Genomic DNA, 72,089 nt, shown 5'->3' with positions numbered 1-72,089 from the left:
AGCTGGTCCACGACTGGTCTAAATGGTTCGTGATACCCTGCACGGTGACACTGGGACAGTGTTAAAAGCCCACTCATGCTCTATCAGCGACAGCTCTAGGAATCTTGCTGACCACAGAAGAAGCTCGACAACACACAGACGCTTCTCAGAGATGTATCTGTGGACAAGCATTGTCCTGATGAGAAAAAGAAACCAAGACATAGTTGCATCAGAGACAACAAATGAGGACGCAGGATGTCAGGGACGTCCCGCTGTGCCGTCAAAGTTCCCGCAGTCACAAATAGCCGTGACTTGAAATCATACCTGATGGCTCCCCAACTGAGACACCTGGAGTAACACCGCTGTGCTTGTAACGTCTACGCTCGGGCGTACGTTAACTCTTTAAAGCCTGTACTATGGTAAGTTGACGGGCTTCACCTTATAAGAAAGGATTTTAGTAAATATGTTGACCGCGTGTACCTGAATGGAGGCACAATCAGACTTACGCCCACTCAGTAACAACAATGATACGTCAAACAAGTCTAAAGTGCAACTACACGTTAGGACGGGCAATAAACATACACAGCAGATGCTACCGATTGTTAATAATACGGTCGCCAGCCTAATTAGGCATTAAGTGAGTTTTCCCCTTGTACAAGTGGATGTACGTACAAGCATAACAACACGTAGTAACACTGCAGTATATGGTAAATTTTAGAACCAGAAAAATCTACTGAACTAAGATTTTCCTTTTCTGTACTAATTTGGACAAGCTATAAATATACAGCATTACACTATAATGATTACTACAAACTGCTTTTGGTCTATTGATCCGACTGAAATCGGGCATAGGTTACCCTAGAAATAGCACTTTTGAAACACACATACAATGTCAATTTTAATAAGGGTAAAACACTGATAAACTTAGGTTTTGTATTGACTTTAACTTTGCTGGTCTAATCAGTTCAGTACACTTCAGAATTTAAATTAATAGAAAAGAAAAGAGTGGAGGGGGGACCCTGAAACTGTTATGATCACTGTGTTGAAACTATTAACTATTGGAAGCATTAAGCACTCAAGATTTACAATATATGAGTTACTATTCTCTTTGTCTTATTACTTCCTCATTTAATTACTATTATTTTTGTCTCAAATTAATTAAGCTTCATTACTAAACCAATTTCAAAATTATCTTCCAACTTTGTCAGACCTTTGTTCTTTGCTTATCTTTTCATTAACAATAAAGCTCCTTAAACATCTTTCTAGCACAGATAGGTCTGCAGGTAATTCTTATTAACAAAAACTTTAAATCTTCATTTCGGGACACTCGGATTGCACAACATGTGGAAAGGACCCTGTCTAGGTTAGTGATGAGGATAATTAATTGATAGGACAATTCTGGTAAAAGTTAAGTTGTTATTGAACAGTCAGGAACAAAATTAACACTGGTCCACACGAATACAATTCTAAAGATTCAACCTGTTCGTGTCGATGCGGCAGTTGGCGGGCGGCGAGATGGCGAGGCGCACAGTACACATACAATCACAGCTATGGCTCTTGGTGTATCGGCACTTTGCTTCTTCTTAGCGTCGCAATCCTTTTCCGTTTAGTGCCTATGGAATATAGCCATGCTGTGTAGTCGTCGGAAACGGCACATCCGAGGCTCAATGAAATCACGTTTTCCAGGAGAGCCTCCTCGATCCAGAGCGTGTTTCTCAGACCGATGCCCAACTCCGACTATATCTGCTGAGCCCGTTATGCCGTGCCGCGCCCGTGTGCATTTTCCCGCGCTCACCTGCCATCCACCTTTTACCGCTCCCTTACAGACAGGGTATTCACCAAAGGTTTTACATTCCACATATCCTAATACATTGCCTACGTATGGACCAGGCGCACAATTACAATTTTAAACATGTTACAATAGATTCAACATGGGTTACACTTCAATTCTGTTACAGCATTGCTTGAAATTTGACATAAATATTAATATTCACATCGAAAGTTGCTTACAGTTTCTTTAACATAATGACACGAAAAGAAAAAGAAATGAAATCAAAACATTGCTTACACTAATTTATCGAAAATCAGAAGAAAAAATTATTATATGTACAGTTGTTGTTGTTACATGCTCTGCAAAACCTTGGTAGAATGGGACCTCTCGCGAGGTCGGCGCCATATACTCGCCGGCGATGGTCATCCGGGATAAGGCAGAACCGCGATGCGATGCCATTCATTAGCAGTCCTTCCTTCCCAATAATGTTGCCATTCGGAATGCAGCAGTTTCTATTGTGGTGTTAGCAGCAGCCTATGTGTGGGATGATCATTCTCCAGTCGGGTTGCTGCTAGTCCCCAGTCAGTGCTGAAGGATGATACAGAACGTTGCAGGGAGGCCATCACTTGCTCTAGGATGACAAACGCAGATGTGAAGAAGTTCTAATGCGCTTGGCGCAAAAGACGATCTTACCTTGCCGTGATCACACGTGCTCGACCAGAACAGTAACGTCGTGGATGGCTGCCCTCACGTTCCCATGCAGTCCAACAATGGGCCACCGTAACGTACTGATGCTCCACAGATTCGGGTATTGCACTATCTCACTAGCCAGCCAAATGGAGGAATAATTCTTTCAGTTGCTGATAACGCACTCTCGCACTAGTACGTGACGTCTCAGTATCCTCCACGGTCATTAGTCAATATCTGACGACGTTCACGCCCCTTGTATGCCCTACCAGGCATGGTAAAAATACTAAGCATGAACAACAGTAATGCACTGTGGCGGCCTTTTGCTGTCACAGAGAACTGCAACTCTAATCATTTATACACCCGCCGATGATGTTTACGTGAGAAAAGTTACATTGGTGGTATCCAATCATGTCTTCTGGGTATTTCCTTTTTTTGTTGGGTAGTGAACGTACATTAGGTTATACCGAGAAATTCGCCAGTGCATCAGAAAGATTAACATAGAAGTGTCCTGGGTACAGCGCATTACCCTATTATAAAATGAAACACTGAACAAAACTTTTGTTTTGGTGACAGTTGCAGTGTCCTTCAACAGTATCTATTGTGTACTTTGTTGCCAGGGAGTGCTATATTCTACTAAAATTTCTTATTCAGCATTACACTGTGGTGCTTGCTTGATTGTTTGATTTGGGGCAGGAGACCAAACAGTTAGATCATCGATCCTTGGTCATATCGGATTAGGAAAGTATCGGGAAGGAAGTCGGCTGTGCCCTTTCAACGGAACCACAACATCATCTGCTGGAAGCAAATTATGGAACTCACAGAAAACCTAAATCAGGATTGCTGGACATGGGTTTGAACCATTGGACTCCCAGTTGCCAGAACAGTTTGCAAGTAGTAGATCAAAGCTGCCACCTGTGCATTTGCTTAGTGCAGGTTGCATACATCAAGGGCAGGTATGCACGCAGGGGAAACCTATTGTTCTCCTTTGATTGACATGTCATTAACCTACTCTTCTCCTTTGATTGACATGCCATTAACCTATTGTTCTCCTTTGATTAAAAGGCTCTTAACCTATTGTTCTGCTAAAAGGATCCTGACATGGCTGTCTCATTGAACAATGGATCCAACTACTCGCGACTGTGCTGTCAATAAAAAAAAATGTTACCTTCATTACTCTTCATAAATAACTAATCAAATTTTTCTCGTCTGTTGCACAATGTTCAAACACAAATCATTTTACTGAATAACAGATGCACTTAAGTTTGCTTCTACATTGCTACGACTCCTCTGCTCGGCGTCTGTCACGCTGCTACCGTAACTATGGAACTCACGAGCTCCTCGCTGCCAAGCAGCGATGACAGAAGAGACACATCTTAAGAGACGCAACTATTCTGACCAAAGACCGCACGCGAATAGTAAGCAATTCAAAATTGTCGCTTAGCATTTAAGACATCCGAAGTATATACACATTCCTCAGTACAAGGCTAGTTTTTACACTCGGTGCTGATCTCCAGGGACAGTTGGAAACTGCTGTGTCACGTTTACAAAGTGTGGAGAAAGCTATAAACAGCGCTAGCTAATCCATTGATGTGTCCTCATGAAGTGGCATTGCTCGACGGGTCAGGAGAGGATGGAGCTGGAGTAATGTGGTACTCGTTTTAAGGCACACGATTGGACACAGGCACCGTTTCCACAAGTGGATTGCGGATGCAGAAAAGTTTACACCAGCAAGCAGGCCAGTAGCAACACACGTCCGAGAGCACACGTTCCATATATCACAGTGGCTGCCCAACAAATCTGTGCTTCTCGAGCACTAGAAAACTGTGGCAAAAACAAAAATCAACGAAGTCTGCGTATTTTGCAAGCAGCCAGGGATAGTGAAGCGCAAGGTCATCGAAATATTAACACATAACGATGTGAACAGAGAGGATGGCCATAATTTTGTCGCCGGCCGAAGTAGCCGCGCGGTTCTGGCGCTGCAGTCTGGAACCGCGAGACCGCTACGGTCGCAGGTTCGAATCCTGCCTCGGGCATGGATGTGTGTGATGTCCTTAGGTTAGTTAGGTTTAACTAGTTCTAAGTTCTAGAGGACTAATGACCTCAGCAGTTGAGTCCCATAGTGCTCAGAGCCATTTGAACCATTCATAATTTTGTCAACCATCAAAATCTGACAGCAGACACAAACAACTTCAGGTGCGAGAAACTGCCGCCGCATTCCCCACGTTCTACACGAGGAAAACAGGTATATTCACCCCATTTCCCTAAGGCCAGTATGGCACATGCTTTAAAGGGCATTAGGAAAACAGCATATCTCTACTCCTTCCTATAGAGTCTTGTACCCAGGAAGCGAGGGAGAGGTGTTGTTATGAGCGGCCAGCATCCTCCCGCTACAACACAAATGCACTCATGAATTAATACGGTTCTTTATTTACATGAACATTTATTTATCCTGAATAGAGTCCATGTGTTGTGATACAAACCCATCAGTAATAATCCTCTTCCAGACAATGTCGATTATCTTGCTATTACAAACTTTAGTATCACTTTTGATTGAAAGGTCCTTAACCTGTTGTTCCCCCATCCCCTCCCATCCCCTCCCCCCTCAGGAAACCTCCAACGCACCCCCTCACCCTCACTGCTACAGCTACACTTTCGCGTCTGAGTTATTGGAATAGACCTTATGACTCACACTTATCAACGTGATTGACTACTTAATTGAACTGATTAATTAATTAACCTCTCCCTATCTGGTAAACCCCCCTACCCTCCCACCTTCTCTCTTGCAAATTGGCGAGAAACAGACTAAGCTGATAGGTCATTTGGAGCGAATTCGGTTGCAGCATATGGAATATTGTTTCAATAATTTAGACAATGTGTCGAATGCTGTTTATTTAAACGATGTATCGGCTTCAAGGCAATGTACGGAATATATGGAAACTGGTGGCCAGAGAAAGGATCTAACAACAGAAAATACAACAGTACATTGTTTATTTATAAAAAAATTCAGTTTACACGGGTTTGGAAATCTCATTCTCAGCTGTTTGGAAAGATGTAGGTCTTGTCAGAAGTAATTACATGGGACAAACATGTTACATAACCTGGTGTTTGACACTGCACTCTGTGTGTTTTAACCAAATGTTTGGCACTTTACCGGCACTTAGCCTACTGTTCTGTTAAGTGGCTTTCCACGTCATTGCCATCCCCTTAAACTATTGTACCGCCTTTGATTCTATATTATTAGTTATGTCCTCCCACCATTTTCTGGTACACTTTTCGAGTTGCACAATCTTTTGAACACCATTTCTGGCGCCCTCTTTCTTGTCACCAAACCCCACCCTCTTAAACTATTGTACCACGTTTTACACAAAAATTATGCCAATTACTTACGCAAATTAACTTAGTGTTCTGCACTTAATCTGCTGCTCGGCTCCATGTCACCCACCAACCCACACCCTCCCCTTAACTATTGTACCACTAACACCACATTGATATAAAAATAAATGCAAATCAATTATGGAAATTAATTAAATCGATACCCTTCACATGTATGGGGTAGTTTTTTTAACTCCCAGCGTCCTATTGGTAGGGGCAATTGATGGAATATAGTTTAAACAAAAGATCATTAGCTAAAAACACATCCCGCCACCCCATGTTGGCGCTGATGCCACTGGTTCTGCACACACTGCCAGGAGTCAGCAGCACTGGTGGCTCCCTCAAAGTGATGAATGCTGGGGTGCGAACAACCGCCCTCACGCCACTATCACCTACAGCCAGCAGGTGAAAGACGCGTCTGTTTTTGGCTATAAAGGTAGAGTTCTTTGAGTGTTATATTGATGTCACATCTCTATGTAAATAAGAGCCACGTCACCTTCCGGGCTGCACACCAGTTTACCATTGCTGGCTTGATATTTCTCTACCTGTGAATAGTGACATCACAGGTCGCGCTATAGAAATCTGTTCCAGTGCTTCCCAGAGTAGCACAGGGTGCATTGCTCCTAGCGAACCTAATGGGACATGCAAGCTGTGTCTAGCTGTGCACTCGTTTACCTGCAAAGTGTGGCTGACACATCACTGTTTAGATATTGATCAGTTTTCACTGTAAGGCGTTTTTCATGCTTTTCAATGATTTTGCTAACAAATGCAAGAGTCTGGTATCTGTGTTGACCTTTGTCGATTTAAATTTATGTTGTAACATTTATTGCATAGAAGTAATAATACATCAGATAATTTAAAAAACAGTTTGTTAAAGAAATATTTCATCTAAGAGCCTTGTCCACGTCCTCGATCACAGTCATTTTTATTTGAATGAGTTTATCACTCAGTGATGTGTATTAAATAGTTTACTTGCTCTCTGGAGCACTTCACTAAGCTCTCAGCTACTGTAGTTAGAAACTGGTAGCTGGCGCACAGAGAGCAGCGAGCACTGCGTTTGCTGTACGAGATGAGTCCTCCCCGACAGCTGAGTGGTCAGCGCTGCGGTCTGTCACGTCAAGGGGCCCAGGTTCGATTCCCGGCCTGATCGGAGATTTTCTCCGCTCAGGGACTTGATTTTATGTTGTCCTCATTATCATTTCATCATCACCAGTGGAAGGCAACACCACTGGGATAGCTTCCCTAGACGCTCACGCGGTGGACCTCTCTGACGAGGCTTCCCCCCTGAGAAGACCTGCCGTAAGGCAGAACACAAAGTTTATACGAGGCAAGATATCTTCATTGCTGTCTCAGTTTGCTACGAAAATTATCAATCCACAGCAACCATTTCGTAATAGCATTATGAGGCAGAACATTAACGCACAGGGATCATTTCGTTTAATAAAAGAGATTAATAGTAAAGTTCAGGATTTAATCAGTTTGCACAATTTTTAGAAAGATTAAAAAAGGGCCAAATCCTTGTTGTGCTCTCGCAGGCAGATACATTTGGTTCCTCTAGCAGGTGGAAATTCACAAAGTCACCGACAGCTAAACAACAGTAAAAGTTACAACCAACCTAACAAGCCAGTACGAAATCCGAAATCAAACAAAAAATATTTTAAAGGAATCTTTCACATGTCATACTCTTGTCAACCAACGAACTTGTCATGCACACTTCTAACGACACTAGCCTTTCAATTTCTATTCCTTACGGTGTCAAAAATGGTTCAAATGGCTCTGAACACTATGGGACTTAACATCTGTGGTCACCAGTCCCCTAGAACTTAGAACTGCTTAAACCTAAGTAACCTAAGGACATCACACACATCCATGCCCGAGGCAGTATTCGAACCTGCGACCATAGCAGTCGCGCGGTTCCTGACTGAGCGCCTAGAACAGCGAGTCCACCGCGGCCGGCCCTTACGGTGTCAGTTAGCTGCTATGTTACTGGTCAGTGCAGCTAAATCTTAACCTCGCTGCACGACTATGTAATTTGACCTTGTACGTGCCCCGTACGACTGGTTAGCATAGCAATAACAATCGCCTGCTGAGCCAATCATGTATCTAATTTATCAGTGTCACTGTTCACAATTTCAGACTGCTCTTCAGTCTTGCTGTTAATTATATCAGTTTTATTGCTGACTTTTTCGGCTTCTGCATGGTGATATGGGTATAAGTGCAGCTACTTATTGGTATTTTGATATGTACTCTCTTCAGTATGTTAATCGTTTCTTGTCTGCATCTAACAATTTTCCTGCAAACACGTTACATGATTTACTACCAGTATTTTTTTTTTTTTTTTTTTTTCTGCACAGTCGTAATTGCACCACTAAGTGGGCTACGCCTGCACAGCAGCAAGGAGAGCTCCACCTACCAACCCAAAGGAGCCAATGGGTCTGATGATGGTTTTATAGAAAAAACCGAAACCGGTTACTCATTAAAACAGACATAACGTGATCAAGACTGAACTTTAATCTAAATATAACAATTAATTGATCACTGTACTCCAAAAATGTTTACCAAAATTATACACTAACCGTTTTGTAACCACATGCCTACACTTCAATACCTGATTTGCTGCCGAGAGAAAAATAAGCATTAATGGCGTGTTCTCGCCACAAGTACCTGGAGGTACTAACTAACCTGTAAAACATACTACTCTTACTAGCTACAATCATCAGTCTGCAAATGAAGCAGATAGTGGAGTAATGTTGTTCACTGCACTATGAAATGAAATGGAATGATCGCATGGCACTGATGGCCGTGCGTCTCTACCTGGGGGAAGTTGGGCCACTGAGTTGCTAGTCTTTTCAGTCGACGTCACAGTGGGCGACTTGTGTGTCGATGAGGACGAGGCGATGGAGAGGACAACGCAACAGGCATTTTTCGAGCTGAGAATATCTCCAACCCGACTGGGAATCGAAGCCGAACCTACTTCATGGCTGTCAGAAGCGCTAACCACTCTGCCAAGAGGGTGGACTTTAATACACCGTCCTCAGTCACCAATAAAAATATCTGCCATTCTATCTCTAACGCCCTGTATATAAATCTGATTTTTTAAATTCTTTCATTTGTGTCATAGAAGTGTCAATATCACCAACTCACAACCAGTTAACTGAATTTTGGAATGAGTACACTGATCAAACAAAACATGGCAGCCATTTCCCACCACGAGACTGAGTGCCATTTTGTGGCTTTGTAGACATGACGTAATAAGGAAATGACGTGATGAATGACAGCTTGCCGTAAATTTAAAAAAAAATGTAAGCTACTGCAGATGAGTAGAAGAAACAATCCCGTAAGGTTCTTAGTCACGTTGTGTAATTACCTTGGCGTGACGTTGTAAAGCAATGTGAAATGGAACAAGTACGTAAGGATGGTAATAGGGAAGGCGAAAGGTCGACATCGGTTTATTGAGAGTATTTAAGGAAAAGTGTGGTTCATCTGTAAAGGAGAATGCACATACAACACCAGTGCAACTCATTAGTGTTTTTGATTGGAGACTCCACCATGAGTTGCGTGCACCACGACCACCACACCACTATTAATAAGAAAAACGGAGGGTCAGCATTGCTCGTTGAAACAGAAACTTCTATTGTTGTTGCTAATCTATTTCAGTCGCCGCGTGACTATTATCAGTGCTGTAGATAAAACAAGAATAACAAACTCTGCACTATCATACACTATCTCTGTCCAACTGTACAGGTAAGAACACACGGAAGAGGACGTTTTCATCAACTTACGCACTAATAAAACCCTGTGGACTCATAAATGCAAGCACTACTAATAGGTTATTTAGGTTACCACTTTCCAAACAAAATCGTGATAAAGAACTAAAAGTGATACAATGTACAGCCAAGAGATCATAATTACTCAGTGCAGTATCAGATGGATGTTATAACATACTTGCCAAAAAACTTAACAACCAAACAGTAAATGACCAAAACATTAAATCAGCTAAATACACTCCTGGAAATGGAAAAAAGAACACATTGACACCGGTGTGTCAGACCCACCATACTTGCTCCGGACACTGCGAGAGGGCTGTACAAGCAATGATCACAAGCACGGCACAGCGGACACACCAGGAACCGCGGTGTTGGCCGTCGAATGGCGCTAGCTGCGCAGCATTTGTGCACCGCCGCCGTCAGTGTCAGCCAGTTTGCCGTGGCATACGGAGCTCCATCGCAGTCTTTAACACTGGTAGCATGCCGCGACAGCGTGGACGTGAACCGTATGTGCAGTTGACGGACTTTGAGCGAGGGCGTATAGTGGGCATGCGGGAGGCCGGGTGGACGTACCGCCGAATTGCTCAACACGTGGGGCGTGAGGTCTCCACAGTACATCGATGTTGTCGCCAGTGGTCGGCGGAAGGTGCACGTGCCCGTCGACCTGGGACCGGACCGCAGCGACGCACGGATGCACGCCAAGACCGTAGGATCCTACGCAGTGCCGTAGGGGACCGCACCGCCACTTCCCAGCAAAATAGGGACACTGTTGCTCCTGGGGTATCGGCGAGGACCATTCGCAACCGTCTCCATGAAGCTGGGCTACGGTCCCGCACACCGTTAGGCCGTCTTCCGCTCACGCCCCAACATCGTGCAGCCCGCCTCCAGTGGTGTCGCGACAGGCGTGAATGGAGGGACGAATGGAGACGTGTCGTCTTCAGAGATGAGAGTCGCTTCTGCCTTGGTGCCAATGATGGTCGTATGCGTGTTTGGCGCCGCGCAGGTGAGCGCCGCAATCAGGACTGCATACGACCGAGGCACACAGGGCCAACACCCGGCATCATGGTGTGGGGAGCGATCTCCTACACTGGCCGTACACCACTGGTGATCGTCGAGGGGACACTGAATAGTGCACGGTACATCCAAACCGTCATCGAACCCATCGTTCTACCATTCCTAGACCGGCAAGGGAACTTGCTGTTCCAACAGGACAATGCACGTCCGCATGTATCCCGTGCCACCCAACGTGCTCTAGAAGGTGTAAGTCAACTACCCTGCCCAGCAAGATCTCCGGATCTGTCCCCCATTGAGCATGTTTGGGACTGGATGAAGCGTCGTCTCACGCGGTCTGCACGTCCAGCACGAACGCTGGTCCAACTGAGGCACCAGGTGGAAATGGCATGGCAAGCCGTTCCACAGGACTGCATCCAGCATCTCTACGATCGTCTCCATGGGAGAATAGCAGCCTGCATTGCTGCGAAAGGTGGATATACACTGTACTAGTGCCGACATTGTGCATGCTCTGTTGCCTGTGTCTATGTGCCTGTGGTTCTGTCAGTGTGATAATGTGATGTATCTGACCCCAGGAATGTGTCAATAAAGTTTCCCCTTCCTGGGACAATGAATTCACGGTGTTCTTATTTCAATTTCCAGGAGTGTAGTAAATGTACAAAAAATTCTTGCAACTTTACCGTATTGTAGTGTTGTCAACCCAAGAATAGCTGTAATTTTCAGAAAAAACGAATATTAATGTGCCATTTTCCACTGCAAATAGGTTGGGTTGTCTCGTAGTTAGCAACAGTCATAAATACGAGCAGCTGCAGGAATTAGGTATATACAGATTGCCGTGTTGCCATGTACAGGGAAGTCTAATTTTGCAGCACGTTTGGTTGCTACTAAAATACCTCCTCCTGATCTGAAATTGTTGCATAGAGGCGAAAAAGGAAGACACCTCGATCTGATTGAGGAGATGGAGATATTTTGTAGTAAAACGTCGGCAGCTGCACGTTGCTCGACGGACAGACGTCAAAGAAAAGTGTAGTATCCTGCCCACTCGTCTAATATGGGGTGCCTAGGAAGCTGTTTCTTCCGATAGCTAGACAACAATGCAAGCAAATATTATTAATGGAGTTTATTACAGTGAGTTGAATTGAAAGTACTTACTTTTGGGTACTTACGAAGATGGGTCGCAAACAAATGGCGACATGCAAATAATCAATGTCCTTAGATTTATACAGTCTCTGTGCAAGCAAATATTGGATTTCAATTCCTCCTCCCCCCCCCCCCCTCTGGCAGCAGCGTAATATGCCGCTCTACAGCCTACAGAAAAGTTAAAAAACATAATGAGAATAGAAACAAACAAGAAAGGGAGAGAAGGAAGGCAGAGTGAGGGTAGGTGGGGAAAAGACAGGATGGAAGAGGGGGGGCAGTTCAGGGAAAGGACAGGGGAAAGGAGGGGGAAGTAAGGATCAGAGTTGATAGGAGGGATAAATGGAGGGCGAGAGGGCATCATCCAGGAGGGGGAGTTAATGGAAGCCACCTTGGGAGAGGAGATGAAGGGTGTAGAGATGGAGGGTAGGGGGGACACAACAATGAAGGAAACGAATGAGGTCATAGAGGATCCGCGTGGGGGACAGGAGGCGTATACGGAAAGTGACACGGAGTGCACGGCGCCCAAAGATCTGGAGGGACTTACAGAATTTGGGGGGGTCGGATATTCAGGCGGGACTGGCATAACAGAGGAGGGGATGGTTTAAGGGTTTGTAGGCGTGGAGGATGGTAGAAGGGTTCAACCCCCATGTCTGGCCAGAGAGGAGTTTGAAGAGTCGGAGGCGGTTGTGGGGTTTGGATTGGATAGAGCGGAGATGAGGGATCCAGGTGAGGTGACAGTCAATGGTGAGGCCAAGGTAGGTGAGGGTGGGGGAGAGGCGGAAAGGACGGGCGTAGATGGTAAGGGACAAACCATGGGTCGGCAAAGCGTGGGGGCCACTTCTGTCGTGGTGCGATCCTAATCCGCATACTATTGGCTGACGCCGTCTCACAACCCTTTCTGCTGTAACGTTCCACGCCGACGTGTCGGCTCTCCATGTTACGCGGGAACAAAAAGCACCCACTCTATGGAGCGCTTCTCGTTATTTCTGATGCCCATTATGAATAATGATACCCGTCAGTCTAGCAGACGGCAGTGTGGTTTACATAGTTCCACTTATATCATGCCACTGTAGCAGAACACCACGCGACAACAAAATCTATTATGAAGGACTGCACAGAGTTACTCTTTGTTTCTATTTATGCTTAGATAAGAAACATTTCATGAGAGCAAACTGTAATGTCATAGTGTAGACTAAGTCTCAAGTGCAGTAAGGTGGAGTAATCATTCCTCAGATTCAAACGCAAAGAGTTTATTATCGCAATACAAGATGTGAATATCACTCAACCTAAGTATGATTATGAAAATTTTCTGTCCTGTTTTTAAAAGGTTTTAGATAGTGATGAAGGCCTATACAGGGCATAGAGGAAATGCAAAGTGTTGTTGATGTGCGCTTTTCACAGAATGAACAGGTAGTCATGGGCTCGTATTGTTAGCCACTAAAAAGATTGTAATGATACCCAGAAAGAGTGTTTTTGTGGAAACATACACCTTTTTCAAATGGAATAATTCCTATTGACATTAACAAACAAAAAGAGGGTAAATTACAATGTCAGTAGTATTTATTACAAGAGTCTTGTGCGAGACGTATGCGAGATACCGTATTTTGAAAAGCTTCCACATCGACACTTGTTTGTGCCATTCAGCCTTCGTATTTGCTAGGTATGATGTTGTTATGTTTGTTCACAGTCTGCATGTATGTTGTTTGAGTGCTCTGTCAGTGCGTGAAAGTCCAAGCAGTAGGTCGAGAGTGAACGATGGGATCTACCAATACAGAAAGAGCCTTCATGTACACGGTGTATGTAGAGTACAGGAAGAATGCAGTTCGCTCTTGTACGGTGTTTGCACCAAGATATCCCAATAGACGCCAGCCATCTTGTCAAATATTTATCAACCTCTTCAAGCAGTTTCGTGAAAGTGGTAGTGTAACACTTGGACAACGTAATACAAGGGAACCAGTGGCGACAGAATAGGGCAAAATTAATGTTGTTGTTGCTGTTGCAGTTGATACGCACTTCAGGTCCCGGACAATCGCGCGAAGAAGTGGCATGAGCCATGCAAGTGTCCCACTCATTCTCCATCGACATACGTTCCATCCCTGCCACATCTCTCTCCATCAATAGCTGCATGGAAACGATCGTGAGGATCTTGTTAACTTCTGTACATGTGCGTTAAGGCAGGATACTCCAGATGTATCGTTTATCTTGTTTAGTGATGAAGCCACATTTACCAACCATGGCTAGGTAAACCACCGAAACACGCTCTGTTGGTCTGTTGATAATCCCTGTTGGCTTCGTCAGGTAGAACGTCAGCGTCCATGGGGTGTAAACGTGTGGTGTGGGATAGTGCAACATCAGCTCAAAGGCCCGTATTTCATAGACGGAACACTGAACGAGCACAAATATCCTAATAGACAACCTCTGATGGATCCTAGAAGATTAGGAGGAACCTGTAGAACCAACGTGATGGCAGTAACAGGGAGAGAGAGAGAGAACAAAGGAGCCACCAACTTTCACGCCAGTAGCTAGCAGCTACTGATGGAACAGTAGTACTTGATGCACGAGAAGACAGACTAACTACGTAACTGAAACTGATAAACGAGCAGCAAATTTATTACGTATCTGATGTATGTTTCATTGAATGGTGTACACGTGTGTCAAGTATGAGTCTACCGGATTTCAGTTACTTGTAGGAACTAGTAGCTGAATAGTACTTGTCACCTGCGAATTAGGCCAAAGGGCCAGTAGTGTAATTCTTAGTCGAAGTAAGCATTAATTTAGCAGTTGCGTCAAGTGGCCAATGTTGGAGTAGGCGCCAGAACAAGTGGCCAGGGTTGCACTGGTCTCTGCGCTAGACACCCGCAGGTAGTGCGTTTTAGATTGATTTGACCAAAGAGTCCGGTGGCTCTGGTCTTTTGGGTAACGGGAAGCCCATGTGTAATGAGACAGACTCATAGTGAAAGGAGTTTCGACAGTGAGAAGCTGGTATCAGCCGTGACTCATGTATATATGTTAATGGATTTGTTGCTCATGCATCTTGTATACAAATATGTGTAATGTTAAATAAATTTATTGAAGGAGTTCATACCATCTCACTACTCTGGAAGATCCCCAGCACCAGCCATAAACAACGAAGGAGATTCTACTTTATCTCGACTTCGTTATAAAGGTTAATTCGTAGAAAGCACAACGAAACAATATTGTCGTCATCATCCTAATTGGTCCACGCAGGCCACACGCCTTGTCTATAGTGGAAGCTTGGACCTGTGCTGGGTGATGACAAAAGAGACATACAAAAAAAAAAAACAATGGGAAGGTAGGAGTTGAGAAGGTGATAGTGGCTTTGGTGAAATCTTCTCGGTGTATCAGCCGAGTAGGGGTGTCGCGTTGCCGCAACATTCTGATGGAGTCTACACCTGACGATGACGAGAAGGAAACTAGTCGAAGCGTCACAACAGTGCGGCGCTACGACTCGGCTGATAACTCGAGAAAATTTAGCGAAGAAATTCTCCAAGAAAATCTAAATTCACGTAACAGTGACTGTTACGAAACTTAGAGGAAAACTAGATTGGCATATAACAAAGCGAAGCGATCGGAGATGGGCAAATATCATGTTATGGATTCCTCGATACAGGAAAAGAGCCAGACACGAACTAACCGACAATGGACTGGCGACATAAACATAAATGCGTGTAGAAGTCAAGAGAGTTCTGTATGGAAGAGTGGCTGATAAATGACTGATAGTGTCGATGGCGATGGTCAGTAGTTTAGCAACAATTTCTATTTCTGTTGCAGAGCCATCCACATGTCTAACTTTGGCAATGGGAACGCTGGACAAGGTGCGAACAAGCCTTAGTCCCTGACTGGTGACCCACTGGCGCGATGCCACGCGAACGAGGCTACTCACCAAACGCGCGGCGCCAGCCGTGGCCGACACACGCAGTGGGCGTGAAGAATTAATGGTCCGCCCCCTGCGCTGGCGACCTTCACGTCTGCTGCGACTCATTAGGGAGCAAACAGCGGCCCGTACCTGGCCCCCCGAGCACTCCCCCCTCTAGTCCCCCCTGACTCTGCCCCGGTATCCGCGCCATGGGCCGTTTCGTAAGGTCTTCTTCAGCCACGTACGTTTATTAAGTCAGTCAATCATCCGGACATAAGGCCCTTTAGCCTGATAGAAATATTTCTGGTATGTGGAATGCACCGACATGGGGATGCCGTTGCTTCTGTCTGCTACATTAACTACTAACAGATATTAATGATTTTTTAGATATCTTCTTTATTTGTTTACTTACCCATTTACTTTATCTGACAATACAGTAATACTGAAATGATCACACAATCGGAACTATACAATCATATCAACCAACATAACTTACAATAGGACCATTTATTAATATCAAGGAATAATTTATTTCAGTAGACAGAGATAGGTTGAAAAGCGTCAAAGCTTGTCATGTTTATAGTTAAAGGAGATAATTGCTTTAAAATCAGTCATTCGTTTATTGCAATATATGAAGTGTGATGGAGGTGAATTATTGTGTCATTAAGCACCGGTAAAGGGCTATGATTCTTCTCTTTGCAAACTAGGTACACTGTGCATGAAAGGAATTCTTCTGATGCGTTCCTAGCTGGGAAGCCCGGCGACCAGGTGGACACAGGTAGTGCGCCCACGGGCGAGCGGTGGTCGCGCGCCCATGTCGGCACGCTTCACAGAGGATTGGCGACGGGCGAAGACGCTGCATACACCAACACGCTGCCAAGGGAAGCCGTGGACATTCGCACGTGTGCCCGAGGCAGCGGAAGCTACAAACTTCGAGCGAAAAACAGTTTTGCCACGATTATGGGTAACGCGCATAGAGCGGCGAGTTGAATAGCAACAACACGACTTGGGTGTCCAAGAATCTCAGGTGGCCCGGGGAATTTTGGCTGTTTCCTGCGAGCAGAACACCTGGGAACGTAGCGGAAATACTCAAAGGGAGAAGTCTTGATTTATTTGTATACTCTGTCTAAAAATGGTTCAAATGGCTCTGAGCACTATGGGACTCAAGTGCTGAGGTCATTAGTCCCCTAGAACTTAGAACTAAGGACATCACAAACATCCATGCCCGAGGCAGGATTCGAACCTGCGACCGTAGCGGTCTTGCGGTTCCAGACTGCAGCGCCTTTAACCGCACGGCCACTTCGGCCGGCCATACTCTGTCTAACACAAAGTATCGCTCTCTTTTCCTCGCGGAATGCGACGGCAAGGAGGGAGGATATTTTGAAAGGGACTTCTTCATTGGCAAGAATCTAGCGTTGGCTTTGAAAAATAGTACGAGCTACGTAATTTGCGAAAGGGCGGAGACAAGACGCTGGAGGGGAGCGGCTCTCTCTCTCCAGGTGCGAGGAGCGCACTAGTATTTGGATTCCGAATATTGCTTCTGAGGAGGTAGGAGTTCTCTCTTAACTGTTTCCGATAAGTCGCAACGATTCTCTTATCGCTTGTCATGACACGATGCACTTTGCATTCGTCGCAAACAGCGTAGAGAGCAAAGTTTGTTAGATCCAAGTAGGCGAGCTTCACTCACTGTGCGCGTTATCAAGAGCTTAACTCGGAATCATTTTGATTCACTACATGTCTGGTCACGGTAGTACTGTTAGAACAGTTTTGAGCTTTGTTTAACGCAGTTTCACGTAGGTTTGCACTTGGAGATGGACGCATACCGTCGTCCAGTAATGATAACTTCTAGTAGCAGGTTTCGGTCACTATTTTCAGTGTAGGGCATGTTAGACGCTATCAACTACGTCGCCGGCAGAGTCTCGATGCAGCCGCACGCAATCAGACGACTCCATGGCCACGCCGACCACGCTATGAACATGGTAATACAGAAAACGCCCGCCTTCCTAGCTGCACATTCTTCTTTCGCTTTCTTCAATTTCTTTGCAATGTGTTAGACGCTTATAAAGACGCAAGGCGCAGTATTCACCGTTTGCCCATCAAGAGAGTCATATGTTCAGCTGTTTTTTTTTTTTATTCCTTCCTCATTTAATGCACCAGGTTAACCTTTCTTGCGTAATTTATTTATATGTTAAATTAGAATCAAATCATACAATGCTCATGTTAAAAGGCAAATGCCAGGGCAGGCACCTTACATAATTCACTTGTTGTGAGCTCTTTTTTTCCATTTCCAGGAGTGTAGTACGAAGAACGTGACTGAAACAGACAACTCAATTCTGGCGACAAAACAAATACGTTACGCACAGTGTCTGTAAGTATTTAAAACATTTTCCAGTCAATGAAGGTGAAGTTTTGGAACCCACTTGCGCGCTCGTTAGGAAAAACTTGCAGAAGATAGAGAGGATCAGTAGCGATGATATCAACAAATCCAGCGATATTTTACCGAAAAAACAAACCATTATAAGAAGAAGCCTTGCTGCTGTGCAGACTATTTGTGCTGCAGCTCGTGGCATTAGTTTAAGAACCGTCCAGCACGTGTGACGTGAGGGAAAATCTCCAACTCTGCAAGGAAAAATATTAAACAACACAGCCTTTCAAGCTAACTGAACGACAAACCAAAAGCCTTTGTCAGACGGACAGTCTATGAATTTTATGAAAATGGCGAGTATCCAACATCAGAAAAAGAATATTAATTGGAAACATAGATTTTACTGAAGCTGGTAGATCTGTGAGACGCATATTAAAAACGACATAGAATTGAAACACAAGCGTCAGAATTACGGCAGCCAATTTTCACTTTAACGCACCGACATAGTGGCCTCCAGAATCCAGTTTTTGCGGAAACCAATTCGCTGCGCACTTTATGTGACTTCCGACCTGTGTTCCATTTGGATGAAGCTTCAGTTGCTCGGAACTATTCACTAAAGTAAGTATGGCAGAATTCGAACCAAAGTTGGAGCCTCAAGACACCTGTTGGTAAAGGGGTCAGGCTGATTGTTGTGCATATGCAGTCAGTGAAGACCGGTTTCCTTAAGGTACATTACTTTACAGATGTAGCAAAACAAACATGTCACAAAATAGCCATTCGGAAATGAACACAGCTAAGTTTGAGCAACTTTGCATTTCCGATAGCGTGGTAATTTGCTTGAAATTTCAGTAGCTGTAGTATTTCTTACTCTGGTATGAGTTTTTGTCAGTGATTTACGTACATTTACACTCTATATGAAAATGTAATTCCTAGTGTTCTCGATAGTAATTTAACACACTGTAGACTGCAAATAACGAATTGAGTGGAAAGGTTTGTTAAATGTTTTTAATTTCAAATAATTTACATATACGAGTATACTACCTCTGTAACTATATTACTGACACAGTCTAAGTCAATATTTCACCACAAAGTTGCAATTATATTGATTTTGACCACAGGAGAAACTATCACAACGAGTAACAGAGGTGCATGTGACAATCACGGTCTGGAACAATGCGCTAACACCCACTCTCTAGTACGCCTGACCAGATCTATAGCTCTGAGGTGCCGACCAGATCTATAGCTCTGAGGTGCCAGCAGCGAGAATCAAGCCCCAAACTTACCCTAAGACACGGTTGTAGCCTCCTCCCAATATTATTTAATCTGTGCATTGAGCAAACAGTAAAAGAAACCAAGGATAAATTTAGTATTGGGATTAAAATCCAGAGAGAAGAACCAAGGAGATACGTTGATGATATATTTATGGTTTGGCCACATGGAATTGATGCTTTGAATCGCTTTTTAGATCAATTTAATTGTCTACATCAGAGTATTCAATTTACTATGGAAATTGAAAGTGATGGTAAACTTCCATTTCTTGATGTTTTAGTTCAAAGAAAGGACGATGGGACTTTTGGCCTACTCATACTGACCGCTATCTTCATGCGACCAGTTGTCATCCACCACATCAACGTAGTGGAGTTTTGCGGACTCTGGTGAAAAGAGCTTGTGCCATTTCTGACGAGGAACATTTGAAAGAAGAACTTGATCATTTGAAAATTGTTTTTAAACAGAATGGATATACGGAACAACAAATATGACATGCTTTTCAGTTTGGTCCGTCAAGCGAGCCAATAGAGGATACTTTCGAATCTGTTGCTTATTTACCCATTGCGGGAAGTATATCACCCAAAATTTCATGAATTTTAAGAAAATGCGATATTAAAAGTGTTTTTACGCCGGTGGCCAAGACTAGACCCCTTCCTGGCTCAGTCAAAAGAATGTGGGCTTGAGGAAGCCTGGGGTTTATAAAATTCCGTGTCACTGTGGAAAGAAGAATATTGGTCAAACTATTCGAACTATTCAGGACCGGTGTGTGGCATCGGCACAGCCTGAGAAGTCGGCAGTGGCGGAACACTGCCTTAATGACGGACACAGGATGATGTATGCCAAGACACAATTGATCTCTCCTGCTTCTCGGTATTGGAAATGTGTTCTTAAAAAATTCATTGAAATTAGATTATGAAGTAATATTATTAATTGGGATTAAGGTTTTCCTCTGAGTAATATATGGAATCCGATTTTGTCCGATATTCAACAATAACGGTCTTCTTTTCGATTATTGGATTCTTCTAAGTAGTGCTGTTTCGTTTCTGCCACCTTCTCCCACCGGTTCTCCCGCCAGGAGGTGCTGCCCATCATCTCGCGCACGCGCGGTGCTCTGCCCGTTGGTGTATAAAGGGTTCCATCGTTGTGGCTGGAATTCATCTCCGGCGGTAATCTGGAAGGATACCGCCCTTCGATTGTGCCTTTCCGGTTCTAATCGAAGCGATAGGTCTATTGCAGGTGCCAGCCACCCTGCAGCGGTCCAGCCAGCAGCCAGCAGCGGACCCAGCCAGTAGCGGTCCCAGCCAGCAACGGTCTCAGCCAGTGGCGGTCCCAGCCAGCAGCCAGCAGCCAGCAGTGGTTCCTGCCAGCAGCCAGCAGCGATTCCTGCCAGCAACCAGAAGCCAGCAGGCAGCAGCCAGGGTCCAGCAGCGGTCCCAGCCAGCGTCCAGCAGCCAGCAGCGGTCCCAGCCAGCAGCGGTCCCAGCCAGCCTCCAGCAGCAGCAGCAGCAGCAGCGCCCCCACCGGCCAGCCAGCCAGGTCGCCTTTCCCGCCAGCAGCAGCAGAGTGGGGCTTCGGCCCCAGTCTCCTTCATAGTTTCTCCGTCCCTTCTACTCCGTGTTTCTCATCGCCTTGTCCGTCCCTCGTTTGCTTCTTTGTCCTGTTCCGTGCTTTTCTTCTCGTAATATCGACCCCCACCACCACCACTACTGCCACCACCACTGCCATCATATACTCATTCCCCTCCGACGCCGCCACCACTGTCACGTGGAGTGCCGCATCACTCCCCCCTCAGTCCATCCCCACACTCCTCACTCTCCCATCTCCCTCACTATTTGTCGCCCCATCGCCAGCTCCTCCCTCCCGCTCCTCCTCTGATCCCTTCCCTCCACTCCCTCCCTCTGCTCCTTCCGCTTCTGCGGCCCCCACTAGGGTGGTCGCCCGGCGGGCTACGGCCTAAACTCCGCCTCCATCATCATCGTCTTCACCGGCGCCTTCGCCATCGCCCTCACCGTCTCCGGCGCCGACTCCAGCACTGGGACCTGCCACTCCCCGCCACATTCCAATTGCTCCCATCCCCCACACCTCCTCCGCCGTCGTCAAGCGCCCCAGTGGCACCCCTGCCTCCTCTACTCCCAAAAAGGCTCCGCCTCGTCCCCCTTTCCCAGCCCATGATGCCATGGATGTCTCCCCACCTGTCCCTGCCCCCTCCTCCTCCTCCTCCACCCCCTCCTCCTACCGCTACCTCCTCTCCCGTCCTGATCCCTCCCTTCTTGAGGCCTGGAACCTCACCCTTCGCCAGAATTTTCCTGGTGCTCCCATCTCCCTCCTCGCCATGATTCAGTGCTCATCTCTTCCCCCAGCCCTACCCTCCACTCAGATCTCCTTTCCCGCAACCCTGTCATCCACTTTGGCCCTAATGCCTCCCTCACCCCTGCCCCTTCCCCACCTCCCTCCCGCCAACCCCAACCCCTGCGTCGCCCGCCGACCCTCACTTCCATGATCACTCGGCTTAGTCCGACGATCACGGAGGAGGAGGTGTTGGCGGACCTCAAGGCGCAGCCCCATCTGGAGGTGCGTGCGGTTTGCCGCATCCACAACTCATCCAGCCCCACCCGCCTTATGCGGGTCTTTTCCGAACATGCCCCCTCCATAGACCGTCTCCTGAAGGAGGGTGCCCTTCTTTTTCACCAACGCTACCAACTTGACCCTTCCCGTTACCCTGCTCAATGCCTCTTCTGCCAGAGGTGCTTGCGGTATAATGCACACCCGACATCTGAGTGCCGCGAGACCCCCACCTGCCCGTACTGTAGGCAAGCCCACTTCTTACGGCAGTGCCCCAATCTCCAGTCCCCCCCCCCTCCTGTAATACCTGTAACCTCCCTCATTCTACTTACCAGAAATGTAAGGCCCGACCCCCTCCTACCACTCCTGAACTCACCGTTCCTGTCCGCACTCTGGACGCCCCCACCCCTCCCGGCAATTCCCTTCGCCCACCCCCTACCACTGAGGAGATCATCCGATTCCGCACCATCGTCCTTCAGAATGTTCACCCTTTTCAGCGCCTCCACACCCCCCAACAGATATCCCTCGCCACCTAAAAATGTACGCCACCTACTCCAACAACCAGGCCCATTTCACCCACTCCCGTCTTGATACCCTTGTCTAAATCCCTGTCATGGCGTGAGAGCACCATATCCTTTTCAACAACATCCGCTCCCTTCCCGCCAACAAGAACCTATTCCTGCACACCCTTGCCACCCACCGTGTGGATGCCTTCCTCCTCAATGAAACCTTCCTCCAACCCCACCACACCATCCACACTTCGCCCTACCTCCTTCACCACTCCGATAATCCCCTCCCGATTGCGCGTGGCGGAGTTGCCATTGGTCACCACCGCCAGATCCCAGTTCAGCTCCAACCTCTCCTTCCCGACCCCACCAAACACCAGATCCTTAGTCTCTTCTTCTCCGGCCTTACCGTCACCTGCGCCACCATCTATGTCCGCCCTAACGCCTCTATTCCCTTCGACTTCCTCTCCCACATTGACTGTACCATCTCCTCCTACGCGATCGCCACCGACCTCAACATCTATAGTCATTCCGTTGCCCAGTTACGGCGGTGGCATCGGTTCCTCTCCTCCCTTCAAGGCGACCTCATCACCATCCCCCAGCACACCTATCCCGAATCCAACTCCACTCCCGATGTTGTCCTTTCCTCCCCTAACCTCCTTGGCCGCATAACAGTGGATGTCGGTGTAGCCTATTGGTAGCGACCCTCTCCCTGTCCTCCTCACCATTTCAGACAGTCGTCGCCCCCGCCCCGACCCTCGAAATGACCCTCCCCCAAAGTACGTCCATGACTATTCCCGTGCCAACTGGAATGCCTACCGGGATACCCTCCCCACCCAGGTCGATAGCCACCCCTTCACCTACCACCACCCTGACGATGTAACCCATGCCGCCTCCTTTCTCCAGAGATCTTGTCTGATGCCGTGGAGGCCCACGTCCCTACTGTCGCCATCCACCCCCACCATCGTACCTTACCCCTACAGGTCGTCCTCCTCCTCCGTGAATCCCGCCGTCTCTACTGTGCCTTCCTCCACACGCGTGACCTGGACACACTACGATGCCACCGGCAACTCCAGCGACACATTCGAAATTTGCTCGTGGCTAAGAAACGCCGGAACTGGCGACAGACATGCACCGGTTTAAATGCTACTCCCACCCTGCAGCGCTCCCAAAACCTTCTCCAGTCCCATCTTGACCAGTTCACCGCTTGGTGCAACCAGTGGTTGCTCAAGGTCAATCTCTCCAAAACCCAGGCGATCATTGTGGGCAAAACCACCCCTTCCTTCCGCCTCCTTGATTTCTATCTCACCATCTATGGCCGTCCTACCACCCTCACCCCCACCCTTAAGAACCTCGGCGTCACCCTCGACCGTCGCCTCTCCTGGACCCCCCATCTCCGGACAATCCAAGCCCCAAGGCACGCTCCCGACTCCGTCTCCTCAAGCTCCTTTCCGGCCGTACGTGGGGTCTGGACCCCTCCACCATACTCCACACCTATAAATCCCTCATCCGCCCTATCCTTTGTTATGCCCATCCAGCCGGGATCTCCGCCCCCCCTACCTTTTATAAATAACTTCTTGATCGCTATGCTCTCCGCCTCGCCTATCACATCCGTCTCCCCTCCCCCACGCGGATCCTGTACAATCTCATACCGTTCGCCCACCTTTTCCTTGAAAGGATACGGATGCTGTACACCTCCCGTAAACTCGATCCTCCTCACCTGCTTGTGTCGCCCATCCTCTCCCACCCCCACCCACTGCCGCGCCTGTATTCCCATGTCTCACCCAGACTCCATCTCTCCACCCTCCTTTCCCTCTCCCAAGGTAGCTTCCGCCAGCTCCCCAATGATGTCCTCCACCCCTTCATCTACCCCTCCTAACAACTCTGATCCTCCCCCCCCCCCACTTCCTGTGTCTTTTCCTTTAGGCACCCTCCCTCCCTTCTCTCTCCTTTCCCCCCATCCCCCTTCCTCCACCCCTCTTCCCCCGGGCTTCCCCTCTCCCTTCCTCCCTTCCCCCTATCTCCCCTGCCCGTGGCATCTCTGCTCTCCCCTCGCCCTCTCCCACCCCCACCCATCCTCTCTTGGCAGGTCCCCGGACTCGTACACGCTCAGTGAACATTCGCTCGCCGGAGATCAACGCCTCGTGTTCCTGTGTGTGCCGTCGTTTGTGCTTAAGTGGTTCAGTGTTATTCGTTTTGTGCACCTACGTTCGCGAGTGACAATTTTCGTCTATGTATGTGTCCAAGTGTCTGAACAAATTTTTTATCTTGGACTCTACGCCCGTGAACGGCTCCATGTATTTTAAAAAGTGTTTGTCTCCGTTTATATGTCCACCATGTTTTTCTCTAATTGTCTTCATTTGTCTCTTTTGTGTTTCTCTATGGCCCAAGAGCGGCGTAGTATGCTGTTGCTGGCCTGCCTGTAAACAGGGTTAAAAATAACAATAAAGAAAAAAAAATGGCTGGAATTCAGTTCCGGCGAGGCAGTGCTCGAGCATTAACTCACCTGAAGACGGCGGCCAGTTGGTCCGCCGAAATATTGTGTCTGGACGACGACATGATCAGGCTGCAAACCCATGAAGAATAACAACCAAGGAGATTTGGCAGTGTGCCGTTTTGTAGTTCCGTCAGGAGAGAAAAAAATAAGAAACAGAAAATCATTATAGAGATATGCGTAATGGTCACAAGGTGGCAAGTGCAACGATGGGGAGTGAGACTGACAATACAGCTAAGGCTGGAAGATGGGCAGCAAGTCTTCATTACTATCCGCGAATCACTTTATAAAGGACTATTACATGTACACACGTGACGAAGGCGGCTACAGAAAATATCTGCAACCATATTTCCAGCAAACACTGGCACCAGACCGAGCTAAGTGGCGGAGTGGTTACCACACTGGAATCGCATTCGGGAGGACGACGGTTCAAACCCGCGTCCGGCCATCCTTATTTAGGTTTTCTGTGATTTCCTTAAAACGATCCAGGCAAATGCCGGGATGGTTCCTTTGAAAGGGCACGGTCGACTTCCTTCCCCATCCTTCCCTAATCCTATGCGACCGATGATGTCGCTGTTTGGTCCCCTCCCCCAAATTAACCAACTGCGACTGAGGAAAAACAAACTCATTGTAGGGGTGAGCAATGTCTCGAACGATGGATGCATACTTGTTTTGATCCATTGCGCCTTCCAGAATGAGATCACCTAGTGAATAACATAAAAATCATTCCCCAGACCATAATCTACGTCTTCATCTACTGGTATCCCATCAGGTCCAGCGACCTTTCCTCTTTTGAGCGATTTTAATTTTCTATCCCTCTGTCATCTATTTCGATATCTACCATTTTGCCATCTGTGCGGCAGTCTAGAGAAGGAACTACAGTGCAGTCTTCCTCTGTGAAACAGCTTTGGAAAAAGACATTTAGTTTTTCGGCCTTTAGTCTGTCATCCTCTGTTTCAGTACCATTTTGGTCACAATGTGCCTGGACATTTTGTTTTGATCCACCTACCCCTTTGACATAAAGACCGAAATTTCTTAGGATTTTCTGCCAAGTCAGTACATAGAACTTTACTTTCGAATTCATTGAACGCCTCTTGTATAGTCCTCCTCACACTACATATCACATCGTGTAATTTTTGTTTGTGTGCAAGGCGTTGGCTATGTTTATGTTTGCTGTGAAGTTCCCTTTGCTTCCGTAGCAGTTTTCCAACTCGGTTGTTGTACCACAGTGGCTCTTTTCCATCTCTTACGATCTTGCTTGCCACATACTCATCTAATGCATATCGTACGAGGGGTTTGAACTTTGTCCACTGATCCTCAACATTATCTGTACCTGAGATAAAACTTTTGTGTTGAGCTGTCAGGAACTCTAAAATCTGCTTTTTGTCACTTTTGCTAAACAGAAAAATCTTCCTACCTTCCTTAATATTTATATTGACGGCTGAAATCATGGGTGCAGTAATCGCTTTATGATCGCTGATTTCCTGTTCTGCGTTAACTGCTTCAAATAGTTGGGGTCTGTTTGTCACCAGAATGTCTAATATGTGATAGCCAAGAGTCGGTTCTCTGATTAACTGCTCAAGGTATTGTTCAGATAATGCACTTCAAAAAATTTCACTGGATTCTTTGTCCCTGCCACCCGTTATAAACGTTTGAGTCTCCCAGTCTGTATCTGGTAAATTAAAATCTCCACCCAGAACTATAACATGGTCGGGAAATCTACTCGAAATATTTTCCAAATTTTCCTTCAGGTGTTCTTTCACAACAGCTGCTGAGCCAGGGGCCTATAGAGACATCCAATTACCATGTTTGACCCTGCTTTAACCGTGACCTTCACCCACATTATTTCACATTTCGGATCTTCGTCAATTTCCTTCGATACTATTGCACATCTTATAGCTATAAACACACCTCCCCCTTCACTGTCCAGCCTGTCCCTGCGGTATACATTCGAATTACATTTGGTTTCAGCCAACTTTCCGTCCATAGTACTATGTAGGCATTGTGACCGTTTTTTATTGAGAGCAGTTCTGGGACCTTTCTATAGACGCTCCTGCAGTTTACTATTACCTCCTGCGGCCTAGAGCCTTGCGATGATTGTTGCAGGGTGTCTGCTTTCAGTCCGGTAGAGCATGAAACGTGACTCATCTGGAAAGACCACCTACTGCCACTCGGTGGACGTCCAAGTGCGACACAGGCGTGAAAATTCCAGCGGTCGTCTGCATGGGTGCATGAAGTAGGCGCCCGCTGTGGAGGTAGACACGCAGCAACAGTCGCTGAACGATCACTGAGGAGACACTGTTGGTTCATCTAGGCGGTCGCCTGCTCAAGAGTAGGATTTCCTTTTGGGCATACACACCACCGCACCCCTTGTTCACCCTTGTCATCTATGTCTCGCAGTACACCACAGTCGCCTCAGCGCTGGATTTGAATAGCGCCATTTTGTCATGCACGGTATGCTTTAATCACGGAGGCACGCTACTACTTTACAAACTTAGCTGTTGCGGAAATGCTCCCCCATTTGATCCGAGAGCCAATAATGATGCCCTTTTGGACGTCAGATAATTTGCTCCGTTTACGTATTCCGGAATGGACCGCACTGTTTTCCGCTTTTCCCGGACACGCTTTGTATACCCTCCACTGCTAGTGCTGCCAGTCGCCGTACGTGAGTGGTTATTGCACGTTGACGTCACACATAGTTTGTGGTCACATTAATGTCACTGGACCGAGTATCTATGAAACCAACAATAATCAGTTTTGCGAAGAGCAGTGCTTAGTGTACACCCACACCCGTACTCTGCAAAGCACTGTGCAGTGCATGGCAAAGGGTACTTGCCAATGTCCTTCTCATACTTCTTCCCGTTCCATTAGCTTACCGAGCGAGACAAGAATGTCTGCTTAAATCCCTTTGCGCGTGCTGTAATTAGTCTGCTCTTGCCTTTGTTGATCGTGCAGAAGCGATAAGGAGGGAGTTTTAGTACATTCCCAAATTCCTCATTGAATGTTTGCACAAAATTTGTAAGTTGGCTTTCTCGGGACAGGTCATGACTATTTTGAAGCGTCTGTCAGTTCAAGTTCACAACATTCTGTGATGTCCTCCCACCCGTCAAACAATCATATGGCCATACATACTGCCTTCTCTGTACGTGTTCAATGTCCCGTAATACCCCTATTTCGTACGGCTTCCAATATTCTGAGATGGGATTATAAGGAGTCGACTGCTGCGATTGAGTCTGTCTGATAAATGTTTTTCATATTCTCTATAGACTGTTACACTGAAACGACACAAAGCTGTTTTTTTTCTTCGCCTGTATAACTTATCTTAAATAGACAGTAACGTCTTATTGGACAGAAAGCAATACTTTTAAAACGATAAAAGGACGCACGTAGTGTTTGGACATGAATCACAATAGCGCTGACTTAATTTCTGTCTCCATGAGTGTTGTTGTTGTGGTCTTCAGTCCAGAGACTGGTTTGATGCAGCTCTCCATGCTACTCTATCCTGTGCAAGCTTCTCCACCTCCCAGTACCTACTGCAACCTAAATCCTTCTGAATCTGTTTAGTGTATTCATCTCTTGGTCTCCCTCTACGATTTTTACCCTCCACGCTGCCCTCCAATACTAAATTGGTGATCCCTTGATGCCGCACAATGTGCCCTGCCAACCGATCCCTTCCTCTAGTCTAGTTGTGCCATAAATTTCTCTTCTCTCCAATTCTATTCAATACCTCCTTATTATTTATGTGATCTACCCATCTAATCTTCAGCACTCTTCTGTAGCACCACATTTCGAAAGCTCCTATTCTCTTCTTGTCTGCCGGCCGCGGTGGTCTCGCGGTTCTAGGCGCTCAATCCGGAACCGTGCCATTGCTACGGTCGCAGGTTCGAATCCTGCCTCGATCATGGATGTGTGTGATGTCCTTAGGTTAGTTAGGTTTAAGTAGTTCTAAGTTCTAGGGGATTGATGACCACAGATGTTAAGTCCCATAGTGCTCAGAGCCATTTGAACCATCTTCTTGTCTAAACTATTTATCGTCCATGTTTCACTTACATACGTGGATACACTCCATAAAAATACTTTCAGAAACGACTTCCTGCCACTTAAATCTATACTCGATGTTAACAAATTTCTCTTCTTCAGAAACGCTTTCCTTGCCATTGCCAGTCTACATTTTATATCCTCTCTACTTCGACCATCATCAGTTATTTTGCTCCCCAAATAGCAAAACTCCTTTACTACTTTAAGCCTTTCATTTCCGAATATAATTCCCGCAGCATCACCCCATTTAATTAGACTACATTCCATTATCCTCATTTTGCTTTTGTTGATGTTCATCTTATATCCTCCTTTCAAGACACTGTCGATTCCGTTCAGCTGCTCTTCCAGGTCCTTTGCTGTCTCTGACAGAATTACAATGTCATCGGCGAACCTCAAAGTTTTTATTCCTTCTCCATGGATTTTAATACCTACTCCGAATTTTTCTTTTGTTTCCTTTACTGCTTGTTCAATATACAGACTGAATAACATCGAGGATAAGCTACAACCCTGTCTCACTCCCTTCCCAAACACTGTGAGTAAAAGGGAGAATCTCTGCCATCATTTGTCACTTGTCTCATTCTTCTCTTGTTGTATGTTCTTATAGTCTACCCGTGGTGTAGGGGTAGCGTCTTTGATTCATAATCAAAAACATCTTCCGTCACGGGTTCGATCCCAACAACTGCCTAAATTTTGATAAATAATCAGCATTGACGGACGAAGACTTCCGGCATAAGAAGTCAGCCTCATTCTACCAACGGCCTGGTCAAAGAGGGCGGAGGAGCGGATAGAGGTTCAGGGCACTCTCTTGTCCTACGGGTGGGAAATTACCCCTAAAGGCGGAAGAATCAGCAATGATCAACGACATGAGGATGCAGAAGGCAATGGAAACCATTGCATTAAAGACACGTAACGTGTATCCACAGGACATGTGGCCTGTATTTGAAGAAGTGTCATGATGGTCTCTCCATTGGCAAAAGATTCCGGAATAGTCCCCCATTCGGATCTCCGGGAGGGGACTGCCAAGGGGGAGGTTACCATGAGAACAATATTGAATAATCAACGAAAGAATAACGTTCTACGAGTCGGGGCGTGGAATGTCAGAAGCTTGAACGTGGTAGGGAAACTAGAAAATCTGAAAAGCGAAATGCAAAGGCTCAATCTAGATATAGTAGAGGTCAGTGAAGTGAAGTGGAAGGAAGACAAGGATTTCTGGTCAGATGAGTATCGGGTAATATCAACAGCAGCAGAAAATGGTATAACAGGTGTAGGATTCGTTATGAGTACGAAGGTAGGGCAGAGAGTGTGTTACTGTGAACGGTACAGTGACCGCGTTGTTCTAATCAGAATCGACAGCAGACCAATACCGACGTCGCAAGCTGAAGATGAACAGATAGAGAAAGTGTATGAGGATATTGGAAGGGTAATGCAGTATGTAAAGGGGGACGAAAATCTAATAGTCATGGGCGACTGGAATGCAGTTGTAGGAGCAGGAGTAGAAGAAAAGGTTACAGGAGAATATGGGCTTGGGACAAGGAATGAAAGAGGAGAAAGAGTAATTGAGTTCTGTAACAAGTTTCAGCTAGTAACAGCGAATACCCTGTTCAAGAATCACAAGAGGAAGAGGTATACTTGGAAAAGGCCGGGAGATACGGGAAGATTTCAATTAGATTACATCATGGTCAGACAGAGATTCCGAAATCAGATGCTGGATTGTAAGGCGTACCCAGGAGCAGATATAGACTCAGATCACAATATAGTAGAGATGAAGAGTAGGCTGAAGTTCAAGACATTAGTCAGGAAGAATCAATACGCAAAGAAGTGGGATACAGAAGGAATGACGAGATACGTTTGAACTTCCCTAACGCTAGAGATACAGCAATAAGGAATAGCGCAGTAGGCAGTACAGTTGAAGATGAATGGACATCTCTAAAAAGGGCCATCACAGAATTTGGGAAGGAAAACATAGGTACAAAGAAGGTAGCTGCGAAGAAACCATGGGTAACAGAAGAAATACTTCAGTTGATTGATGAAAGGAGGAAGTACAAACATGTTCCGGGAAAATCAGGAATACGGAAATACAAGTCGCTGAGGAATGAAATAAATAGGAAGTGCAGGGAAGCTAAGACGAAATGGCTGCAGGAAAAATGTGAAGACATCGAAAAAGATATGATTGTCGGAAGGACAGACTCAGCATACAGGAAAGTCAAAACAACCTTTAGTGACATTAAAAGCAAAGGTGGTAACATTAAGAGTGCAACGGGAATTCCACTGGTAAATGCAGAGGAGAGAGCAGATAGGTGGAAAGAATACATTGAAAGCCACTATGAGGTTGAAGATTTGTCTGATGTGATAGAAGAAGAAACAGGAGTCGATTTAGAAGAGACAGGGCATCCAGTATTATAATCGGAATTTAAAAGAGCTTTGGAGGACTTACGGTCAAATAAGGCAGAAGGGATAGATAACATTCCATCAGAATTTCTAAAATCATTGGGGGAAGTGGCAACAAAACGACTATCCACGTTGGTGTGTAGAATACATGAGTCTGGCGACATACCATCTGACTTTCGGAAAAGCATCATCCACACAATTCCGAAGACGGCAAGAACTGACAAGTGCGAGAATTATCGCACAATCAGCTTAACAGCTCATGCATCGAAGCTGCTTACAAGAATAATATACAGAAGAATGGAAAAGAAAATTGAGAATGCGCTAGGTGACGATCAGTTTGGCTTTAGGAAAAGTAAAGGGACGAGAGAGTCAATTCTGACGTTACGGCTAATAATGGAAGCAAGGCTAAAGAAAAATCAGGACACTTTCATAGGATTTGTCGACCTGGAAAAAGCGTTCGAAAATATGAAGTGTTGCAAGCTGTTCGACCTTCTGAAAAATGTAGGGGTAAGCTATAGGGAGAGACGGGTCATATACAATAGGTACAACAACCAAGAGGGAATAATAAGAATGGACGATCAAAAACGAAGTGCTCGTATTAAGAAGGGTGTAAGACAAGGCTGTAGCCTTTCGCCCCTACTCTTCAATTTGTACATCGAGGAAGCAATGATGGATATAAAAGAATGGTTCAGGAGTGGAATTAAAATACAAGGTGAAAGGATATCAATGATACGATTCGCTGATGACATTGCTATCCTGAGTGAAAGTGAAGAAGAATTAAATGATCTGCTGAACGGAATGAACAGTCTAATGAGTACACAGTATGGTGTGAGAGTAAATCGGAGAAAGACGAAGGTAATGAGAAGTAGTAGAAATGAGAACAGCGAGAAACTTAACATCAGGATTGACGGTCACGAAGTCAATGAAGTTAAGGAATTCTGCTACCTAGGCAGTAAAATAACCAATGACGGACGGAGCAAAGAGGACATCAAAAGCAGACCCGCTATGGCAAAAAAGGCATTTCTGGCCAAGAGAAGTCTACTAATATCAAATATCGGCCTTAATTTGAGGAAGAAATTTCTGAGGATGTAAGTCTGGGCTACAGCATTGTATGGTAGGGAAACATGGACTGTGGGAAAACCGGAACAGAAGAGAATCGAAGCATTTGAGATGTGGTGCTATAGACGAATGTTGAAAATTAGGTGGACTGATAAGGTAAGGAATGAGGAGGTTCTACGCAGAATCGGAGAGGAAAGGAATATGTGGAAAACACTGATAAGGAGAAGGGACAGGATGATAGGACATCTGCTAAGACATGAGGGAATGACTTCCATGGTAATAGAGGCAGCTGTAGAGGGCAAAAACTGTAGAGGAAGACAGAGATTGGAATAGGTCAAGTAAATAATTGCGGACGTAGGTTGCAAGTGTTACTCTGAGATGAAGAGGTTAGCACAGGAAAGGAATTCGTGGCGGGCCGCATCAAACCATGCAGTAGACTGACGACCCAAAAAAAAGTCTCCTTCTTGCTGTTATCTGTCCCGACCCATTGTCCATGTAAGTCTACTTGAATAGAAAACAACGAAATCATTGGATTGTGTTTCTTCATTGTAATGTCAACATTACGTTTTAAAAGCTCATCACACGGAGCAAGGGGTGAGCTTTTGTGATCAGAATTAGCCGGACTGGTCGCGATCTCTCAGCTGCCATTGTAGGCATATTATTGACATAATTATTGTTTATATTTATTACATAGAACTTACTTGTTTCGATCTTGTTGAAGTCAGATTTTCAGTGCATACAGGAATTATTAGCGCACTTATTATTTTGAATTTCACGATCGTAGAATTTTATAAACAAGCCAGTTAAATACAGAGTTGTTACCAGTGCTCTGTTAGACATTTCATCATAAAGCATTTGTATGAAAAATTTCAACATAGTTTTCTCAATCGCCTGTGTGACGGAATTTAATGTGATCTGAATCCTCGATTCGCTAATGAATCAGTCCGAATTTGGACATTATTTAATCTCAAAATTTTTCGTATATCTTTCTCTGATCAGGTGCGTGTAACGTGCGCTATAACACTCAGGGATTTGTACGACTGGACTGATTTCAATTTTAGCTCACAATTAATATTGTGAAGCAGACAGTTTTCCTTGTAAAGCGTGGTGCGACCTTTGCATCAGATTGAAATTCTCTCACGATCTAATAAAATATTTGCGCAGCTCTTTCAAGACAGTGCATTGTTAGAAATAACTGCATAATCTGCGAAAGCCGATGTTAATACCCCTCCGTGGGGTACACTTCAATTTATTTCCACGTCCGACGATAATTCTCCATCCATGATACAGTTACGCGTCCTCCCTGCCAAGAAATCCTCCATCCAGCCGCAACTGTCATTTAATACTATATAAGATCAGACTTTTATTAACAAGCGCGGTTGTCGTACTGAGTCAAATGCTGTTCCGAAGTCAAGAGACACTGCACCTACCCGCCTACTTTGATCCATGGCTTTCAGGATGTCATGTGAGTACAACGAAAGTTGGGTCTCTCGAGACCCATGTTTTCGGAACTCATATTTTTGGCATGGAGGAAGTAATTCTGTTCGAGATACTTAATCACGTTTGAGCTCAAAATAGTTCGAAGATCCTACAACAGACATACGGCAAAGATATTGGACGGCACTTTTGTGGATCACATGAACTGCCCTGTGGTAGACTCGTGTGACCTGCGCTTTCATCCAACTACTGAGCATAGTCATTTGTTGATGCGGTCTATGGTATACTGTTGTTGAAAGAAGATCTAACGCATCCCCAAATTCTGTATAGAATCGAATAGGATTTCCACAGGGCCTGGAGTTTTCATCTTTTCAATAGTGTAAAAATTAAACTGGGGCAGTTCTCTTGGAATTTCGTTTGTAACGGTATGTTTAATAACGGAGATCAGCTTGTCTACTTTTGGTTTTCTACTCTCAATTTCAGTTTGCGTCTACCTTTTGTGGCGCTGATAGCCTTTACAATGAGCTGGATTTCTTTGCATTATCAGATGCGCCTTTGGATAATATTGTGCTGCGATGGTCGTTCAAGGCTTCACTTGTAGCGTTTTAGACAACCAAACGAGTTTCATTCAGCGTCTCTAAATCTATAATTCTGTGATTTGTTTTACACTTATCGTGCAGAAATTTCTGTTCCTTTAGGGACACTTTTTTCCGTGACTATATACCACGGAGTGTACCTCCTATCACGAACTGTTCTGAGCGACTAGCTAATGGTTTCAAGTTCCTCGCTGAGAGAGAACTGCCTCTTTATGAAACTTGTTCAACAGATAGATCTTTCTACTTGTCTTAGTTAGTCTTTGAACTTCTACATTAATTATTGCTACAGCCGTCCCATTGTCACTGATACCAGTTTCCAAGTGGACATTCTGAAAGATGTCATGTGTAACTGTTTCCATGCGACTCAGTATGGAGACTTCGGCTGTAAACACTGAAAAATGTACAATATCACACAGTTTGTGAGCCTGTGGAACCGATCAGAGTAATGGACCTACCCAGACTTCGTCACACTCTCCTTAAGACTCCACGTTAACTGTAAATTACGCAACGGAATCGCTATCTTGAAATGACCTGATCTAGAACCATAAGATATCTACATCTACATCCATACTCCGTAAGCCACCTGACTGCAATAATCCTAGTGTATAACTATCCGTCCTATCAATAGAAGAGATAACTGAATTGGAGGGAACTATGTGCTCTTTCAAATAAAAATCCAAATGAAACATAAACCGATTATTTATTACAGTGAACAATTGCAAAGGTTTTGTATGAATGTTCCACTAAAAAAAGTTCATTGCAGATAACAAAAAATAAGATAGGGAAGCGGAGCGGTGGCTACCATACCCTAGATGGACATTAACTCATTAGCTCCAAACCAACCCAACGATTAATTTAGAAACGCCAGTGGTCGATTGGATACCACAGAAAACGATATTAAGGCATGAATCGGGTTTACCGGAAATGGTGTGCTTCCTATACAACACTAAACCCAATCTAGTAACCTGTACTTCTTTTTACTCTCACCATCCTACTATGGCGGTAAGTCAGACAACCGTGGTCAGAGTGGAGAGTCAGAATCTCGCTTGTCAGGGCTCCGACTCCTACAAACGCCATGACCTCTGGAACCAGCGACCTGGCTCCATCCACTATCATACCAAGTGTGTCCCTTTATCTTTCTCAAACTCCGAACTCGGCAATTTGCGCCTATCTGGACGCAAACTCCAATCAGGGAAAACATTACCGTTTCCCGTGATTGTTTGTAACCTTCTATAATCTCCTCCTCAGAGCAGAATTTTCAACAGAAGTTGTCCTACTGAAACGTGATAGTGAGGCAACGCCAAGAAAAATATCTAACAGAAAAAGGGATTCTACCGCCTAACAAGACTGATGACATTTTTGTAGAAGTTAATGACACCAAGAAACTCTCTCAATTGCTTTCTCGTCGTCGGAATCGGAAATTGGATGTCGCTTGTGCTTTGTCTAAGCAAGGAGCGTTGCCTTATCAGAGACGACGTGGCCGATTAATTCTACCTCTGACGTTCCAAATCTCGATTACTCCACGTTGACAGTAACACCATGGGTCCTTAAAGTGGAGAGTAATTCATTCAGGACCTTGTTATGTTCCCCCAACATGCGTTCAGCGATCAAAACGTCGTCCACGTAGCTTATAATTCTCTCTTGCAGTGAGTGACTACGGAGCCGACCAAGTCCTCCTATGAAAGCGAATGAAGAAAATTTCAGGCCAAAGAGCAAACGCTTGAACTGATAGGAGCGTCCGAGCTTCACCTATCATAAACCTGAGCAGAGATCACTGTCAGAGAATACTTTCACCCCACGAAATTTTTGCAGTAACTCTTCGGGTTTCCATGGTCGATCTGTCCGGCGCGATGATCGTATTGATCTGTCGCGAATCGAGTACCAGTCGTATCGACCCGTCTTTCTTCTCGACTGAAGGGAGAGGGCTGTTGTGTGTTGACACAACCTGTTCAGTTACTCTAGTCATTGAGCATTCGCCGTATTCTCAGCGCTGCTTTCTTCTTATACACCAGTGGTGTCGGATATGGGGCGACATAGTACTTGTTGCGTCCTCTAATCTTCAGTGTGTATTGGAAATCCTTATGACTCCCACTGTCGGTGCACATACCTCGATGTTGGAGAGTGGTATGTCACACAACTGTTCCGTATGGTGATGGTGGACGTGGTTTATGCACTAGATATTTATGTCACTTTGTCTCGCAATCTTCTGTATAGTTGCTTCTTCCTGTGCTTTTTGCCGACAGTAATCACAAATGTGTTCCTGAACATAGCCAAGTTTCCCTTCCACTTCTGCCCTCCTCACCTAGCACACCGGCCAGTTATTTTCGGAAGCATACTTTTCAAAGACCGTGTCGGCGATAGGCGAAATTTCGCTTCCCCTCTCAAAAATCGGTTTCAGTTTTGTGTTGTCTATGTATGCTTTAATGACTGGGTGCAGTTCCTGCGATTCTACCATGTCCTTTTCCTCTAATACAATGTCCACCATGTCCTCATTCTGAAGCGCACTGATGTGGCTTTTTCCGATCGACTTTGCGGGCATCTGCATAGCGTGTCCAGCTGATAGCGATAGTCATTGGTGTCCAGGAATTCCCCATGGGTTACTGCTATTAGGGTTTGGCGGGCGCCGTTCGAAGACGCCTCTTTGTACTCTATACTGTTCCGGAATAATCCGTTTTGTCCGAACTGCCCGCCATTATCATCACACCGGTAGTATCGGTTATTCCAGCGTCCTATTTGCCGGGATGGTTGCACTTGTGTCCGCTCTGTCAGCTGAAGTCCTATCACAGTTTGCATGCCCTTGTTTTTAAAAGTTACCTATCTGCCGATTGTTGTCTCTGGAATCCTGAGGTGACCAGATCCTTGAAAAACATGATGCGTTGATGCATTCCTGCGTCTTCGTCGACCGTTAGTTTGCCAAGAACTCATCCCTGAGCTGTTTGTACGATGAGCCTGTTCCCGCGATTGTAAGCATTCTTTCTGCCATACTTCTCTCGAGGTGCCCACTTTCTCTCGAGAGGCCACTGTGAAGGTAGCGAGACATCAAACTGAGAATTAAAGATCTTCGGGTGTAGGCTATTAAAGTCCTTTCTGTAGCTCTGGAATTTTCTGGCGGACACGAAGCGTTTAAAACGCAAACGTCGTCCGTACGTCAACGTAATGATGTTCCTGACAGACTGTCTGATACTGACTCCGTACCCATAGTGCCTGCGTCGCTTACTACACAACTCGCCATACTGCTGAGGTGCTTGTCAGTTCTGCGTAGAGGTATGCGGTTGTATACAGAGTGGTCCATTGATCGTGACAGGGCCAAATATCTCACGAAATAAGCGTCAAACGAAAGAAACTACAAAGAACGAAACTTGTCTAGCTTGAAGGAGGAAACCAAATGGCGCTATGGTTGGCCCGCTAGATGGCGCTGCCACAGGTCAAACGGATATCAACTGCGTTTTTTAAAATAGGAACCCTCATTTTTATTACATATTCGTGTAGTACGTAAAGAAATATGAATGTTTTAGTTGGACCACTTCTTTCGCTTTGTGATAGATGGCACTGTACTAGTCACAAACATATGGCTCACAATTTTAAACGAACAGTTGGTACAGGTAGGTTTTTAAATTAAAATACAGAACGTAGGTACGTTTGATCATTTTATTTCGGTTGTTCCAATGCGATACATGTACCTTTGTGAATTTATCATTTCTGAGAACGCATGCTGTTACAGAGTGATTACCTGTAAATACCACATTAATGCAATAAATACTCAAAATGGTGTCCGTCAACCTCAATGCATTTGGCAATATTTGTAACGACATTACCCTCAACAGCGAGTAGTTCGCCTTCTGTAATGTTCGCACATGCATTGGCAATGCCCTGACGCATGTTGTCATTCGTTGTCGGTGGATCACGATAGCAAACATTCTTCAACTTTCCGCACAGAAAGAAATCCGGGGACGTCAGACCCGGTGAACGTGCGGGCCATAGTATGGTGCTTCGACGAGCAGTCCACCTGTCACGAAATATGCTATTCAATACCGCTTCAACCTCACGCCAGCTATGTGCCGGACATCCATCATGTTGGAAGTACATCGCCATCCTGTCAGCCACTGAAACATCTTGTACTAACATCGGTAGAACATTACGTGGGAAATCAGCATACATTGCACCATTTAGATTGCCATCGAAAAAATGGGCGCCAATTATCCTTCCTCCCATAATGCCGCACCATACATTAACCCGCCAAAGTCGCTGATGTTCCACTTGTCGCAGCCATCGTGGATTTTCCGTTGTCCAGTAGTGCATATTATGCCAGTTTACGTTACCGCTGTTGGTGAATGACGCTTCGTCGCTAAATAGACGCCTGCAAAAAATCTGTCATCGTCCCGTAATTTCTCTTGTGCCCTGTGGCAGAACTGTACACGACGTTCAAAGTAGTTCCATGCAATTCCTGGTGTACAGAAATATGGTAGGGGTGCAGTCGATGTTGATGTAGCATTCTCAACACCGACGTTTTTGAGATTCCCGATTCTCATGCAATTTGTCTGCTACTGATGTGCGGATTAGCCGCGACAGCAGCTAAAACACCTACTTGGGCATCATCATTTGTTGCAGGTCGCGGTTGACGTTTCACATATGTCTGAACACTTCCTGCTTCCTTAAATAATGTAACTATCCGGCGAACGGTCCGCACACTTGGATGATGTCGTCCAGGATACCGAGCAGCATACATAGCACAAGCCCATTGGGCATTTTGATCACAACAGCCATACATCAACACGATATCGACCTTTTCTGCAATTGATAAACGGTCCATTTTAACAGGGGTAATGTATCACGAAGCAAGTGCCGTCCGCACTGGCGGAATGTTACGTTGTAGCACGTAATTATACGTTTGTGACTATTACAGCGCCATCTATCACAAAGTGAAAATAGTGGTCCAACTAGAACATCCATATTTATTTACGTACTGCACGAATGTGTAATAAAAAATGGGAGTTCCTATTTATAAAAAAACTCAGTTGATATGGGTTTGACCTATGGCAGCGCCATCTAGCGGACCTACCATAGCGCCATCTGGTTTCCCACTTCAAACTAGACAATTTTCGTTCTTTGTAGTTTTTTTCGTTTGACGCTTATTTCGTGAGATATTTGGCCCGGTCACGATCAATGGACCACTCCATCGTTTCATGTTATCTGTTATATGTACTCCTGTAATTTGTTAAAATCATTCGCAGTTTCGTCACAATGGACAATACATTTCGTGTTCGCCTTATCTATTTCTTGCTTTATCTCACTACCTTGCTCGCTTAAGGTCTTGATCATCGTATGAGCCTTCTTCGCCTCTCTGACAGCTATTTTTGCTAACTGTTTAGCTTCTTGTCCCTCCTTCAAGGCACGCACAGCTAGAGTTCCGGGCTTTATGCCTTCCTCTTTCACTTCCCATTTCATCTTCTCGATCACTACTTGTGCCTTCCATTCTTCTGCGCTATCTTCCACTCTTTTTTCGTTTATATTCTCCTACTTCCATTTCTTTCCCCTCTGTTTTGCCTATTGGTCTTTTACCTCGATTTTTCGTATTTTCTTGAATTCGTGTTTCCTCTCTACTGTCCTTGTTTCTACTTTTATTAAGAACGTGAACGAATCGTCGTAGCTCTGTTCGTTCGCCACACTATTGTTGCGTGAGGCTCTGCGTGAATTTGGCCGTGATGCGCCTCAACGTCGCCGTCGCCTACGCCAACACCACAGTGGTGGATATCAGCTTCAGCTTGGATCTGATTCCACTCAGTCGTCTGATCGTACCCCTCATCTGAGACACTGTCAGCCCGACTGTCCTCTATATCTGCCATTGCGTCCGTTTTTATAACACTAATGTGTTTCCGTTCCTTGCTAAGTGTTATCATGTGCACAGAATACTGCTCGAACAGTCCACGGGTGTACTGCCGGTCCCTTGTGTCCAACGGGCACAATATTTCAGCGATCAGGCATGTTGCCATCTTCAGGTGCGGTGACGAACCGTCTTAAATCCCCTCCCATCGCGAGGCGTTCTCGCAGCATAGGAAACGAACGGGCGACTAGGGCGGACGAGGCAATTACACCAACGCCACCATAGACGCGGCCGCCAGCGCCTCACCGACGGCTGATGAGCGGGAGCGGACCGCAGGGAGAACGCCTCCGGAATCACATGTGCACAAAATACTAATTATACGTTTACCGAGCACGCGGCTTAACACAATAGAATTTCCTAGTAACTGATGCCGTAGAAGATATCTAATAACGATAAAATCACCATCTCAGTAGCCTTCACACACACACACACACACACACACACACACACACACACACACAAGCACAGCGTTAGTGTCAGCGCCGTCAAATGATACGAAGAATTGGGATGGAACACACGTATCCACAGCACACGAACAACAGTAATGAAAGAAAAGGCGCCAACAAATTGATTTTATTTTATTGTCCATTTTTGTGTATCTGTCCATAAATTTTCTTGAGTATTATTTCTACTGACAGAGGTTTGAATTTCTTTCTTCTGGTGGATTCCAGTCCATAATTCTCTGTGGTAATCTCTCCTTTAACATCCTTTTTGTACGTCCATACCATAACAGTTGTTTTTCCTCACCGCTACGGTCGCAGGTTCGAATCCTGCCTCGGGCATGGGTGTGTGTGATGTCCTTAGGTTAGTTATGTTTAAGTAGTTCTAAGTTCTTGGGGACTGATGACGTCAGCAGTTAAGTCCCATAGTGCTCAGAGCCATTTGAACCATTTTTTTTTTTGTGGTTGTTTTTCCTCTATAAAATCTGCAATTGAATTTGTAACACCCATTTTCTTCCTGATGACTTCATTTCTGATTCTTTCTCGCCCAGATATCCCTGCGGACCTCCTCCGTTGCCATCAACCTTTTTACTCCTTGCTATTTAGCTGTCCCTGCTTCTGATCAATATGTCCTAATGCTTCTGATAATTGTGTTGAAGATTTTCCTTTCTGTTTCTATTCTAATCTGTTGGTACCATAAAATACCATTTACTGTTCCAGTAGTAAACTTCCCAGCATTTATTCTTGACTTAATTTCCTTGTCTTGCTTTCCATCTTTTGTGATATTGACTCCTAGATATTTGTACCCTTCAGCACCTTTAACAGCGCCCAAAACTTATTCCATTGTCAAATCTTGATTTGTGTGTCCTGTTACCATATATTTTGTTTTATACCTGTTGACCTAAAGTCCCCATTTTTTATACTCCTCTATTAATTTCCTTGTAATGTACACTCTATCTCTTTTTCATCATATGCCGAAATTAGTTGTTCTTCAGTAAACTGTAATGAATATATCGTAATATCATTTACTGGGATCCTCATGTTTTTACATTTTCTTTTCCAGTTTTCCAATGCTTTTTTGTATACATTTTATAAAATATTGGTGACAGATTTCATCCTTGACGTAGTCCTTTCGTAACTTTAAATCCAGGTGAGAGATTTTCTGCTTTTATTCCTATATAGTGTTTATCTAAAGGTTCCGAATTGCTTCAGTTATGATGGAACTAATACTAAACGTTTTTAAAGCTTTCGAAAAGTTACATATGAATATATTATCATACCTTTTTCTATGTCTACAAATACTAAAAGAAGGGATTGATTTCTAAGTGTTCTCTTTGCAATTATTTGTTGCAAGCAAAACATGTGATCTGCAGTTGATCAGTTGATCTCCCTGCTCTGAAGCCAGCCTGTTCCTCGGCCTCCATTTCCCTAAATTCTGTTTCCGAAAAATGTTTGATAAACCTTCCATAAAGTGTGCTAAATAAGAGTACATTAGTTACAGTTATTCCTATGTAGTAGTCACACTCCTGTTTTCTTCCTTCCTTGTGGATTTTTGATATCAATCCTACTTTCCAGTCTTCTGCAATGGCCTGGCCATTTAAGCATTTTACAAAAAGGCTTCTCAAAAGTTCATGTAATATATCTGTACCATATATCACCAGTTCAGTTGGTACTCCTCAAATTCCAGTAGCACTTCCTTTTTTGTATGTTTCAAATGATTTTTTACTACTTCTATGTCCAATTAAATGCTGCCATTATTTTCTGATTCTTCTGTATCGTTATTAAACGTATCCAAAAATTCTGCTCTGTCTTCAGTTAATAATTCTTTGAAGTATTTTTAGAAATATGGATATTAATGTAGTTAATTTCTTGCGTTTCCTTAGAATTTTTTCTCAGTGTTTTCAATACCATCCATGCCTCTGAGGTTCTCTTACCGCCAATTACATTACTCACTTTATTACAGGTATCTCCCCATTTTCATATTTTTTGCTCCTGTCACCATTCTTCTAATTTTTGCTTGTTGTGCTCTTAATTCTATCTTATCCTGGATACATTCTGTATTTAGCCATTTTAAATATTTTTCCTTCTTTATTTGTACCTCTTTCGTCATTTCTGAATCAAAGTAGTATAAGGATTTTTGGCCAAACTTAATTCCTTCACCCAGGGCTTCTTTGGCTGCCTTATGTAGAGAATTAACGATATTTTAATACTGTATATCTGCGATGTCAAATTAAACGAGTACTAATATAATACGAATGCGAAACTAGTAAAGGCTGCCACAGACTATGAAATCGGATGAACACATATCATCTAACGGACTACTTAATAAAAGAAGAAGAAGAAGAAGAAGTTAGACTTCCCACAGAATCTCACAAAGAACGAAGACTGAGCAGGATTCACCAAATTATGCAATATCCTGCAGTGTGTGAGACTTTGAAACCTATCACAGTAACGGACCTACCCAGACTCTGTCATACTCCCCTTAACATTCCTTGTTAACAATAAATTACGCAACTGAATTACCATCTTGAAATGCCCAGGGATAGATTCATAAGGTGGGAAATTACAATAATCGTACTACATAACTAATAATTCAACAGTAGAATAGATCAGTGAATTGAAGGGACCTATGTGCTCTTTCAAATAAAAGTGCAAATGAAGCGTAAAACGATTATTTATTATACTGAACAATTACAAAGGATATTATCAACATTTTACGAAAAAACAATGTTAACTGCTGACAACAAATAATAGATAGGCAAGCGGAGGAATGGCTACCGTATCCTAGCTGCATATTAAATCATTAATCGATTACAACCCAACACGTAATTCAGAAACTCCAGTGGTCGACTGAATACCACAGTAAACGATACTAAGGTATGAATCGGATTTAGCGGAGCTGTGGCAACGATGAACTTCCTGTCTAAGTATTAACGCCCATCTAATGCGCCGTGCTGCTGTATACTCTCACCAGCCTGCTGTGACGCGAAGTCGGAGAAGCGAGTTCGCAGGGCAGGATCTGACGCTCGCTCGTCAAGACTCGGACACCTTCATGAGCCATGACGTCTCAAACCAGAGAGCTGTCTCCATCCACAACCAAAACAAGAGTGTCCCTTTTTCTTCCACCAGCTGCCGACCCGGCAATCTACGCCCATCTGGCCCGCAAACGCTAATCAGGAAAAATGTTACGGTTTTCCGGCAATAGCGTGCCAATGTCATGTTTTAGAAATGCCTACCCAGAATGTCGTCAGTCATGGGCCAATGAGAGCACTTCTTCCTCGCTACTTCGTCCCAGAAATTTCCGTCAATTAGCGATGGCCGAATCAAGGCGTTGTTTAACACTTCCGAGTTTCCCGAAGTCACTGGTCTCACCGTGGTTTCCCCCAACATTCCAAGACTTGTACACTTCCGCTATAGACTGTGGTGTCCCAGCAAGCACTTGAAACGATTACCGTCGGCCATGTCAAGAGTAGAATCGTGCGACAGGGCAGTGACCCCGACTTAGTGAAAAGGACCGGTAGGTTCCGTAAGCTGCTGTCGGTGAGCACTTGACACTCGCAATCTAGCACAGAGCTCCGAGTGCCCACGTCACACCTGCCGCATTCGGAGTATTGTGCGAGCTGTGCATTTCTCACGTATTCACAGGCTGCAACTATTAGCCCCTTTACCGATGACCACTGAAATTATTATAAAATACATTTCCCTGTAATAAGTCAACGTAATGAGACTTTAAGTAGACGCAACCAACTATGCTGCCTATCGCCAGTCGTGACAACTGGCAGTCAAATTTAGTATAAATGGAAGGAGGAAATCCAGACGGCTTGTAACCTTACAAGGGACAAGTTGCTTGTTTTGAGAAACTGCGCAGAGGCGTGTCAATAAAGTCATGTTAATTAGATACTTCAGATATATGCAATGTGATTGTTTTATTCTGTTAAGTAATTGTTTTCAAGTATATCTACAGCGATGACACATTCTTGTAATCGTTAGCCGGCCTCTGTGGCCGAGCGGTTCTACGCGCTTCAGTCTGGAACCGCGCGACCGCTACGGTCGCAGGTTCGAACCCTGCCTCTGGCATGGACGTGTGTGCTGTCGTTAGGTTAGTTAGGTTTAAGTACTTCTAAGTTCTAAGGGACTGATGACCTCAGATGTGAAGTCCCATAGTGCTCAGAGCCTTTTGAACCATTTGTAATCGTTAGTTCTACCAAAAATTATATTCATAATAATTAATTAATGGGTACTTGACATTGTCTACTCGCAAGCTGAACACACCTAACATGAATTAGAATTAACTTTCCACTCTTTACTCGCTGGGAGAATTAAAAAACAAAAAATACAAAAAGACGTTATTGTGAAACCCTTCAAAAATGCAAATTAAAAATTTCCTTTAGTTTTTTATGTAACATATATGTAACAATTTTTGCGTTAATCCTTCTACTACCAACGAGGTCTATATGACACCATAAGCACGTTGGAAACGTACATCTCCCTTGCTTTCAAAACTATTATTTTCAAAATGTATGACTTTCTTCCTGTGAGTCAATTGTATCCAGTTATGTTTCGTTCATTTTTATTCTTATAATACATAAAAAAATTTTCGCAGTTTTTACACGAATTGCCACTGACCCCAACGTAAAATTTTGTTTGTTTTTCGAATGTAACTTTTATGAAAATAGAATCTTTACGGTCACATTAAACAAAATGGCCCTGAGCACTATGGGACTCAACTGCTGAGGTCATTAGTCCCCTAGAACTTAGAACTAGTTAAACCTAACTAACCTAAGGACATCACAAACATCCATGCCCGAGGCAGGATTCGAACCTGCAACCGTAGCGGTCTTGCGGTTCCAGACTGCAGCGCCTTTAACCGCACGGCCACTTCGGCCGGCTCACATTAAACAACTGCAATGCTTGTTTTCATGTTAGTTTGTGGTGTCACAGCCAGACACCACACGCGCTAGGTGGTAGCTTAAATCGGCCGCGGTCCTGTAGTACATGTCGGACCCGCGTGTCGCCACTGTGTGATCGCAAACCTAGCGCCACCACAAGGCAGGTCTCGAGAGACTGACTCGAACTCACCCCAGTTGTACGGACGACAGAGCTAGCGACTAGACGTGCGAAGCCTTTCTCTCTCATTAGCCGAGAGACAGAATAGCCTTCAGCTAAGTTAATGGCTACGAACTAGCAAGGCGCCATTAGCCTTACAGCGATTGTAATTAGAGTCTCACTTGTGTTCACCATAGCGATGTACCACCATGAGTTATTAAAGATAAGTATTATACCAGCTACGTACTTTTCTTCATAGCATTAATTACGTATCCTGTTCCAGTACTTCACGCCCGTCTGCGTTAGTCTAGCGTGCATTAAGCCACCTCTATCTACAAGGTGTTGGCCCAGCTGCCGACACATCATAGTTCATCTAAGTATTTCCAGTATATTGGGTGTTAATATCTTAGGGTCTATATACCCGACTTGTAGTGAGACAAAAAGGTCCTCGTAGTAGGAGGATCAATTACGTATAACAAACTCAAAAGCTGATCTATAATTGAACACAATATAAAATTAATTTTTGGAGTTATCTTACCGACCGCAACGGTCGCAGGTTCGAATCCTGCCTCGGGCATGGATGTATGTGATGTCCTTAGGATAGTTGGGTTTAAGTAGTTCTAAGTTCTAGGGGACTCATGACCTCAGATGTAATGGTAAGGGACACAACTTAACAATGTCCATTTGCTTAAGTAAATATTCAGTTTCACTTGATTATCGACAACACTTGAAGCACATTTCTGTTTATGGAAAATATTAAGGGTCTTTATGTGAGTCATTGTTATTCTCATTATCCTCAGATTCGTACAAATCATCCCTAAAAAGCGTTTTATCTGGCACTAACACCGCAAGCGTTACTACAAGGACATACTGAAAAGGAGGAATGTGTGTGAGTTTCTTTTAGTCTGTTTTAAATTTTTTTTCCTTTATTGTGATTTTGAAACCTGGATTTACAGGCAGGCCTGCAGCAGCATACTACGCCGCCCTTTGGCCGCAGAGAAACACAGATATACAAATGAAGACATTTAGAGATAAAACATGGTGGACATATAAACGGAGACAAACAGTAAAATACAAGGTGCCGTTCACGGACGTAGAGTCCAAGATAAAATTGTTCAGACACTTGGACACAGACAGAGACGAAAATTGTCACACGTGAACGTAGGTGCACAAAACGAATAACACTGAACCACTTAAGCACAAAACGACGGCACACACCGAACACGAGGCGTTGATCTCCGGCGCGCGAATGTTCACTAACCCTGTACTAGTCCGGGGACCTGCCAAGATAGGAGGAGTGGGGGTGGGAGAGGGAGAGCAGATGCCATGGGCAGGGGAGATAGGGGGAAAGGAAGAAGGTGGAGGGGAAGCCTGGGGGAAGAGGGAAGGAGGGAGGGGAATGGGGAAAAGGAAAGAGAAGGGAGGTGTAAGGGGTCCGCAGGCCCTTACTATTAGAATTTGCGCTCACACAGGTCGACAGGGCAAATATCGAGTAGTGTGTGCAGGACGCGCGAGCTAGAGGGGATTCCCCGGAATGCCGAGTGGACGGCTTGGGTAGATTCCCGCGAGGCGGGAATAACTGGGCGGAGTGCAGTGCGAAGTTAGTTGTGCAGAGGATGCCGTGAGGGTGTGTTAGGTTCCCGCGAGGCGGGCATAGCTGTGCAAAAGCCAGCAGAAATTATTACCATTTACCGGCAAAGGGAGTGGCCAACGCCGTGGTTTAACCCCTTTGTATCAGTATTATGCGGGAAGTGAGAAAGTTTTATTATAAAGGGATTTCAGTGAGATTGAGTGCCGCTGTTATACTTCCGCGTCTACCGCGCCAGCATTAATTGGATTACAGTGATTGGATATTGCGTGTGACGATTAACAATAACTAAGGAGACCTGTGATGAGATTAGCCGTCATTAACAGTGTATTGACGAAGGCAGTGGCTGTCTCCTTATTTTTGTGCTTTGCTAAGAATATAGGTTTTGTTCATGAAACTGTGTTTGCTGTCCTCATTACCACCAAACCATACTTATTACCATATTTGTGAGGACAGTACGGAAGGTAACACCTCCTGAGCAGTCCAATCCGATTGCTAGCCCATTAGGTACACGGTCACATTAATTAATTATCTAATTTTGGGCTGCTAATCAGGTCCGCGAACGAGCGGATAACTAAAAGAATAAAAGGACGTGTTACACCGTTGGCGAGCCGTGAAAGGACGACTGCAATTTTCGGACGAATAGTGTTACTACACAATTGGCTTATCGTGAAAAGAACAAGTGCAATTTTCGGACGAGAAAACTAAATTTTCAATGTGGAATCGGGACAGTGCATGAACGTTAAAGTCGCGATAAGGAACAGTGTAATTTTTGAACGATACGAAGTAATAATATAGCAAGATTGTAACTAAACTGTTTTGCGGGCTATATTAAACGGTGTTGCAAAGTACAAATGCGAAAATCCGCGCGAAAAACTGTGAAAAGTGGACATAAAAAAGAGACACGTGTGAACAATAAAATAGTGAGACGAGCCAAGATTTCGTCACAAAAGTTGTTAGAAAGGTGTTTAATGATAACATGTTGACCGAAATTGCCTTTTGAACGGCGAAAATCGGACAGCTTCGTGTGGACCCATAAACTGGTATGCTGACGATAACGTATTGTGGCGACGCAATTAGGGAGTGACGTCACGCAGAGCCACGTAGCAGTCGCACCAAAGAGCTTCGATCCGCGAGGTGATTTCACACGACATCACGGCGAGTGACGCAACTTCGAGACGACGAGCGCAGTCCCGGCATCTAGCGGCCGAACTACAAACTACGTCCGCCTACAGCGCCACGGAGCGGCCGACGGGGAACTACGTCGCCTTCACACGAGCTCCAGCGGCGGCCCAGCCACGCCCATCCGAAACGTCAAAACATCGCGACTCGCGGTAACGTCGGTTGGTGAGTGAAGACAACGGGTTAAAATAACAGTAAATTGCAGTGTGCAGTCTTCGTGATAAATAAAGAGTTTTAACTGATATTTACGTTAGGGAAAATGCTAAATTGTAGTAATTTCAGAGAAGTTGCGAAACATACTCGGAAGTCTAGCATGGCTATTTGTGCACACTGCATTGTATAAATGACAATTGTTTTGAGGAATTTGCATTTTTAGATTTTGTGAGAGTTGTGATTATCTTGTTTAAAATATTTTTACAAAAATTGTGTATGTGAAAATTGTTTTTGGAGATTTAGGTTTGTGAGAACAGTTATATTCAGTATTCATGCATGTTATATCATTTTGGGAACTAAATGAAAAGGTTACAGGTACTGTTTGATTAGGTTTATGGTAATTAGGAGTGTTTTGGATTATTGGAGGTTATTTTGTATGAGTTGTTTGGGCATTAAAAATAAACCAAAAATGTCTTCTGAAGATAGGCAGGTCTGTGAGGCAGTAATTGAAAGAGAAGGGTTAGGACAGGGAGACGGAGATGATTCAGGAATTAGTGGTTGTGGATTGTCATTAGGAAGCCCATCAGCACATTCAACTAATTATCCCGAGACACCGGGACAAACGACGAGAACTAGGCCGAATTCAGAGGATGCAGATAAGTGGTCGATGTTGGTAGACTTGATAAAGGAATATTTACAAGAAAGGGAAGAAATAGTACGAGAACTCAGAGAATCAATAAAGAAGAGTTCACAAGAACTCAGAGAATCATTAGAGAAGGGTTTACAAGAAAGGGAAGAAATAGTACGAAATTTCGGAAAATCATTAAAGGAAGATTTACAAGAATTTAGAGAAAACTTGGAGTCAGGTAAGGAAACTATAGTACAAGAAATCAGAACTTCGTACACAAAGACGGAATGTGATCTGAAGAAGGAAATGCAGGAGTTACCAGAACAACTGAAGATGAACATCGACGAGAGAGAAAATAAATTACAGACAAATATAGACCAGGTCCAGGGAGACATGGAGAAGACGGAAGGAAAGTTAACAGAGAAGATAGAAGAAGATGTGGAAGAAAATAGAACCGAATTGGGAGAAAAGATCACCGAAGTGACGCAGATGCAGAAACAATGCAACGATGTGGTTGAGGGGATAGGAGAAAAGCAAAGACAATTGGCAGTAAATCTGAAAAATGCTATAGCCGTACAGCGAGAAGAAGATTACCAGAGGGGTGCAATCGAAGGTGAGGCCTTCACTTGTGGAATCAAGAGGAAGAAAGAGACTAATAATTATGATCAGTTCGGAGGAGAATTATTGAAGAAATGCTGGCCCAAGAGTCGTCAATGTGCAGCACTTGAGGACCCACTACGAGGCAGACCACTTAGTAATTGGAAGAGAACATCGGAAGAATTTGCCAAACATTTGTGGAAATGGAAAGAGACTTTGGAACAACCCCTGAGTGACAACGTAATGGTATCTGCAATAAAAAGAGGAATGAATCAGAAAAAGCAAGGAACCATATCCAGGAGCCCAATTAAAGGTAGAGAGGCCTTAATGAAGATACTGGAGCAGTTGGAATCTATTAAATCACAGAAATACAAGCAAGCTAATGATCGAAACAGAGAAGGGAGTAATGACCCAAGGATTCATATTAATCATTTGTCTGATTTCCGAGGAAGAGGCGGAGGAACCGAGAAACCAGATGACACTCCAGATGAGGTCCGGTCTGGAGTGAGGGCTATAATGACCCAAAATAAACATGCTAAGACATGGTTAGGACAATTAGCTGTAAAATGGACAATTGAAAGAGGGAAGTGTTTATTTACATTTGGGCTTTGTAAGGTATTTCAATTAGGATTGAATATATCATGTCAAAGACTATCTCAGAATGCATATAAAACTTGTAATAACTATGTTGTAGTAATAATCCATATGTTCTGTATTTAGGTATGAATTTTGGAGTGTATATTTTGTATGTTTTCATTTTTGAGATTGGACTATAGATGACTTGCTGGTTAAAATGAAAATTTGTAATTTTGAACAATGCCATTTATGTGATGTAATAACCCTTTGTAGAAATTGTTGTGGAGGCAGCCCACTACCGGAGTCCAGGATTAATTTGACAAGTTGTAAATTCATTAATTATTTGTATCGCATGTTTTGATTCAATGTAACTATGTTTTTAAATCCCTAGCCGATTCTTTTTCACCTGTGGTTCAAAAGAAGTTTTTGAGGGCGGGGATGTAAGGGGTCCGCAGGCCCTTACTATTAGAATTTGCGCTCACACAGGTCGACAGGGCAAATATCGAGTAGTGTGTGCAGGACGCGCGAGCTAGAGGGGATTCCCCGGAATGCCGAGTGGACGGCTTGGGTAGATTCCCGCGAGGCGGGAATAACTGGGCGGAGTGCAGTGCGAAGTTAGTTGTGCAGAGGATGCCGTGAGGGTGTGTTAGGTTCCCGCGAGGCGGGCATAGCTGTGCAAAAGCCAGCAGAAATTATTACCATTTACCGGCAAAGGGAGTGGCCAACGCCGTGGTTTAACCCCTTTGTATCAGTATTATGCGGGAAGTGAGAAAGTTTTATTATAAAGTGATTTCAGTGAGATTGAGTGCCGCTGTTATACTTCCGCGTCTACCGCGCCAGCATTAATTGGATTACAGTGATTGGATATTGCGTGTGACGATTAACAATAACTAAGGAGACCTGTGATGAGATTAGCCGTCATTAACAGTGTATTGACGAAGGCAGTGGCTGTCTCCTTATTTTTGTGCTTTGCTAAGAATATAGGTTTTGTTCATGAAACTGTGTTTGCTGTCCTCATTACCACCAAACCATACTTATTACCATATTTGTGAGGACAGTACGGAAGGTAACACCTCCTGAGCAGTCCAATCCGATTGCTAGCCCATTAGGTACACGGTCACATTAATTAATTATCTAATTTTGGGCTGCTAATCAGGTCCGCGAACGAGCGGATAACTAAAAGAATAAAAGGACGTGTTACAGAGGGAGGGTGCCTAAAGGAAAGGACACAGGAAGTGGGGGGGGGGGAGGATCAAAGTTGATAGGATGGGTAGATCGAGGGGAGGAGGACATCATCAGGGAGGGGGAGCTGGCGGAAGCCACCTTGGGAGAGGGTGAGGAGGGTGGAGAGATGGAGACCGGGTGGGACGTGGGAATACAGGCGCGGCAGCGGGCGGGGGTGGGAGAGGATGGGTGAGACAAGCGGATGAGGAGGATCGAGTTTGCGGGAGGTGTACAGGATCCGCATACTTTCAAGGAAGAGGAGGAGGTGGGGGAAGGGGATGAGATCATACAGGATCCGCGTGGGGGAGAGGAGACGGATGCGATAGGCGAGGCGGAGAGCAAGGCGTTCAAGGATTTGGAGGTATTTATAAAAGGTAGGGGGGGGGGCGGAGATCCAGGCCGGATGGGCGTAACATATGATAGGGGGGATGAGGGATTTATAGGTGTGGAGGATGGTGGAGGAGTCCAGACCCCACGTACGGCCGGAAAGGAGCTTGAGGAGACGGAGTCGGGAGCGTGCCTTGGCTTGGATTGTCCGGTGATGGGGAGTCCAGGAGAGGCGACGGTCGAGGGTGACGCCAAGGTACTTAAGGATGGGAGTGAGGGCGATAGGATTCAATATCGGTTGACGTATTACATATCATGTGTATTACTCTGTCGACTTTCCAGTTTCACAGACGCAAGTTGCCACCCTCTGCCGCTAAAGGGTTCCGAATTGTAGTGTGTAACATGGCAGAGTGTAACGTACACTACTAGCCATTAAAACTGCTACACCACGAAGATGACGTGCTACAGACGCGAAATTTAACCGACAGGAAGAGGATTCTGTGATATGCAAATTATTAGCTTTTCAGAGCATTCACACAAGGTTGGCACCGGTGGCGACACCTACAACGTGCTGAAATGAGAAATGTTTCCAACCGATTTCTCATACATAAACAGCAGTTGACAGGCGTTGCCTGGTGAAATGTTGTTATAATGCCACATGTCTCTTTTTTTTTTTTTTTTTTTTTTTGTCATCAGTCTACTGACTGGTTTGACGCGGCCCGCCACGAATTCCTTTCCTATGCTAACCTCTTCATCTCAGAGTAGCACTTGCAACCTACGTCCTCAATTATTTGCTTGACGTATTCCAATCTCTGTCTTCCTCTACAGTTTTTGCCCTCTACAGCTCCCTCTAGTCCCATGGAAGTCATTCCCTCATGTCTTAGCAGATGTCCTATCATCCTGTCCCTTCTCCTTATCAGTGTTTTCCACATATTCCTTTCCTCTCCGATTCTGCGTAGAACCTCCTCATTCCTTACCTTATCAGTCCACCTAATTTTCAACATTCGTCTATAGCACCACATCTCAAATGCTTCGATTCTCTTCTGTTCCGGTTTTCCCAAAGTCCATGTTTCACTACCATACAATGCTGTACTCCAGACGTACATCCTCAGAAATTTCTTCCTCAAATTAAGGCCGGTATTTGATATTAGTAGACTTCTCTTGGCCAGAAATGTCTTTTTTGCCATAGCGAGTCTGCTTTTGATGTCCTCCTTGCTCCGTCCGTCATTGGATATTTTACTGCCTAGGTAGCAGAATTCCTTAACTTCATTGACTTCGTGACCATCAATCCTGATGTTAAGTTTCTCGCTGTTCTCATTTCTACTACTTCTCATTACCTTCGTATTTCTCCGATTTACTGTCAAACCATACTGTGTACTCATTAGACTGTTCATTCCGTTCAGCAGATCATTTAATTCTTCTTCACTTTCACTCAGGATAGCAATGTCATCAGCGAATCGTATCATTGATATCCTTTCACCTTGTATTTTAATTCCACTCCTGAACCTTTCTTTTATTTCCATCATTGCTTCCTCGATGTACAAATTGAAGAGTGGGGCGAAAGGCTACAGCCTTGTCTTACACCCTTCTTAATACGAGCACTTCGTTGTTGATCGTCCACTCTTATTATTCCCTCTTGGTTGTTGTACATATTGTATATGACCCGCCTCTCCCTATAGCTTACCCCTACTTTTTTCAGAATCTCGAACAGCTTGCACCATTTTATATTGTCGAACGCTTTTTCCAGGTCGACAAATCCTATCAAAGTGTCTTGATTTTTCTTTAGCCTTGCTTCCATTATTAGCCGTAACGTCAGAATTGCCTCTCTCGTCCCTTTACTTTTCCTAAAGCCAAACTGATCGTCACCTAGCGCATTCTCAATTTTCTTTTCCATTCTTCTGTATATTATTCTTGTAAGCAGCTTCGATGCATGAGCTGTTAAGCTGGTTGTGCGATAATTCTCGCACTTGTCAGCTCTTGCCGTCTTCGGAATTGTGTGGATAATGCTTTTCCGAAAGTCAGATGGTATGTCGCCAGACTCATATATTCTACACACCAACGTGAATAGTCGTTTTGTTGCCACTTCCCCCAATGATTTTAGAAATTCTGATGGAATGTTATCTATCCCTTCTGCCTTATTTGACCGTAAGTCCTCCAAAGCTCTTTTAAATTCCGATTCTAATACTGGATCCCCTATCTCTTCTAAATCGACTCCTGTTTCTTCTTCTATCACATCAGACAAATCTTCACCCTCATAGAGGCTTTCAATGTATTCTTTCCACCTATCTGCTCTCTCCTCTGCATTTAACAGTGGAATTCCCGTTGCACTCTTAATGTAACCACCGTTGCTTTTAATGTCACCAAAGGTTGTTTTGTCTTTCCTGTATGCTGAGTCTGTCCTTCCGACAATCATATCTTTTTCGATGTCTCACATTTTTCCTGCAGCCATTTCGTCTTAGCTTCCCTGCACTTCCTATTTATTTCATTCCTCAGCGACTTGTATTTCCGTATTCCTGATTTTCCCGGAATATGTTTGTACTTCCTCCTTTCATCAATCAGCTGAAGTATTTCTTCTGTTACCCATGGTTTCTTCGCAGCTACCTTCTTTGTACCTATGTTTTCCTTCCCAGCTTCTGTGATGGCCCTTTTTAGAGATGTCCATTCATCTTCAACTGTACTGCCTACTGCGCTATTCCTTATTGCTGTATCTATAGCGTTAGAGAAGTTCAAACGTATCTCGTCATTCTTTCTGTATCCCACTTCTTTGCGTATTGATTCTTCCTGACTAATGTCTTGAACTTCAGCCTACTCTTCATCACTACTATATTGTGATCTGAGTCTATATCTGCTCCTGGGTACGCCTTACAATCCAGTATCTGATTTCGGAATCTCTGTCTGACCATGATGTAATCTAATTGAAATCTTCCCGTATCTCCCGGCCTTTTCCAAGTATACCTCCTCCTCTGGTGATTCTTGAACAGGGTATTCGCTATTACTAGCTGAAACTTGTTACAGAACTCAATTAGTCTTTCTCCTTTTTCATTCCTTGTCCCAAGCCCATATTCTCCTGTAACCTTTTCTTCTACTCCTTCTCCTACAACTGCATTCCAGTCGCCCATGACTATTAGATTTTCGTCCCCCTTTACATACTGCATTACCCTTTCAATATCCTCATACACTTTCTCTATCTGTTGATCTTCAGCTTGCGACGTCGGCATGTATACCTTAACTATCGTTGTCGGTGTTGGTCTGCTGTCGATTCTGATTAGATCAACCCGGTCACTGAACTGTTCACAGTAACACACCTTCTGCCCTACCTTCCTATTCATAACGAATCCTACACCTGTTACACCATTTTGTGCTGCTGTTGATATTACCCGATACTCATCTGACCAGAAATCCTTGTCTTCCTTCCACTTCACTTCACTGACCCCTACTGTATCTAGATTGAGCCTTTGCATTTCCCTTTTCTGAATTTCTAGTTTCCCTACCACGTTCAAGCTTCTGACATTCCACGCCCCGACACGTAGAACGTTATCCTTTCGTTGATTATTCAATCTTTTTCTCATGGTAACCTCCCCCTTGGCAGTCCCCTCCCGGAGATACGAATGGGGGAATATTCCGGAATCTTTTGCCAATGGAGAGGTCATCATGACACTTCTTCAATTACAGGCCACATGTCCTGTGGATACACGTTACGTGTCTTTAATGCAGTGGTTTCCATTGCCTTCTGCATCCTCATGTCGTTGATCATTGCTGGTTCTTCCGCCTTTAGGGGCAATTTCCCACCCCTAGGACAAGAGTGCCCTGAACCTCTATCCGCTCCTCCGCCCTCTTTGACAAGCCTGACTTCTTATGCCGGAAGTCTTCGGCCGCTAATGCTGATTATTTATCAAAGTTTAGGCAGTGGGAGGAATCGAACCCGGGACCGAAGACGTTTTGATTATGAATCAAAGACGCTACCCGTAGACCACGGGCACCCTCATGTAAGGAGGAGAAATGTGTACCATCTCCTTTCCTACTTCGATGAAGATCGGATTTTAGCCTATCGCGATTGCGGTTCATCGTATCGCGACATTGCTGCTCGCGTTGGTCGAGATCCAGTGACTGTTAGCAGAATGTGGAAGCGGTGGGTTCAGGAGGGTAATACGGAACGTCATGCTAGATCCCAACGGCCTCGTATCACTAGCAGTCGAGATGACAGGCATCTTATCCGCATGGCTGTAACGGATCGTGCAGCCACGTCTCGATCCCTGAGTCAGCAGATGGGGTCGTTTGCAAGACAAAAACCATCTGCACGAACAGTTCGACGACGTTTGCTGTGGCATGGACTATCAGCTCGGAAACCATTGCTGCGGTTACCATCGACGCTGCATCACATACAGAAGCGGTTGCGATGGTGTACTCAACGACGAATCTGCGTGCACGAATGGCAAAACATCATTTTTTCGGATGAATCCAAGTTCTGTTTACAGCATCATGATGCTCGCGTCCGTGTTTGGTGACATCGTGGTGAACACACATTGGAAGCGTGTATTCGTCATCGCCATACTGGCGTATCACCCGGCGTGATGGTATGGGGTGCCATTGGTTACACCAATCGGTCACCTCTTGTTCGCATTGACGGCACTGAACTGTACACGTTACATTTCAGATGTGTTACGACCCGTGGCTCTACCCTTCATTTGATCCTTGGGAAACCCTACAATTCAGCAGGATAATGCACGACCGCATGTTGCAGGTCCTATACGGGCCTTTCTGAAAAAATAAATGTTCGACTGCTGCCCTAGCCAGCACATTCTCCAGATCTCTCACCAACTGAAAGCGTCTGGTCAATGGTGGCCGAGCAACTGGCTCGCCACAATACGCAAGTGACTACTGTTGATGAACTGTGGTATCATGTTCAAGCTGCATGGGCAGCTGTACCTGTACACGCCATCCAAGCTGTGTCTGACTCAGTGTCCAGGCGTATCAAGGCTGTTATTACGGCCAAAGGTGGTTGTTCTGGGTACTGATTTCTCAGGATCTATGCACCCAAATTGCGTGAAAATGTAACCACATGTCAGTTCTAGTATGATATATTTGTCCAATGAATACCCGTTTATCATCTGCATTTCTTCTTGGTGTAGCAATTTTAATGGCCAGTAGTGTAATTACGTCCGTGTGTGAGAAACGGCGTGCTGTAATTGATTTTCTGCTGGCAGGAAACCTGCCTCCAATTGGAACAACCTTTGCTTCAGCATGACAATGCCAGACCACACATGAACGCTGCAGCATCTCCAACAAAACGACGCCATGGGTTCACTGTCATAGATCATCCTCCATACAATCTCGACATGGCCCCATCCGATTCTCACCTGTTCCCAAAATTTAAAGAACAGCTTCGAGGACTTCACTTTAATGAAGCGGTGTGAGCAGCATGACGCTATCAACAAACTGGAAGAAATGTGTTTTAGTTTCCACCGCCTCTATGTTGATTAATAAATATGCAGATATGAAGTATGATAGTGTGGAATTTTAATAAAGTTTGTTTTATTTTAAGAGTTTAATAGTTTTCAGATGAAGGGTTTGGAAGCATTGCTTTTCGGTAAGCCATTGAACTACCAACAACCACGCTTTTTTGGCATTTACCGCTGTTTACAGGCGCAACGCCAGAGAAAATAGCCATTTACGCATATATGAAATTAGAGACCGAAGTACCATTTCTCGGTTTATCATGGCACTACACTGTGCAGCCACGTCAGTGTGACCACCTGTCAAAAGCCTGAATAACCATTATTTGTGTGGTGTCACCGCCAGACACTTGCTAGGTGGTAACCTTTAAATCGGCCGCGGTCCGTTGATATAAGTCGGACCCGCGTGTCGCCACTATCAGTGATTGCAGGCCGAGCGCCGCCACACGGTAGGTCTAGAGAGACTCCCTAGCACTCGCCCCAGCTGGACAGCCGACTTTGCTAGCGATGGTTCACTGTCTACATACGCTCTCATTTGCAGAGACGACAGTTTAGCATAGCCTTCAGCTACGTCATTTGCTACGACCTAGCAAGGCGCCATATTCAGTTACTATTGATATTGATATTGTGAATCATGTACCTTCAAGAGCGACGTTCATCATTAATGGATTAAAGTATCACACTAGCTATGTCCGCTTTCTGAATTCTAATTCCTTGTCATGCTCCAGACCTCACGTCAGTATAGTCCTTCCCTCTTCACGCCAGCCTGCGTGAGCTAAAACGCATGCATTTCGACCTCCTCTAGTAACACGGTGTTGGCTCTTCTGCCAGCACAACAATTTGTAACAATACCAGAGAAGGAAAGTTGCTACTGACCATATAGCAGAGATGATGAGTCGCGATAGGCACAACAAAAAGATTCACACAATTAAAGCTTTCGTCCATTAAGGCCTTTGTCAGCACATATGCACACACACACACACACGTAAACGCAACTTGCACATACGTCTGCAGTCTCAGGCCGCTGAAACCACACTGCGAACAGAAGCACCAGTGCATGATGGGAGTGGCGACTGGGTGGGGGTAAGGAGGAGGCTGGGGAGGGGAGGGGGAGGGATAGTATGGTGGGAGTAGCGGACAGTGAAGTGCTGCAGTTCAGACGGATGGCAGGAGAGAAAGTGCAGAGGCGAAAGGGAGTAAGTAGTGGAAAGGGGAGAAATAAAAAGAAATTAAAAGACTGGGTGTGGTGGTGAAATGACGGCTGTGTAGTGCTGGAATGTGAACGGGGAGGGAGGTGGATGGGTGAGGACAGTTACTAACAAAGGTTGAGGCCAGGAGCGTTACGGGAACGTAGGATGTATTGCAGGAAAAGTTCCCACTTGCGCAATTCAGAAAAGCTGGTGTTGGTGGGAAGGATCCATATGGCACAAGCTGTGAAGGAGTCACTGAGATGAGGGATATCATGTTTGCCAGCGTGTTCAGCAACAGGGTGGTCCACTTGTTTTTTGACCACAGTTTGTCGGTGGCCATTCATGCGGACAGACAGCTTGTTGGTTGTCATGCCTACACAGAATGCCGACTCCATGCCGTGGTCAGCTGCGATAGGTTTCTCTGTTGTCTGTGGCGCGAACAGCCCGATCGAGATGGTCTCACAGACTCTGGATTGGGCTTACGACCGTGGGGTCTGGTAGTCGGGAGACTACAGCAAACACATCCTGGCGCTCTACGAGCGACGGACGTACCCTGCGAGATGTGTGACACGATGCATTGTCCTGTTGGTAGAAGCCATCATGCCGAGGGAACACAAACTTCACGTTGGGGTGGATATCGTTCCCAGCATACTTACGTTGATCTACTGTGCCTTCCTGAATGACGATATGAACCAGTGAATGCCACGAGAACATTCCCAAGACCATAACGATCCCTTTCTCGGCCTGTGGTCCTCTTCTCTCAGACATTTTACGCCTTCACGCCAGTGGGCTTCTGTAACATGTAGTATGAAACGTGTTTCATCTGAAAGTGCTACTTTATGTAGACGTACAGCTGCGGTAGTGGTGTGCGAATACCAACCTCCATCAGCGATGAATAGCAGTCAGCATGGGTGCATTTTATGAAACAGGTTCCTGCCTGGAAGGCCCACACACAGCAACGTTCGTTGAAGGGTCGTTCGGGAGAAAACGTTAGAAGCCGCTTGGTCAATCTGGGCGGTCAGTTGGTCAACAGTTGCATGTCTACGCACCCGTACACTTCCCCACTGCCGTCATTCACCCGTATCATCCATGGCCCGTGGTTCACCACAGTTGCCTCGGCCCCAGTTTTGGACAGCGCCATTTTGCCATGCACGGTGTACTTTAATCACGGCGGCACACTAACGGTTCGCAGACTTAAGCCTTTCGGAGATGCTTCCGCCATTGGCCCGAAAGCCAATTATCGTGCGTTTTTCGACGTCAGATAAATCACTCCGTTTCCGCATTATGACAACGACTACACTAGTGTCTCAGTCGCACGACACGCTTTGCCTGCCCACCACTCCTAGTGCGCCCAGCTGTCGCCTGTGAGTGGTTATCATACGTTGACTGGACTGTGTATCAACTCAAATCAGTACAGCACATCACATATCTCTCTGTGTCGCACTTACTGTCCTTTAGTATTGTTTACAGTCGTGGTCTTCATATATTTCTGTCATGAATGGGCTTCAGAACCATATGTTCCAAGTACAACAATAATTTCGTGTGGATCAAAAAATGGTTTAAATGGTTCTGAGCACTATGCGACTTCTGAGGTCATCAGTCGCCTAGAACTTAGAACTAATTAAACCTAACTAACCTAAGGACGTCACACCCATCCATGCCCGAGGCAGGATTCGAACCTGCGACCGTAGCGGTCACGCGGTTCCAGACTGAAACGCCTAGAACCGCACGGCCACACCGGCCGGCTCGTGTGGATCAAAAGCCGGGTGCAAGTCTTCCAATTGAACGCGATTTCGGCAAGCTGCATTGGCTACATTGATTGCAGCTTGAAACAGTACTGCGTTCTGGAATGTCTTGCTTTCTAGGCACGCACTTTATCGCTAGACGATCAAAGCTGACTCTGTCGTAGGTATTTTTCAAAGAAGGCATTTGGTACTGCTTCGTAGGATGAAATGTCACACCCACCACTAACGACACTGTAACAATCCTTATTTATTGTCGGATTATTAAAGTCTGCCGGCCGAGGTGGCCGAGCGGTTCTAGGTGCTACAGTCTGGAACCGCGCGACCGCTACGGTCGCAGGTTCGAATCCTGCCTCGGGCATGGATGTGTGTGATGTCCTTAGGTTAGTTAGGTTTAAGTAGTTCTAAGTTCTAGGGGACTGATGACCTCAGAAGTTAAGTCCCATAGTGCTCAGAGTCATTTGAACCATTATTAAAGTCTACTCCAAGGAAGACAGTATAATTATGGAATTTACGTGCTAATTACTTGTACATGACAATTTATTGACGACCAGTTTCGAAAGCAACCACCTATCATTTAATTTCCCACAGGAAGCCACTATCTAAAGCTACTGACTTTGTTCAAATTGTACAAGAAGTCTAGTTACATAATCAATTTGGTAAAATTCTTACACACAGTGAAAAAACTATAATTTCGTCACAGACACTTTACAAAGAGTTTATACTGGTTATAGAGGGACTTTTTAGTATAATCTTCAATATGAATTACGTAAATCATACTATAATGACTACTATACTTTTAGATTTACACTATAAACTCTTTATAAAACCGTTGCAAACTCTTTGTGAAATTTCTGTGACAAGGTTTTAAAGTCATCCCTGTTTTTAAGCATTTAATGAAACAGGTGAGTTAGAACTAGGCTTTTTCTAAGAAACTCGATAGTGGGTACTTCCCACCCGAAACCCGTCATCAGTAAACTGTAATACGGAAACTAGGCTGTACAGAGCATAACATATTCTGCCTTCTGGATGTTCCTCAGAGCCACGGTAACTAATATTGCTAGTCTTACGAATAGGGTGAAGATACTCCTCGAAATGCTGCCGGCTTCTCACGACCGACGTTGCTGGAGCATCAAGGTCTTAGGGTCATTAATACTAGGACTAGCATAGTACATGGAATTGCACAGGTACGTATTTATTTCAGTCCATCTCCCGCTTCCACCTCTCTGTCCATCCCCTCCACACCCTCTCTCTGTCCACTTTCTCCATCTTCCGCCCCACTTTCTGCCAATCTACGACTGCCCCTCTCTGTGCCCATCTCCTCCTACTCCTGTATCTGCTCTTCTGCCCCTCTCTCTGTCCATCTGCTCTTTCTTCCTCCATCTATCTCCTCCTCCATCTAATTGCATCTCCTCTCCCCTTGTCAGTCTCCTCCTGCCCATTCTCTCTGTCCATCTTCTCCTCCTCCTGCCCTTTCGGAATCCATCTCCTCCTCTCATCTTCCGAAATGATCATCCTTATCCCTCTTATCTCTTCTCATCTCCTCCTCTCCCCTTTTTCAGTCCGTCTCTTCCGTTTCTCTACCCATTTCCTCCTCTCCTTCCCTCACTATATCTTCCCTCCTCCCTCTGTCCATCTCTATCCCCCCCTGGTCTCTGACCATCGCCACTTCTATCCTTTCTCTGTCCACCTCCTTCTCTCTGTTCAGTTCTCCTGACACCTCCCTTTATCTATCTCCTCTTCACCCTACCTTTGTCCATTTCGTAATTCCCCCTCTTCAGCTGTCCAACTCCTCCTCCCTCTTTCTTTCTTCATGTGATCACCTCTCTTCCCGCTAGGATGCTGGTGGTTCTTACTCCCAATTTATTTATTTCCAGATTGCAGATAGTATCGGTACCGAATTTAGTTGATATTATTGGAGAAGTTTTACGTGACCTTGCAAGGGGTCGCTTGCTTTAATCATAAATATATGTCCAAGTGATGGTAAACGTTATTATCTTTACGTAAAGAAAATTATCTTCTCAACAATCGTCAAATTGTGAGCCACACCCATAATGTTTATATATGCAATTAGTGTCACTTCTGTTGCCTATGTCTGTAGCCACTTTCAGAACTCAAATTAATCATAAGATTAAGTAATTTAGTAGGAGTGCATTGTATCACCACAATTAAGTAAAAACAGTGAAGGGTTGGAGGAGTATGAATGAGAACAGTGGCGTATTTATGTTTGCAAAAATAATGACAAGTTTTTATTCATCCTTTTATAACTACAAGCGAGCTGATAAATCTTACCAAAAAAAAAATACAAACATAGAAAGAGGACGGTGCTTGATGGGCAAATCATTCATTGGGGTGGGAACTATACAAATTCTCTCCTGAACTAATCCCTGTTACAGCGCAATCTGATTTTGTTTACATGAAACCACTGTGAGGCCGAATTCTATTAAAATCGAATAGACTACGACCAGGTACACCACAAACTATGGTTCATGGAGAACAAGGAACTGTGAATATCTTTTAAAAATGCTACGGCGGTGCAGCAATACTTGACCCTTTCACCTTGATTCAGGCGGCAGCAGAAAACGGCAGGCAGTGGGCGAGGAGCGGAGCGCCGCAGTAGCTGTTACTGTTCTGACGCGTCCACGAAAATTTGCAAACTTTGCAGACTGGCGTTCTGAGTATTAGAATGTGGGGAACTTCTCTATCAGAGCACTGATTTCCCTGCAGATTTCAGTGTGTGGTGCACCCTTTCGCTGGTCTGGCAAAGCCAGTTTGACTCACAGGCACAAAGGCGTGTGCTGGAATTGTCAAACGTCGGGACGAGCAGTTCACCCTCGTGACTCATGGTATGTTCGAGATTATATGCAGTTCCACTGTCGGTTCAATTGGAAACTGCCACTGACTCTGTCCACCAAAACTTACCCACTAGAGAAGGACCTGAAGTTCTCCCCCAGGGTAGGACCAGAAGATGAAGAAGGCAAAGAATCATAATCACTTTCCACCAAATCTCGGTGCGGGAGCCGAATTAGTAGGAAAGAACCGCCTCCACATTGTACAAACCAATCGAACTCTCTCCCCTCTTGATTCTTCTCCTGGTCTGGTAGCCAATCCAGATATAGCGCCGGACTACCTATGGTGGGGGAGCAAGCCTCTGCTTTACATATCCTGAGGCGAGCCAATGAGCCACTAAAAATCTGTCTGAGAAAAGAAGATTTTAGCCTAGGGAGGTGTCGTTCTCCAGGTAAGCGTGGCTATATTTCAGCGAAAAGCGTCTGCCTGGATGAGACCACAGTAGCTCATTTACTGAGAAATATAATCTTTCTAGGACGACCATTTCCAATTTCTGAAAGAAGGCTGTTAAGTTTCCCAGACAGTCGTGCCTATGACACCCGCTAAAAAGAACCTGAAGACTTCATAGCGTCAGAGGAGCTACAATCTTGCCTCCACTAAACATGTGGACCAGCTGATCTGTTTATATCGTCCCAGGTTCTAATAAGACAATGCTTGTACTCTTATAACCGTCCCACCGTTTGCACAAAAGCTCAGATCACAGCAGTCTCTCTTAAATGGCTTCCTGCACAACTTCAGGCTAACTGGCCGCCTTCGCGATGAACTATCGCCTGGCCCAGGTAAAGTGTTTCTGTGACCCAGCACCCTCTTGCTCCGACCCCAAGAAGAAAGAGTGGAGTCCCACGGCCCGGGGTCCCTCTGCAGGTACACAGACCGCTGCTTACCCAAATCACTCCCACAGCCAGATCGTTGGACACAACATCTATGGCCCACAATCCATCTATCTCCCTGTTTTCCATCGCCTCCACTTTCGCCCCTCGGGTACAGGTTCTCTACAGGCTACACATGCAGTTATATGAATATTCTGTCCATAATATCCTCATGCAAAAAAAGTCATATATCACACATACCAAATGTAGTACTTGGAACACGGAGATCATGACCTAAAATATGAATGTGACCGACAGTGTGGTTAAAGTGATAGAGTAGCTTGCCACCTTCCAAGCATTTTACCCATTGCTTTGCTCACATACGCACATGTCAAATACACTGAAGAGCCACAGAAACTTGTACACCTGCCTAATATCATGCAGGGCCCCCGCGAGCACGCAGAAGTGCCGTAACACGACATGGCGTGGACTCGCCTGATGTCTAAAGTAGTCCACAAGGGAAATCATGAATCCTGCAGGGCTATCCATAAATCCGAAACCGTACGAGGGGGTGGAGATCTCTTCAATAACACTTTGCAAGACATCCAAGATATGCTCAATAATGTTCATGGCTGGGGAGTTTGGTGTCCAGCGGGTTTAAACTGAAAAGAGTGTTCCTGGAGCCACTCTGTAACATTCGCTGCTGGAATTGCCCAAGTCTGTCGGAATGTGCAATGGACACGAATGGATGCAGGTGATCAGACAGGATGCTTATATACGTGTCACCTATCAAAGTCGTATCTAGACGTATCAGGGGTCCCATATCACTCCAACTGCACACGCCCCACACCATTACAGAGCCTCCTACAGGTTGAAAAGTCCCATGCTGACATGCAGTGTTCCGGGATTCATGAGGCTGTCTCCATAGCCGTACACGCCCATCTGCTCGCCCCAATTTGAAACGAGGCTCGTCCGACCAGCCTCAACAGTCGAACGTCGGTGTTGATGGGACCAGACGAGGCGTAAAGCTATGTGTCGTGCAGTCATCAAAGGTACACGAGTAGGACTTCGGCTCAGAAAGCCCATATCGACGATGTTTCGTTGAATAGTTCGCACGCTGACACTTGTTGATGACCCAGCACTGAAATCTGCAGCAGTTTACGGAAGGGTTGCACTTCTGTCACGTTGAACGATTCTGTTCAGTCATCGTTGGACCCTTTCTTCCAGGATCTTTTTCCGGCCGCACCGATGTCGGATTTGATGTTTTACTGGATTCCTGATATTCACGGTATACTCGTGAAATGGTCGTACGAGATAATGCCCACTTCATCGCTACCTCGGAGATGCTGTGACCCATTGCCCGTGCACCGACTATAACACCACGTTCAAACTCACTTAAATCTTGATAACCTCCCACTGTAGCAGCAGTAACCGATCTAGCAACTGTGCCAGAGACTTGTCGTCTTACATAGGCATGCCTACCGGAGCGCCTTATTCTGACTGTTTACACATCTCTGTCTTTGAATGCACATGCCTATACCACTTTGTTTGGGGCTTCAGTGTATATTTCACTTATGTTTAACATATATCATCTGTATCTCTACCGAATGTCACCTTGTAGTTTCGCTTCCGTCCGCCACAATGGTTGGGATGTCCCTCCTGAACTATGTATCGTAGTGATATATTTTTGTTGGTACATTCAGCGACATGCTTGGACACTGTCTGTGAAATGTATTTCGAGTACAGTTAATAGCAAAGACGTAACAAATTTAAACATCATGCATGATGTGACAGTTTTTCACGTAGCTCAGTGTTTCTGACTTCCCGTCTTCTAAACTATGCGTTTATAATAATACAGGGTGTTTCAAAAATGACCGGTATATTTGAAACGGCAATAAAAACTAAACGAGCAGCGATAGAAATACACCGTTTGTTGCAATATGCTTGGGACAACAGTACATTTTCAGGCGGACAAACTTTCGAAATTACAGTAGTTACAATTTTCAACAACAGATGGCGCTGCAAGTGATGTGACAGATATAGAAGACAACGCAGTCTGTGGGTGCGCCACTCTGTACGTCGTCTTTCTGCTGTAAGCGTGTGCTGTTCACAACGTGCAAGTGTGCTGTAGACAACATGGTTTATTCCTTAGAACAGAGGATTTTTCTGGTGTTGGAATTCCACCGCCTAGAACACAGTGTTGTTGCAACAAGACGAAGTTTTCAACGGAGGTTTAATGTAACCAAAGCACCGAAAAGCGATACAATAAAGGATCTGTTTGAAAAATTTCAACGGACTGGGAACGTGACGGATGAACGTGCTGGAAAGGTAGGGCGACCGCGTACGGCAACCACAGAGGGCAACGCGCAGCTAGTGCAGCAGGTGATCCAACAGCGGCCTCGGGTTTCCGTTCGCCGTGTTGCAGCTGCGGTCCAAATGACGCCAACGTCCACGTATCGTCTCGTGCGCCAGAGTTTACACCTCTACCCATACAAAATTCAAACGCGGCAACCCCTCAGCGCCGCTACCATTGCTGCACGAGAGACATTCGCTAACGATATAGTGCACAGGATTGATGACGGCGATATGCATGTGGGCAGCATTTGGTTTACTGACGAAGCTTATTTTTACCTGGACGGCTTCGTCAATAAACAGAACTGGCGCATATGGGGAACCGAAAAGCCCCATGTTGCAGTCCCATCGTCCCTGCATCCTCAAAAAGTACTGGTCTGGGCCGCCATTTCTTCCAAAGGAATCATTGGCCCATTTTTCAGATCCGAAACGATTACGGCATCACGCTATCTTGACATTCTTCGTGAATTTGTGGCGGTACAAACTGCCTTAGACGACACTGCGAACACCTCGTGGTTTATGCAAGATGGTGCCCGGCCACATCGCACGGCCGACGTCTTTAATTTCCTGAATGAATATTTCGATGATCGTGTGATTGCTTTGGGCTATCCGAAACATACAGGAGGCGGCGTGGATTGGCCTCCCTATTCGCCAGACATGAACCCCTGTGACTTCCTTCTGTGGGGACACTTGAAAGACCAGGTGTACCGCCAGAATCCAGAAACAATTGAACAGCTGAAGCAGTACATCTCATCTGCATGTGAAGCCATTCCGCCAGACACGTTGTCAAAGGTTTCGCGTAATTTCATTCAGAGACTACGCCATATTATTGCTACGCATGGTGGATATGTGGAAAATATCGTACTATAGAGTTTCCCAGACCGCAGCGCCATCTGTTGTTGAAAATTGTAGCTACTGTAATTTCGAAAGTTTGTCTGCCTGAAAATGTACTGTTGTCCCAAGCGTATTGCAACAAACGGTGTATTTCTATCGCTGCTCGTTTAGTTTTTATTGCCGTTTCAAATATACTTGTCATTTTTGAAACACCCTGTATAATTTTGCTGGTACATTCAGTGGTATATGACAATACTGTCTCCAAAACGTGTTGCAAATACTGTTAGTAGTAAAGAGGTAATGAAGTAAAACGTCATGCTTCATGTGACAGTTTCACTGCGTGAACAGCGAAAATTTAGTAAGCGATAAACTTCTTTCCTTTCGTCATTTGTTGGTGGTTGTCAGCGAGAAAAAGTTTCGTAAAGGTTTAAAATTATGTGCAAAGTTTGTCGCATGTCACTAAGCGCTCTCTTTCTCAAATACTCGATGAATAAAGTACGGATATTCAAACGACGTGAGCTACATTGCTTTTTCACCTCCAACCTCACACCTTTGATAGGTAGGTGATACTTAAGGTTGTAACGATTATCTCGGGGCAGTAAGGGATATGTGTACCAAGTTTGGCTGAAATCGGCCCAGTGGTTTAGGGGGAGATGTGGAACATACATACATATATGATGATTCAGCTTTTCCCAACCTATAGACTTTATGCAACCAACAACACCCTCAAAAACCTTACACAAAATTTTCATATTCTTTAGCTCGCTATGTCCAAGGTATTCGTCCCGTAGATAAAGTGAATAGGACGTTTTTGTGGGAAATGTAATGTTGTTAAATTTTCTACTGGGACATGTTTACGCTAGAGACCGTACTTTTCTAATTATTCAAGAAAAGCAAAGTGACCCACAAACGCGATTTTCTACATCTACATCTACATCGATTCTCCCCAAGCCACCTGACGGTGTGTGGCGGAGGGTACTCTGAGTACCTCTATCGGTTCTCCTTTCTATTCCAGTCTCGTATTGTTCGTGGAAAGAAAGAGTGTCGGTATGCCTCTGTGTGGGCTCTAATCTCTCTGATTTTATCCTCCTGGTCTCTTAGCGAGATATACGTAGGAGGGAGCAATATACTGCTTGACTCCTCGGTGAAGGTATGTTCTCGAAACTTCAACAAAAGCCCGTACCGAGTTACTGAGTGTCTCTCTTGCAGAGTCTTCCACTGGAGTTTATCTATCATCTCCTTAACACTTTCGCGATTACTAAATGATACTGTAACGAAGCGCGCTGCTCTCCGTTGGATCATCTCTCTTCCATCGACCCCATCTGGTACGGTCCCACACCCGTGAGCAGTATTCAAGCAGTGGGCGAACAACTGCACTGTACCTACTTCCTTTGTTTTCGGACTGCATTTCCTAAGGATTCTTACAATGGATCTCAGTCTGGCATCTGCTTTACCGACGATTAATTTTATATGGTCATTCCATTTTAAATAACTCCTAATGCCTACTCTCAGATAATTTATGGAATTAACTGATTCCAGTTGCTGACATGCTATACTGCAGCTAAATGATAAAGGATCTTTCTTTCTAAGTATTCGCAGCACATTACACTTGTCTACATTGAGATTCAGTTGCCATTCCCTGCACCATGCGTCAATTCGTTGCAGATCCTCCAACATTTCAGTACAATTTTGCATTGTTACAACCTCTCGATATACTACAGCATCATCCGCAGAAAGCCTCAATGAACTTCCGATGTTATCCACAAGTAAAACCATGGCATTTAGAGAAAACGTAGCACAATACAAAATGTAACTACTTTAACTTTACTACAAAAAGTTCTCACTAATGTTTTGTGCAGGACTAATGGTTTGCGCTTAGCGAGTGGAGAGGATCTGAAAATTTTGCTCGTGGTTTTGAAGGCGTTGCGTTCTTGCATTAAATCAAGAAGTAGTGGCAGCTGGATCAGCCTCTATATATGTACATCTATTTTTGTAACACGTATGGATACCGCTGTGTGAGAGTTACTTCACAAACGACATTACCCCACTGCGCGACACGGAGAGCGTTGTCACACTGAGCTTCATTCGAAAGGAACAAACACGAGGAACGGTCGGTGGCAGCACGCATTACACGAGCTCACAGACTCGTCCGTCAAGGCAGCCGCTGATCCACTTGTAGGCGGCCCAGGTGTTAATGGGCCACAGGCCGTTAGCAGCGAGCGGTCGTCGCCGGTCGTCTTGATGGTCGCTAATGGCGCCTGTAGCGCCTGTAATTACTACGGCCACGCTGGAGCTAATTAATGGTTTGGAACAGGGTGTCCCCACTACTGCGGAAGTGGAGCGGGCAGCATACCCAGCGCCGTCGCTGCGGCAAAGGGCGACGAGTTTTCCGGCGACGTCCACACACATTCATGCGACTAATAAAAATGTGTAGTCTCCCTAACTGCACATTACGCATGTGTATTTGTGAACAGTTCTGATCTCAAGTATGCCACAGAATCTGGATTACGTAATTTTCTCAAGCTGTCGTACACACATCCCACGGCCACATAAACTACAAAACGTAACATGCGTTTTAAGACCTGATTTCGACATTGCATTGCCATATACACTTTCCACGTTGATTCCTCAGATACGGAAACAGACACGTTGCTCCCAGAAATTTCATAATTGCTCTACCCACATGGAAGGATGTTAGCACTTTTTACAAATACTGTTTTTTCAAAAAATGTTCAAATGTCTGTGAAATCTAATGGGACTTAACTGCTAAGGTCATCAGTCCCTAAGCTTACACACTACATAACTAAATTATCCTAAGGACAAACACACACACCCATGCCCGAGGGAGGACTCGAAGCTCCGCCGGGACCAGCCGCACAGCCTATGAGTGCAATGCCTCAGACCGCTCGGCTAATACCGCGCGGCTGCTGTTATTTATTAGCTTCTATAATACGAGGGTGAGTCACATGAAAACATTAAATTTGTAATAACAAATCGAAATTTCGTTCAATTATCCTGTAAGTTGGTAAGCGTGCTACAAACAGCGTGCAGAATGGCCTATAGGTGGCAGCATAGTGCAGATGCACATATACCGTCGCAGTATCAGTATAAAGATGGCCACATCACTTGCGAGTTGCACCAGGGAAGAACAGCGTTCTGTTATTCGGTGTTTGCGTAGTGAAGGTGTGAAACCTATTGAAATTCATAGACGAATGAAGGTTCACTACGGTGACGCATGTTTGTCACAGAAGCAAGTCTACGAATGGAGTAGTAAGTTCGAAAATGGTGTGACTTCAGTGGAAGATGCTCTTCGTCCAGGTCAGGTACAACGAGTTGTGACTCCACAGAACATTGCAGCAATTGAAGCCATAGTGAAGGAAAACCGCCGAGTGACACTGAATCACACTGCAGCATGTTTACAGATTAGTCATGGGTCAGCACACCACATTGTGCATGATGTGCTCCTGTTTCACAAAGTGTCTGCAAGATGGGTGCCACGGCAGCTGACTCCTGAAATGAGAGAAGGACGTCTTGATGCTTGTGATGAACTTCTTCAGCGCTTTGAACGGCAAGGTGATGGCTTCCTTGCAAGAATCTTTACTGGGAACGAAACCTGGGTTCCCTACCACCAATGGAAACGAAGAGAGCAAGCAAGGAATGGCGCCATTACTAATCACCAAAACCAAAGAAATTTCGAACAGAACAATCAGCAGGGAAGGTTATGCTGACTCTCTTTTGGGACGAAAAAGTCGTCATTTTGGAGCATTACATGTCTAGAGGGACCACTGTCAACAGTGCATCATACACAGATCTCCTAAAAAATCCTCTGCGGCCTGCAATCAAATCAAAGCGACGTGTAGTGCTGTCAGCAGGTGCCCTTTTGCAACATGACAATGCAAGGCCCCACACTGCCCGTACAACTGTTGCAACAGTCAGAGACCTGCCTTTTGAGTGTCTTTTTCATCCACCATACTCACCAGACCTTGCCCCAAGTGATTTCCATACGTATGGACCACTCAAAGACGCAATAGGAGGAAAGAAGTTCCATTCTGATGACGAGGTACGCCACACAGAGCATGAGTGGTTGCGTGGACTACTAAAAGAATTTTTTCCTAAAGGGATTTATGCAGTCTGTAAGCGGTGGAGGACTTGCATTGACTGTGGGGGAGATTATGTTGAAAAGTGATACAACGTTGTACCACTTCTGCACAATAAATAATATTTTAAAAAATATTTGAGGTTTTCATTTGACTCATTAAAACATTGTGGTGTCTCCGCCAAACACCACACTTGCTAGGTGGTAGCCTTTAAACCGGCCGCGGTCCGTTAGTATACGTCGGACCCGCATGTCGCCACTATCAGTGATTGCAGACGAAGCGCCGCCACACGGCAGGTCTAGAGAAACTTCCTAGGATTCGCCCCAGTTGTACAGCCGACTTTCCTAGCGATGGTTCACTGACAAAATACGCTCTCATTTGCCGATAGTTAGCATAGCCTTCAGCTATGTCATTTGCTACGACCTAGCAAGGCGCCATTATCAGTTGCTATTGATATTGTAAAGAATGTACAGACAAGAGCTACGTTCAACATTAATGGATTAAAGTTAAGTATTCCACCAGCTACATCCTTTTTTTCTAGTCTAACTTCCTTGTCCCGTTCCAGACCTCACACCAGCCTGCGTAAGCTAAAACGCGTGCCTTTCAGCTTCCTCTTACATTAGTGGGTTAGCCCTTTTGCCAATCCACAACATATTGGCCACGAGGTTTTCCGCGTTCTTATCGATATTGCCCTGATTTACTTGTGTAATGGCTTCGCCAGCATCTCCAGATGTACTGTCCGAATTTTATCGCTTACAGAATCAGTAGACGCAGGCCTTACTGGATGCCCTTGGACAGC

General features: G+C 45.0%; 1 protein-coding gene across 1 annotated transcript; it reads left to right on the top strand.

The window, feature by feature from the left end:
• Positions 1-49,278: 49,278 nt before the first annotated feature.
• On the top strand, positions 49,279-69,746 carry LOC126252116 (uncharacterized). The gene is made up of 2 exons (XM_049952983.1): positions 49,279-50,381; positions 69,668-69,746. Exons 1-2 carry the CDS (start codon positions 49,279-49,281, stop codon positions 69,744-69,746), a joined length of 1,182 nt encoding a protein of 393 aa, XP_049808940.1.
• The last annotated feature ends 2,343 nt before the right edge of the window (positions 69,747-72,089 follow it).

Source organism: Schistocerca nitens, chromosome 4 (assembly GCF_023898315.1).
Source record: "Schistocerca nitens isolate TAMUIC-IGC-003100 chromosome 4, iqSchNite1.1, whole genome shotgun sequence".
Taxonomy (NCBI): Eukaryota; Metazoa; Arthropoda; class Insecta; order Orthoptera; family Acrididae; genus Schistocerca; species Schistocerca nitens.
The sequence above is the reverse complement of the archived record's forward strand: the minus strand, read 5'-3'. Positions and strand labels throughout refer to the sequence as shown.

Bases quoted from the DNA above. Each gene is read 5' to 3' on its own strand.
- LOC126252116 (XM_049952983.1), top strand. From the start codon at position 49,279: ATGTTGGTAGACTTGATAAAGGAATATTTACAAGAAAGGGAAGAAATA. The intron at 50,382-69,667 runs GTTAGGACAATT...ATTTGTGAACAG, and splicing joins AATAAACATGCTAAGACATG to TTCTGATCTCAAGTATGCCA.